This window comes from Vigna angularis, chromosome 1 (genome assembly GCF_016808095.1).
Source record: "Vigna angularis cultivar LongXiaoDou No.4 chromosome 1, ASM1680809v1, whole genome shotgun sequence".
Lineage (NCBI taxonomy): Eukaryota > Viridiplantae > Streptophyta > Magnoliopsida > Fabales > Fabaceae > Vigna > Vigna angularis.
The window spans coordinates 39464506-39536594 of record NC_068970.1 but is presented as its reverse complement, the minus strand read 5'-3'; the positions used below and the strand labels follow the sequence as shown (position 1 = coordinate 39536594).

The 72089-nt window shown below is 34.7% G+C and overlaps 3 protein-coding genes and 1 non-coding gene across 12 annotated transcripts; 1 reads left to right on the top strand and 3 right to left on the bottom strand.

Annotated features, from left to right (window-relative positions):
- Nucleotides 1-17199: 17199 nt before the first annotated feature.
- Nucleotides 17200-20254, bottom strand: LOC108337017 (uncharacterized). Of its 3 annotated transcripts, none has more exons than XM_017573457.2 (5): nt 19645-20254; nt 17899-18586; nt 17711-17798; nt 17532-17599; nt 17200-17426 (listed from the first exon to the last, which is right to left on the bottom strand). In XM_017573457.2, the coding sequence occupies exons 2-5, from the start codon at nt 18049-18051 to the stop codon at nt 17406-17408; spliced, it is 330 nt and encodes a 109-aa protein (XP_017428946.1). In that variant the 5' UTR covers nt 18052-18586; nt 19645-20254; the 3' UTR covers nt 17200-17405. The 3 variants fall into 3 exon arrangements, with proteins under 3 accessions (XP_017428946.1, XP_017428952.1, XP_052729123.1); XM_017573463.2 differs by having other exon boundaries at nt 17899-18380; XM_052873163.1 differs by lacking the exon at nt 19645-20254 and having other exon boundaries at nt 17899-19608.
- A 2327-nt stretch (nt 20255-22581) lies between these two features.
- Nucleotides 22582-22663, bottom strand: TRNAS-UGA (transfer RNA serine (anticodon UGA)). The gene has a single exon. It is a non-coding gene; the product is annotated as a tRNA-Ser (tRNA).
- A 9580-nt stretch (nt 22664-32243) lies between these two features.
- Nucleotides 32244-34813, top strand: LOC108339420 (nuclear transport factor 2B). The gene is made up of 2 exons (XM_017576554.2): nt 32244-32597; nt 34482-34813. Exons 1-2 carry the CDS (start codon nt 32301-32303, stop codon nt 34554-34556), a joined length of 372 nt encoding a protein of 123 aa, XP_017432043.1. The 5' UTR covers nt 32244-32300; the 3' UTR covers nt 34557-34813.
- A 681-nt stretch (nt 34814-35494) lies between these two features.
- LOC108339409 (calmodulin-binding transcription activator 4) lies at nt 35495-66288 on the bottom strand. Of its 7 annotated transcripts, none has more exons than XM_052879277.1 (13): nt 65980-66288; nt 65256-65387; nt 65024-65139; nt 64153-64241; nt 63835-63880; nt 49570-50029; nt 48105-48253; nt 47895-47994; nt 47584-47810; nt 46476-47152; nt 36590-37166; nt 36129-36416; nt 35495-35785 (listed from the first exon to the last, which is right to left on the bottom strand). In XM_052879277.1, exons 1-13 carry the CDS (start codon nt 65987-65989, stop codon nt 35693-35695), a joined length of 2964 nt encoding a protein of 987 aa, XP_052735237.1. In that variant the 5' UTR covers nt 65990-66288; the 3' UTR covers nt 35495-35692. The 7 variants fall into 7 exon arrangements, with proteins under 7 accessions (XP_052735237.1, XP_052735243.1, XP_052735246.1 ...); XM_052879283.1 differs by having other exon boundaries at nt 48105-48205; XM_052879286.1 differs by having other exon boundaries at nt 47895-47991; nt 48105-48205.
- Between the last annotated feature and the right edge of the window lie 5801 nt (nt 66289-72089).

The following is a 72089-nucleotide window of genomic DNA, read 5'->3' as shown; positions in this document are numbered from 1 at the left end:
ACAAGAAAGTAAATATGAATGCACTTTTGATCAATTAAAGAAAACACAAAGTTGAATGGATGATATTGAAAATATGAAATGAATATGTTGTTGGGGTTTAGATTTCACCTAGTTTACTATCATGCATATATAAATTTGTCTTCTTCATTCAATTGTTAACTTCACTATCTAAATTACTTAAAACCCGATCCTTCGGCAAAGAAAGCCTATCCTTAATTACTAGACCACAATCCCTTGCATCCCTAATAATTAATTCTGCATTACGATTAGGAGCTTAAGACGACCAAAACTCATATCCCTATCCCTGAGCAATACTAGTTTTGGGAGCAATGCTCCAGAACATGAATTGTAAGATACCTCCCGGTACTCATGCAAATCATACATCATGCCATGAATGAGTTAAACATAACAACCATTGAGCGAAGAAGAATTACCCTAACAACTAATGAAAGAAGCATATGTAATTAAAATCAATTCAAATAGATGAGAGTTCACAAGGTTACATCATCCTCCAACAACAAATAAAGTTTAGTTCCTCATCGTCATGGAGAAACTAGATGAATAATGGAATGAAAAAGATAGAAAAACCCTAAAAACTGAAGAGGAGAGCTTCCGCATTCACTTCTGCCTCTAGAGAGTTGAAGAAAATCTGAATTTGTGTTAATTATGTCAAAAGATACTCTCTTTAGGTCGAGCAAATCCTTAAATAGGGCTGAATTTGATCATGGGTCAACGTTGACACCACTCAGCGCCCCACTTAGGGCGCTCAGGCGTGAGACGTTACATATCAGTTGGCGCTCAACGCCCCAAAGCGGGCGCTCAGGCGTTACTATGAGGCTACTGCGCTGAGGGCCCCATAAGAGGGCACCCAAGCGTCTTGTGACCTTTAGCAACCTTCTCTTCTGGTGTTCTTTATGTCCTTTCTGAGTTCCAACTTGTTGACATTTAACTCTTCTTTTAATTCATTCCAGTTTCCTACAAAATCAAGGGAATTTAGTGATAAAATCTTCAAGTGTAACCTCAACTCTCTTATTTCCCAAAATAAACCAAAATCAAGAGAACAAACAAGTTTCTAAGTCAAAAAAGGTTCTTTTGATATCAAAATTTACTCTTAAATAACGGTGAAATCAACCGTTATCACAACCCCAAACATGAAACTTTGCTTGTCCTCAAGCAAAACAACATATGACACAGCCTAAACAATACTTCAATGGTTCAGCATATCACAAAACACTTTCTTCCAAGACAAGTAATCACTCATATTTACTTATCATATAAATCTCAGTCAAGATATATTGATGCAGTGGTCAATCAATTTCAACTATGATGCTCCGTTAATGACAACACAGATGCAACCTTATGAATGATTAACAGCCAAGCAAGAATGTTATCCTATGATGCATGGAACTATTCCTCTCCAAAGACAGTGTTTCACTCAGGCACTCAAAAGTGTATACTGAGGTGACACTCTTACACTCTACCATCACAATGTCGCATGAATCAACTTTTCCTTTCATTTAATCACATATCAAACACACTCACAAGCAAGTTATCATCACAAGGACTTTCTCAAGGCTTGTATTGAGGTCGTGCTAAGAAGAAAATTGGTTTTTCTAGACAACAAAATCCTTGAGTTAAGAGAGTGCACATTTCATTTATTCTCGTAAAAACTCAACTCTCTTTCTTCTTTTATGTGAGAAACCAATTTTTGAACTTATTCCCAACTTTACTTGCATTGAGCTTAACCTTTTCTTTTCTTTCCTTTTCTTTTCGTTTGCTTTTTGTTTTTGCTCTTTCTTTTGTCCAATGCATTTTAATGAATTTCACAAAGTTCTTTTCGGTTTCTCACCACCCCAAACTTGAACCATTCTCCATTACCACAAAAACATGCTCTACTTAACTCAAGGTACGGATTTCAAAAAGGGTTTTTTTAACTTTCAAATTTTGGCTCAAGGTTCAAAGGGTAAAAAGAAACATTCTTCTTTGTTAGGTTCACCTATTGACACTGGCTCTAAAGAAACATTCTCTCTTTTTCCTTTCTAGTAAACTCTTTAGGGTAAGGAAAGTTTTCTCCATTTTTCTCTCACTTTCTTCTTTTTCTTCACTCAACTCCTCTTTTTCTTTTCTCTTTATTTTTCTTTCTTCCAACCTCACACTACTTATGCTCATGATAGCATTGCACTCCTCTTTACGGTGAACTTTAGTATTAGCCCCAAACTGCTTTTCAGATTTTTCCTCCAACTTTTTTTCCAGTTGGCCAATTTGAATCTCCAAATTCCTTATAGCAGCTTCAGTGCTTTGTGATTGGAGATAGACACTTGCATAAACTGTTGGAGTGTCTCTTCTAACTTTACAGTTCTTTCTTATAGTAAAGGTTGTTGTTGCCATTGCTGCTGTTGTTGTTGTGGTCTATTGTATTGCCCAACTTTCCCTTGACCCATGCTTGCGTGAGGTTTCCATCCTTGGTTGTAATTACCTAGACGAAATTGATTGCCTTGACCCATAAAATTGACTTCCTCTTGGGTAACTTCCGGCATCGCACATTGACCATTAATATGATCACCACCACACAACTCACAAAGTTGTTGTCGAACTTGAGACACGTTCTGCAACTCCCTTGGAAATTGAGAGATTTTCTTCATTGGAATCTCCAGTTGTTGAGTCATAATCTTATTCTGTGCCAGCAAAGCATCTTGAGATTATAGTTGTAGAACTCCTTTTTGTTGAAGTTGAGTTCTTTTACTATGCATCTCATTATCATTTGTAGCCGTATTTTCAATCAAATCATAAGCTTCCTCTGGAGTTTTTCACTTGATATTACCTCAAGTTGAGGAATCTAGCATCAATTTAGTCTGTGAGCTTAGACCTCCAAGGAATAGAATGACTACTGTAGGATCACCAAAGCGATGTGTGGGCGTTTATCTCAACAAACATTTAAATCAGTCCCACGCTTGACCTAGTGTTTCATCCATGCCCTGCCTGAAAGAAGAAATTTTCTGCTTACCTTTGTTTACTTTTAACTGTGGGAAGTATTTGTTCAGAAATTTTGCAACCACGGCTTCCCACTCAATAAAACTATTTTCTGGAAAAGAGTTCAACCACATCTTAGCATTACCTCCCAAAGAGAAAGGGAACAAGCTAAGTTTAATAGCTTCATCTAGCACATCATTGATCTTCACAGTATTGCATATCTCATTGAATGTGGTCAGATGCTCATATGGATTTTCATGTGACAATCCATTGAATCAAAGCAGGCTTCATCTCCATGTTAGCAACATTAACCCTCGGCCTTGCAATGTTATTAAAATGATGAGGGCCAATAACTGTTGCATAATCTGCTAGGGTACGTCTACCATTCTTCTCTTCAGCCATATTTTCTGTCTCCTGGTCTAATATTTGAGGTGATGGCTGTGACAGAGTCTCAAAAGAAGGGAAAAGTTCTCTGGACGTCATATTTCTCCTTTTTCTTCTACTGTTGTCTAGACCTACAAGAAGAGGTTCAGAAAATTTTGTGCTCCTAGTCTGAATTATACCCTACATACACTAGAGAACAAAACACTAGAGCACCCAATTAGCACTAAAAGATAAAAAAGAAAAAAAAAGATAAAAAGATAAAAATAAAGATAAAGTCTAATCAGTTAAGAATCACACAAAAGTATAGTTTCAACCACGAGTCCCCGGCATCGGTGCCAAAAACTTGTTATGATATCGGCAAGTGTACCGAATCGTATCAAGTAATAGTAAATGGTAAGACCAAGTATCGTTTCCCAAGAGACTCACGACACTAAACAGTCATGTGACTACTCAACTAATTAAGACTTTTTGTAAAACGATTGAGGATTTTGAATGCAAAACAAGAAAGTAAATCTGAATGCACTTTTGATCAATTGAAGAAAACACAAAGTTGAATGGATGATATTGAAAATATGAGATGAATATGTTGTTGGGGTTTAGATTTCACCTAGTTTACTATCATGCATATATGAATTCATCTTCTTCATTCAATTGTTAACGTCACTCTCTAAATTACTTAAAACTCGATCCCTCGGCGAAGAAAGTCTATCCTTAATTACTAAACCACAATCCCTTGCATCCCTAATAATTAATTTTGTATTACGATTAGGAGAATAAGACGACCAAAACTCATATCCCCATCCATGAGCAATACTACTTTTGGGAGCAATTCTCCAGAACATGAAAATTAAGATACCTCCCAGTACTGATGCAAATCATACATCATGTCATGAATGAATTAAACATAACAAGCATTGAGCGAAGAAGAATTACCCTAACAATTAATGAAAGAAGCATATGTAATTAAAATCAATTCAAATAGATGAGAGTTCATAAGGTTACATCATCCCCCAACAACAAATAAAGTTTAGTTCCCCATCATCATGGAGAAACTAGATGAACAATGGAATAAAAAAGATAGAAAAACCCTAAAAACTAAAGAGGAGAGCTTCCGTATCTAGTTCTGCCTCTAGAGAGTTGAAGAAAATCTGAATTTGTGTTAATTCTATCAAAAGATACTCTTTTTAGGTCGGGCAAATCCTTAAATAGGGCGGAATTAGATCATGGGCCAACATTGACACCGCTCAGTGCCCCACTTAGGGCGCCTAGGCGTGAGACGTTACATATCAGTTGGCGCTCAACGCCCCAAAGAGGGCGCTCAGGCATGACTGCGAGGCTCCTACGCTGAGGGCCCCATAAGAGGGCGCCCAAGCGTCCTACGACCATTAGCAACCTTCTCTTCTGGTGCTCTTTCTCTCCTTTCTAAGTTCCAACTTGTTGACATTTAACTCCTTTTCCAATTCATCCTAGTTTCCTACAAAATCAAGGGAATTTAGTGATAAAATCTTCAACTATAACCTCAACTCTCTTATTCATCAAAGTAAACTAAAAACAAGAGAACAAGCAAGTTTCTAAGTCAAAAAGGGTTCATTTGTTATCAAAATTTACTCTCAAATACGGTGAAATTAACCGTTATCAACACTATGGGATAATATATTGCCTTGTTGTTGATCACTCATAAGGCTTGTGCATCTATTGCGTATTCTGTGTTATGTGAGTACCATAGTTGAAGCTTGATTAGATAAGACTTCATTATATATTGACTGATCTTTCTATGATGGGCAGACATGAGTGATTTACTTGTTCTAGAAGAGAATGATTTTGGTATGCTAGACCATTGTAGCATGGCTTTGTTGTTTGGGCCAAGTTACATTTTGCTTGAGGCAAGCAAAGTTTCAAGTTTGGGGTTGTGATAACGGTTGAATTTACCGTTACTTGTGATGCTATTTTGATACTAAAATAACCCTTTTTGACCTTGAAGCTTGCTTAAACTCTTGTTTTAGTTGAATTTGGTAAATAAGTGAAGAGAGGTTATACTTTATGAATTTGATCACTAATTCCCTCAACTTTGTAAAGTATTGGTATGATTGGAAGAGGAGCAAAAGTGTCAAGGAGTTGGAACCCAAGCGGGACAGCATAAGCACCGGGAAAGAATACTGAAAGAAGGCTGAAGAAGGATCATAGGGCGCTTGCTTACCTTTTTAGGGGCCCTCAGTGTCAGAGGTCTCACAAGGGAGCCTGATTGCCCCCATTTGGGGCGCTGAGCACCACTGTCCTCGTAAGCACGCCTGGGCGCCCTCTCTACGGGCGTTGAGCGCTAGCGAGCCACACAGTAGGACTCCAGGCTGCCCTCAATTAGGACGCTGAGGGCCAGTCTCTTTGCAGTCATGCCTGAGCGCCCTTAGCTAGGGCGCTGAGCGACAACAGCGTTAGCCCATTATCCAATTTGGTTCTATTTAATGGTTTATACACTCTATGGTTCACATCTTTGGATGGCTGAAGCATAGAAAAGATGATTTTGACCCTTTGGAGGGAGATTGGGCATGCGGGAGCTTTCCTTCTCACTTTCTAAGGTTTTCATTCATTCATTCTTCCATTGTAAGTCAAGGTTCTCCATGACAATGGAAAACTAAACTCATTTGTTGTTGGGGATGTTGTAACCTCTAAACTTTCATGTATTTGAATATGGTTTAAACATTTTATGCCTCATTTATTGAATGTTAGTGATTTTCCATTATTCTTAATGCTTGTTATGTTTTGGCCACTCATGACTTGATGTTTGATTTATTTGAGTATTGTTATGAATCATGATCTAGAGGATTTCACCCAAAGGGAATATTGCCTAGGGATAGGGATAGGACGTTTGGTTGTCTTAAGCTTATTTTCTTAATGCAGAATTGATTGTTAGGGTTTTCAAGGGATTGTTGTCTAATAATCAAGACTAGGCTTTTTACACTGAGACATCGGGTTCTAAGTAATTTAGAAAGTGACATTAAAATTTCAATGAAGAAGATGAATTCTTATATGCATGAAAGTGAAGTAGGTGAAATTTAACCCCAACAACAACATCATCTCATATTATCAATCTCATCCATTCATTCTTGTGTCAAGCCTCAATTGATCAATTTGCATTCATACTTACTTTTGTTGCATTTGCATTTAAACACCAACAAAATAGCTCTTAAGTCTTGATTAATTAAGGTATTACACAATTGTTAAGTAAACATGAGTCTCTTGGGAAACGATACTTAGTCTTACCAATTTTATATTACTTGATACGATTTGGTACACTTGTGAATGTGTTAACACTAACTAAATCCCATATTTTATCTCTTTTTTCATAAAGTCTGTAATATATCAAATAATTGGATAATAAATTTTTAAATGAAAAGTGTGTTTATCCATAATTATATACAAATTTTACATTCAGGAGACCATATCTTTTTATTATCCATGTAAGTTAATCTTACTTTCTCAACTTTTTGTACCGTGTGAAATGACTCATTATCAAGTAATTGATGCATTAATATTTCTCCATGTTAACAATGTTTGGAGTATATTTTATATAATAATACTTAATTTTATTTCAAATTATTTAATTACGTCTTTTATTATTAAAACAATTTTTATGAAAAATAAAATCAGATAATATTTGGAATATAAAAAAAAATCATTTTCGATGGTTTTGGAAAAATCCTTACAAGTACCGGCGGTTTTGGAAACCCTTGGTAATTACCAGCGATTTTGTGCAAACCCTTGGTAATTATCGGCGGTTTTTGAAAACTCCTCCAAATATCGGTGGATTTTCAGAAAAGCGCCGATAATTATTATAGATGTTGCTTTTCCCAACGGTTTTCTTAACCGCGGGAAATGTATTTAGGGAGGGTTAAAACCGCCGGAAACTGGAAAAAAAACCGTCGATAAAATTAGTAATTTTTGTAGTGTTTTATAACCAATTTACCTTTGTATTATGTGTCAAATGAATATGAAAGTGTGTCATGATATCATTACTCATAAATAAAAGGATAATGATAGTTTGACACCATTTTTGGACAAACTTTTGACATCATCCACGTGTTGTTCTATGATTGGTTCAGGTGGAAAAACTTTTTTAAAAAAAATGACGTGGAAATAAGGGCTGTAGAGTTTTGTTTTCCCAGATTCATTTCATTTGGTGTGAAAAAATAGTTTCCCATATTCATTTAATTTGGTTTGAAAACATATAACCTCTTTTGCGTGAGAGCATTATAGAGAGAATCACCTCCCACCCACAACTATCCCTCCCACCCATAAGCATCTCGTGAGGAATTGGCCATTCACCGGAGGGTCGTCGTTAACCGTAGTGTCTATCGTTGTGCCACTACTGACTACAGTGTTCGTCGTCGTTCTGTTGTTTGGAAGCGCCAACAACGCGGAAACCACCATTAGAGATGGTTTTTGAAGCTTGTCGTTGTTCCCTTTGGTATTTTTTTCTTCTTGTTCAGTGGGTTTAAGTTATTTCTAAATTTTGTTGAGCATTTAGGGGTTGTTGTGTTATTTGGGTGTTTATCGTGATACCATTAAGTATGGTTTGAAGTTTTGTTGATCATTTTGTGGTTGATGTGGTTTTTGGGTGAAAAGTTTGAATTTGTTGAGTTTGTGGTTGTTGTTGGGATATTTTGACTTATGTTTTTTGTGGTTGATGTGGTTTTTGGGTAGAAAGTTTGAATTTTTATAGGTTTGTGGTTCCTTTCTTTAATCCTTTGTTGTTGTTAGGTGGGTGTTGTTTAGTGGATTTGAGTTGTTTTTTAATTTTTTTACCATTTAGTGGATGTTCTCTTTTACGGGTTTTATTATCATATTTTTTGATATATTTGATGAAGTGTAGGTATTGTTGCAGCGGAGAAACTTGGTCAAACAGAGTAAAGTTTCTCGTTACAAGAAAAAGGTATGTAGGATTATCCTTTGCAGTGTTTAAAATTAATTTCCTAAGTTGTCTGTTGAAACATATTTATAAATCTGGTTCGAAGCATGAATACAAATCTTTTCTGTTTTGCTACAGGGAATCACAAAGGAAGAGCAAGTAGATAATTTTAACATCCCACAATATCCTTATCTTGTAAATTGTTTATAAGTGTATTTTCTTCTGAATTAGTTTGTGCTTTTGACCCCAAAGATTTAAAAAGTATAATAAAATCTTTTTGGTTCAATCTTCAGGTCTTCAGTGAGTTCTTTCTTGGAGTCTACTGGCAATGTGCTTCCTTACTTAATTGACTCTGTGCGTATTAGTAATTTGGGAGCATCCATTACAGAAGTAGCACAAGATTCTCTTGTAGCAAAGTCTGGCAAGAAACACAAATTTAATGGCTTGCAGGCATATGCATTCATGGCATTAACTGCAGGTGGAATCTTAGGTAACTTGATTAGTGGTTATTTCTTATAGAAAATGCCTCCCAGAACAATGTTTGCAATATTTCTCATCTTTATTATAGTGGTATGTAAAAAAGTTGCTTTGTTTAGGTTAAATAAAAACTTAATTATTAATACTATCGTCATAATCTTTAAAAATAATTTTAAATAAAATAGATCATTTAATTATTTATTATAAAATTCTTGAAAAATAATTAATAATTGAAATTTTGCAAGTTTTAAAAAATATTTTAAATAATTTGTCACAGTTTTGTGACAGTTAAAATATAATATATTTTGTGGCGTTTGTTAATTGTTAAAATATAATAAAACATTATATAATAAGAGTAAATTTTGTGGTAGTTTTTAATTGTTTGAATTTTTTATAACAAAAATACTAGTTGTTAAGATATTTTTGTCACATGTAATTTTTGTCACCATTTTGTGATGTTAAACTCAACTTACAATATTTAGATAATGAAATTTCCAAAGCTGTTGAATTGGATTGATATCAATATTGATGAGAAGTTCATAAAAGTATTTTGGATAAGGGATCGGTGAATAGTTGATGATTTGAGGAATGTGTTGTTGCAATGTATTTTAGACTATTTCCGGTTTAATATAATGAAATTTGTTAATATTTTGAAGTTGTTGATGTTGGGGTCTCCAAAGAATAACTTTGTTATGATATAGTTTTTTCTTTAAGTAAAAGAAAAAATGAATGTGAAGTTGTAGAAAAGTTGAGTGTGAGAGTATGAATCTGGTTTGGGAGATTTGGCACATTATAATTACGTGCTACATTTTGAATTATCCTATTTGGTTGACTACGGTTTAGTACCACATGGAGATAGCACTAAAAAGTTTATGTAATGTATATTTAAATAATTTGTTACTTTATTTCTTTTATGCTTTCGTGGTATTCCCTTCCTTTTAGGCTGATTCCCTTTAAGTGTTTTAATTTTGACCAAAACAAAACATTGAATTCCTCTTATAATTTTAAACTTGAAGTTATATTCACTAGTTCACACCTTTAATTCTTGAAACTTTTATTGATTACATAATCATGTGGATCTTAAATATTTTAACATAAATATGAATAAATATTTAAATTGATTATTAAAAGTAAAATAAAAAGTGTTTAATTAAAACTCTGATAAATAAGTTGTTAAAAATTCAAGAGTTTGTCTTTTTTTTATGTAAATCATAATAGAAACTTAATTCAACTCAAAAAATATCTATATCATTATTTTACTTAATAATTAAACAATATTTTCAATTTATTAAAATATACATTTTTTACTTTAAATATACAAATTTATTAAATTTACAATGCAAACTTAAAAAATTGAGTTTCATGTCGAGACAACTTTAATTTTAACAAGGATGGTATATGATCAAAAAAACATACACCCTAAGTCACAAAATGAAGTTGGAAAGCGTTATGTACAGGGCAGTATACCCTGGTGTGCAGAAACCATCACGTAACTCTCCACTTATTTGAACTATGCTCCCTTACGTGTATTGATGTTATATTTCTTGTTTTTCAACATCATTTTGTGACTTAGGGTGTATGTTTTGTTCATGATAGATCATCCTTGTTCAAATTAAAGGTGTTAGGACATGATAATCATTATTTGAAGTTGGAAAGCTTTATGTACAAGGCAGTCTACTCTGGTGTGCAGAACCCATAACGTAACTCCCCACTTATTTGAACTATGCTCCCTTACGTGTATTGAAGTTATATTTCTTGTCTTTCAACATCATTTTGTGACTTAGGGTGTATATTTTGTTCATGGTAGACCATCCTTGTTCAAATTAGAGGTGTTAGGAAATGATAATCAATTTTTAAAGTTGGAAAGATTTATGTACAGGGCAGTCTATCCTGGTGCGCAGAACCTATAACGTAACTCCCCACTTATTTGAATTATACTCCCTTACATGTATTAAAGTTATATTTCTTGTTTTTTAACATCATTTTGTGACTTACGGTGTATGTTTTGTTAATGGTAGACCATCCTTGTTCAAATTAAAGGTGTTAGGACATGATAATCAATATTTGAAGTTGGAAAGCTTTATGGAAAAGGCAGTTGATAACGGTTGAATTTACCGTTATCTGTGATGCAATTTTGATACTAAATTAACCCTTTTTGATGCTTTGAAAGTGTAGTGGAATTGGCATCTTAGACTGATTGACGCTTAGGGCCCTATACCTGTAAGCGCCCAGGGCCAACAGATCAGGTTGGAAATTGCAGGACCGAGTCGCGCTTAGTGCCCTCCAAGGTGGCGCTCAGCGCAGGCACTGCGGGTTGAACAGTTTGGGCTTTTTGGGCTCAGCGTAATTAGGCCCAACCAACCCCCCTAACCCTAAAAGACTCGACCAAACCTTCACTTTTCAGCCACTCAAATCCTTTACCCTAAGAGTTCTCTCTCACTCTCTTCTTCCTTCCCACCACCAAAGATCATTCCTTTCACTCAGATTTACTTCCATACTTCAAGTTTGGGGTGGTTTCAAGTTGTTGCCACTGTTCTCTACCCAAGCCCTAAGTTTTCCAACTCTCTTGTGCATCTGTCAAGCTTTGCATGACATTCGCCTTTCCTGAGCGTTAGTTAATGTCTTTGGACGATTTTTCAGCCTATGTTGCATGGCCTAGGGACCAAGCCCAAGCTAGTGGAGGAGGTGGCACGTCCGGAGCTGCAACTATGGATGAGGACGATGAAGATGAGGATGAGGAAGACTCAGATGACAACAGAGGATGATGAGTTACCAGCATTTACTGATGGATGCTGCTAGATCAGGATGTGTCTTTGTCTTTATTTTTATGCATGTTGAACTTTGTTTATGTTGTTTTTAATTGTAGTTTGAGCTATGTACTTACTTAAATGGATAGTCTGTTGCAATGGTTTGGTGTGAAGTGATAAATTGTGTGATTGTGAGAAGTAATATTATCTTGTGTTTGCCCTATTGAATTGTGATTGATGTTGAGTAATGATTGGTTTAGCTTTCAAGCACAGATGGTGGTTGCTCATATCATAGTTGGTTAAGACAGATGCATGGTTTGAATTGTGATTAATGTGCTTGGCATGATGTTTATCAAATTTTGGAACCTTGAATTAACCTGTGAGAGTTTGGGCTCTAGAGTTTATTGTTGTTGAATGTTATTGCTTTGGAATCATAGTTGATTTTGCCTGAGTTTTTTCTGTTGAACTATTTGCTTGCTTGTTACAAATGATCAAGGTCATTTGTTCTTATCCCTTTTAAGCCAATGCCAAAATTTCAACCCAAAGATTTTGAAAATTTGTTTTATCCTTTGAACCTTGAGCTTAATGTGAAAAATACCCTTGAAATCCTTGCCTTGAGTTGAGTAGAGTTTGCATGTGTGGTATAGGAGAATGGTTCAAGTTTGGGGTTGTTGGGTTGTTAAAAGTAAAAAAGAGCATTGAGCAAAGTAATTAAAGCAAAAGAAAATAAGGATGAGCTCAATGCATAAAAGTTGGGTTTAAGTTAAGAAGTGGTTTCCCAAGTGAAAAGTAGAAAGAGAAATTAATGTTAAATTATAAAGTAAATTGTTCACTCTCTTAACTCATGGAATTTTGTTGTCTAGAAAAATCAGTTTTCTTCTTAGCCCAGCCACAATACAAGCCTTCAAAAGTTCTTATGATGATAACATGCTTGTGAATGTGTTTGAAGTTGTTAAATGAAAGGCAAAGTTGAATTGTGTGATATTGTGATGGTAGAGTGAAAGAAACACCTCACTATACACCTTTGAGCTTGAGTGAAACACTATCTTTGGTGAGGAGTGGTTTCATGCACTATAGGATAACATTTTGCTTTGGTTATTGGTCATTCATGAGGCTTTTGCATCTGTTGTGTATTCTGTGTTATGTGGGCACCATAGTTGAAGCTTGATTTGCTAAGACTTCATTATATCTTAACTGATCTTTTTATGATGGGCAAACATGAGTGATTTACTTGTCTTAAAAGAGAATGCTTTTTGGTGTGCTAGACCATTGTAGTAAGACTATTTTGTTTAAGTCAGGGTATGTTTTGCTTGAGGACAAGCAAAGTTTCAAGTTTGGGGTTGTGATAACAGTTGAATTTACCGTTATCTATGATGCAATTTTGATACTAAATTAACCCTTTTTTACTTTGAAGCTTGCTCAAACTCTTGTTTTTAGTTGAATTTGTTGAATAAGTGAATAGAGGTTATACTTAATGATTTTTCTCACTAATTCCCTCAATTTTGTAGGACATTGGTAAATTTTGGAAGAAGAGCAAAAGTATCAAGGAAGTAGAACTCAAGAGCGACACTAAAGGCACCGGGGGAAGAAAAGCCAGTTGCACCACAGGGTGCCTGGTTGCCCTTTTCTGGGGCCCTCAACACCAGGACCTCGCATGGGCGCCTGGTTGCCCTCTTCAAGGTTGCTGAGGGCAGGAACCTCGCATTCACGCCTGGGCGCCCTTCCAGGGGCGTTAAGCGCCAGTACTCTCACATGGGCGCTTGGTTGCCCCCATTTGGGGCGTTAAGCACCACTCCTCTTGCAAGAACGCATGCTTGCCCCTATATATGGCGCTCAACGCCAACTACATGTCACGCAGCTCGCCTGGTTGCCCCTACATAGGGCGCTGAGCACTAGTGATGCAGGCCCATGATCCATATTTGCTCTATTTAAAGGTTTCTACACATTGGGGTTCACATCTTTGGACGGTTGAAGCAAGGAAACATTATTTTCGACCCTTTGGAGGGAGATTGGGCATGCGGGAGCTTTCCTTCTCACTTTCTAAGGTTTCCATTCATTCATTCTTCCATTGTAAGCCAAGGTTCTCCATGACAATGGAGAACTAAACTCATTTGTTATTGGGGATGATGTAACCTCTAAACTTTCATGTATTTGAATATGATTTAAACATTTTATGCTTTGTTCATTGAATGTTAGTGATTTTCTCCTATTCTTAATGCTTGTTATGTTTTGGCCATTCATGACTTGATGTTTGATTTATTTGAGTATTGGGAAATATCTTATGAATCATGATCTAGAGGATTTCACCCAAAGGGAATATTTCCTAGCGATAGGGATAGGACGTTTGGTTGTCTTAAGCTTCTTTTCTTAATGCGGAATTGATTATTAGGGATTCAAGGAATTGACGTCTAATAATTAAGACTAGGCTTTTTACGCCGAGGGATCGGGTTCTAAGTAATTTCGTAAGTGACATTAACATTCCAATGAAGAAGATGAATTTTAATATGCATGAAAGTGAAGTAGGTGAAATCTAACCCCAACAACATCATCATTTCATATTATCAACTTCATTCAGTCATTCTTGTGTCAAGCCTCAATTGATCAATTTGCATTCATATTTACTTTTGTTGCATTTGCATTTAAACACCAACAAAATAGCTTTTAAGTCTTAATTAATTAAGGTATTACATAGTGTTAAGTAACACGAGTCTCTTGGGAAACGATACTTGGTCTTACCATTTTATATTACTTGATACGATTTAGTACACTTGACAATGAGTTAACACCAGTCTACTCTACTGTGCAGAACCCATAACGTAACTCACCACTTATTTGAACTATGCTCCCTTACGTGTATTGAAGTTATATTTCTTGTCTTTCAACATCATTGTGTGACTTAGGGTGTATGTTTTGTTCATGATAGACCATCCTTGTTCAAATTAGAGGTGTTAGGACATGATAATCAATTTTTGAAGTTGGAAAGATTTATGTACAGGGCAGTCTACCCTAGTGTGCATAACCCATAACATAACTCCCCAATTATTTAAACTATGCTCCCTTACGTGTATTGAAGTTATATTTCTTATTTTTCAACATCATTTTGTGACTTAGGATGTATGTTTTGTTAATGATAGACCATCCTTGTTCAAATTAAAGGTGTTAGGACATGATAATAAATATTTGAAGTTGGAAAGCTTTATGCCCATGGCAGTCTATCCTGGTTTGCAGAAACCATAACGTAACTCTCCACTTATTTGAACTATGCTCCATTACGTGTATTGAAGTTATATTTCTATTTTTTTTAACATCATTTTCTGACTTAGGGTTTATGTTTTGTTCATGATAGACTATCCTTGTTCAAATTAAAGGTGTTAGGACATGATAATCAATATTTGAAGTTGGAAAGCTTTATGTACAGGGCAGTCTACCCTAGTGTGCAGAACCCATAACGTAACTCCCTACTTATTTGAACTATGCTCCCTTACGTGTATTGATGTTATATTTCTTGTTTTTTAACATCATTTTGTGACTTAGGGTGTATGTTTTGTTCGTGATAGACAATCCTATTTCAAATTAAAGGTGTTAGGACTTGATAATCAATATTTGAAGTTGGAAAGCTTTATGTATAGGGCAATCTACCCTGGTGTGCAGAACCCATAACATAACTCCCTATTTATTTGAACTATGCTCCCTTACGTGTATTGAAGTTATGTTTCATGTTTTTCAACATCATTTTGTGACTTAGGGTGTATGTTTTGCTCATGATAAACCATCCTTGTTCAAATTAAAGGTGTTAGGACATAATAAATCAAACTATATTCCTACACTACCTCTTGAAACCGTATTTCAGATAAGTGGAGATTTATGTTGTAAGTTTTGCACACAACTGGTAATATTTGAAGAAAATGTAGAATTTCATACATAAAAATATTACCTATTTCTTAAGTGTGACAATAAATTAATGTAAATGTTTCATGTTATTAAAATGATTTTAATTTGTTATACAAAGGAAAATTATAAGTACTAATTGCTTTTGTCAATATTTACTTAATATTTAAATTCACTTTAGAATTTGTCTATTCTTATGTCATTGATCTAAATTTAAAAAAAAAATTAACTAAATATTGCAAAAAATATAAAATATTTTTTCAAAAAGAAAATAAAAAATATTGGTTCTATTATGTATAAACTTACACTATTTATTGGTTCATTATATACAAAAAATATATATATAATATTAAAAAAATATGACAAACAAATATCTCAAAAAGAATATTCATTACTGTTGAGATTATTAATAGGGGGAGCACTAGTTTAGCTGAACCCACAATCTCAGTAATATCTGAGTTTTTGATGATGACAGCACATAATTAATAACACACATGTATTTGGTGTTACATGTGCTATGCTTACATGTTATATGCGTTTTTGAGAACATGATTGTGTTGTTTATGTTGTTCATTACATTTCACTGTTATATATGTGATTTTATACATGAATGCATGACACATGTTTTTGGAAAAGAAAAACCACAAGCACTTTTGTTAACTTAAATTGTGTGGCAAAACAATAGTTTTAAGTCGATTTCATTATGGGGTGAGTCAATTAAAACTCGTGTCTTTGCACAATTTTTTTCAAGTGTGCTTTGAGAGTTTTTCAAAGAGAAAAATTTTCAAAATTGTTTTACTTTGTTATAAAGTCGATTACATGTGTGTTGCATTCGACTGAGTTTGTTATGTTTTGAATAAATGTTAATGCTTGATATAACTGTCACAACGGCTATATTTTTAAATATGTTGACCAATCATTAAATGAAATTCGACTGCATTAATTGTACATTCAATTAACTGCATTGATTGTTGCTAACTACAATAACAGAATTGTTATATTTGACTGCATTAGTAGCTTAGTCGATTAAAATGCGTCAGAGTTGTGTTTATCTATAAATTGACACGAATTTGATTTCTATAAGAACTTTTGTGAATCTAACAGTTTGTGATATCTTTTGCAGAAAGTGCATTCTTACAGAAAGAGAGAAAGAGCTCTAAGAAACAAGAAGTGATCGTGGTAATCATCTACTTATGGATTCTTGAAGAGCAAGTTAACTACACGTACAAAAGCTGATCATATTTGCACATTGGGTATAACTAAGAGATCAGAGGCTACAATCTTGTGAAGATTGGATTGAGGTTCCCTGTTGTGATTATAGGAAGAAGAGCGTGTTGCGTTCTTGACTTTGAGAATGGCTCAAAGGGTTTGGACTACAGGAGAGGGGATTCTTGCTACTAGTATGTTTGTATACTGGCTATATTTTGATTAGAGAGTTAGAAAGATGTTTTATATTTTTGACGTGAGGTCGTTATAAAAGCCTTGTTGTAAAAACCTTTATCATTATAGTGCATTGGCTTCCTGTGGTTGGAAGAACACTAGATGTAGGCTTGGCCGAACCAGTATAAAAACTCAGTGTTTAATCTTCCTATCCTTACACTCTTTTATTCAGTCGACTTCTTACTGTACTCAATCGATTTAATTTTCGCTACATAAACAAGTCTTTTACCTTGCGTTTCAAGAAAGTTATAAAGGCTTAAATTTTATATTTGGTGAAAAGGATTTTGAAAGTTTTAAATTTTATACTTTATCAATTCACCCCCTTTTTATGTGAGAAATTGAGTCATTCTTTTTTAACAATTACTTTAATGTGTGAATAAAAACTAATGGTACAATAATATTTCAAAATATAATCATTGAGTCGTCCAGTACATATCATGACAAGACATTACTTTACAAGATATTAATGCAAACAAAAAGACAATTGGGGGCTGAGTGAAGGGAAGAACATGTTCAACATTGTTGTAAAAGTCCTTTATGGCCTTTTCACTCTTTCAGTCATGTACCTCTCTCAAGGCGACTTTCTTCTTTCTCCTTTAATTTATCTCTAAGTCTCTCTAGATGTTTCCAGAAATAGCAAGTAAATTTAGGACAAATTGTTCATAACAAAATAGGTAAAATTATGGTAGTGAGTTAAAACAAAACTACAGTTTCAAATGAACCTGTATTCTTGTGTCCTTTTCTTCCTTCATCACTTGTTCACTAGTTGTATCAGGTGTTGAACTTTTCCCTAATATACACCATGAAATTTTAACAAGAAATTCCAACAGCAATAGCAGTTTAGAAACAAATATAAACACGGACAACAAAGTAATAGAGATTGGAAAAATAATTTTATCACCTTGTGTAATCTCATCTAATTGCCTAGATAGTTGTTGGTTCTCTTTACCTGCATCTTCCTTTTCCCTTAACAAAACATCAATCCTCTTCTGGAAAACGATGGAAAAGAAAAGTAATGTTAAAATATTGGAGAATACAGTTATCCAAAGAGAACACTATCCATTTTTCAAAATAAGAACTTCCACGCACCTTATACTCAGCCAGCAGTTTCTTATTCTTCTCCAAATCAAGTTTTAGGTTAGCCTTGTTAAATCGTAACACAATTAATGCTAATAGAGAAAATATATCACCAAACATCAAATATAGAGAATATCCCAGTGACCTCATCATGCAGAATGTCATGAATTCTCTTTTCTCTCTCCATAAGCTGCAATCGGTGGCTTGCAAGATCTTTTAATAGACGTGAAACAGAATCCTGGTTCTCTGATAGACTTCTTATTTGAAAAACAACTTATAGATTCACAAATGTTTGAAACAAACTATCCAATAAAATAATTCATATTAAATACAGGATAGTCATCTTCCTCCACATGATCTTCATATTCATTAAAGTCATCATCTCCTCCATGACCTTCATTATTTATCATCAATTGGAGGAACCTCCAAATCATCCATAGCTTGAGCAACACCACCACTAGCATCTTCATATCTTCTAACTTCAACTAGGACATCTACATTTGAAGCAGCCAAAGTTCATGTATAAGGCATGAAACATTTATAAAAAAATCAATTGTGTTATACAACTGCAAGGTTGAAAGAGGCCTCAATACTCATTTAAATGAGCAATTTATGCTAATAAAACAACTTGAATTTCTATAGCAAGTTTCTTCACTCGATCATAATCCTCAACATCAACGTTTTTGCTCTTTTGAAGCAACTGAAGAAAGAATGGAAAAAAATTAGAAAAAAAAAACTTTAGAAGAAAGACAGTAACAAAATATGGCAGTAAACTCTGCACTAAGCTAAAGTCAGAACTCACTCACAGCTTTTCACCCTAGCTAGCATGAGAGAAAGAATTCAATGAGAAATCCTTGCAATTTAATAATTTGAAATCATAATGAAAGGAACCAGATAGCATGACCCTCCCAAGTATACTAGTCCATGAAGGAAAATTTAATAGGCTACTCATTTGGTTTGACAGGGAAAGCTGTAATAATTTTGTCTCCTAGAGACACTCACGGGAAAAAGAAGTTCATAGTACATACTAAAGAATTTCCTTTCCGGTTCATTATTGAATAAATGGACAATGCCTTATTTGTTAAATCTTTGAAAGCATATTGTGAACCAAGATATCGCACGGTCTTTCTACAATTTATTCTATCTGTGAAGTGGGTTGGACTATGAAACAAAATTAGTATATTGTTCATTTGGTTTTGCAATAAAGAAAAGGTAATGTTGTATTAAGCTAACCTTATGGTGCACTCACGGTTCTAAGGTTCTAAAGCTGCCCATATTCCTTATCCATGATAACACATGAAAACAACCATTTTGTATAATTTTAAGAAATAATAAGATAGTAGAACCATGAAAACAAAAGCATATTCCTAGGCAATTCCTAGACAAGAAATAATAGAGTATGTGTATGGTTTTGAATATTGGTTCGGTATAGGTTCATGTAGTGACCATGGAACCATTATTACATCAATAAACATTATTCACGTTCTTTGTAGAAGTGAGATTATCAATGCAAGCTCTACACATGTCCTTAAGTTTTCAATCCAATTCAATTAGTAACACGCTATACACTAAGTTGAACCCAATCACCTAATTTATCCCAACCCAACGAAATGCTCCTAAGTATGTGTACGAAGCACAATCACATTTGCAACAATAAGTAAACCTACTTCGTTAAAACATGAATTTAATATAAGCAAAGCTAGAAAATTGAAATATAAGAAAAAGATGAAATGAAAAGCAATAGTATAGAGAAGGTACGAGAGATTCGAGATGGTTGTCAATGGAGGAGACTTCGTGGCGAATGGCGATTAAGGCGTCGGCAGCAGCAATGAAAGATCGGTAATTGGCAATGGCGACCTATTGCATTTCCAAGGGAACGTGACAGAGGAGCTTTGCCAAGCAAGCGCCCTTGGGCACGACAACAATATTACTCTGGTTCACAAAAACTAGAATTCGACTGAGATTAGATTTGTTAGCCAAGATGAAGAATGAAAGAAAGGAAGAAATTTTGAGTGAAATTGAAGTTAGGGTTTGTGAGAGAAAACGATGGTCTAGCGGCACAAGGGTTTGACGGCAGTGGCCTCTTCAACACAATTCCTCGACCATGGCATAACAGTGAGAAGGTTCGGATATATGTGATTGTGAGGGTGAGTATTGAAACTGTAGAGCGCGTAGATGGTGGTTTTCACGTTGAACGGAGCTTCGAAACGCCAGAACGTTCAGCTCCAACGAACGGTGACAATCCGGTGAACGCTCCTTTATCGGTGAACGACCGGTTGTGGTGAAGGGAGGTTCGTGGGTGGGAGGACCTTCTCTCGTTCGTGGCTTCTCTATGTGAGATTTTAAATTTTTGAAACCCAAAAAATAAATAAAGCCGCCTAAATGAAAACCATGTAACCCTTCTGACTTGCATTTCCATATTATTTTTTATTTTTTAAAACTTCTTTCACGTGGACCAATTAGAATGTGAAACATTGATGGAGTTAAAAATTTGTCACAAAATAGTATCAAAATATCATTATCTAGATAAAAGTAACTTTCAACCCTACATAAACTAAACTTAAGAAAATTATTTAACTTTTAACAAAAGTTAAATTAATTTAATTTCTAATGAAACAGTAATTTTTATACACTACTAAATTAATTAATGAAAGCTTCTTTATTTTTTTCATCTATAAAATAATTCTTTTTCACACATTTTACTTTTCAATATAGTATCTGTCACTTATTAAGTTTCATTTATTTCTTTATAAGTTTCAAGTTTTAGACTATATTTCTTCTCTGTGTAATAAATGTGGCATTAAATCCTGTTCGTATTAAATTTAAATCTTTTAAATAATGTCTTAAAAACAAAATAACATAAAATAAATAAATTATATAATTAAATGTGTTAAAAAATATATCAAATTTAAAATATATTGTGCAATCTCTGTTTTATCATTGAGTAACTTTCAACTCATGCATCATTTTCTTTTTTTATTATTTGTCAATTTTGATAATTGAAAAGCATTCAAAAGGTGTCTTTGAGGGTGGAATATTTAAACTATGTTAGACTTTGATTCCTAAACAATGTGAGACTATTGGACGTGATAGGACATAAGTCCCTAATGGAGGATTTAAGGGATCAGATGTTCCATTATCAGCCTCATAGTGGGCGTTATTGTTTCGATCCCAAGTTCGTCAAGTAACATCATTAGGATTAATAGTAAGTGAGAGTGGATTTTGAAGTAAATTTTTTTAATCTGTCACATCAATCAAATATTACACTAATTCTCACAAACTTTACTTCCAAATCCAGTCTCACTTATCTCCAAATCCACTCAAATAAACAACAACAAAATTTACTTTCAAATCCCCTCAATCACTCTCCCCATAATTCATTCCAGTGAACAAAGCCTAAAAGACGCCTCAGAGGATGAAAGAAGGAAAAACTATTTAAATTGTCTTACACCTCAACTTTTAAGCGATGTGAGACTATTGGGTGTGGTAGGAACAAGTTCAAATAAAATAAATGGTTTTGGATAAATGAATTATGGAAGGGGGTGTAGTTGTGGAGTTCTAAAAGAAAATGTGTTATCTAGAAAAAAGTTAAAATTAAATTAAATTAAATAATGAATTAAAATTTATTTGTTAAAGTTGTAAATTTGGAGTTAAATATGTTTTTAGTCTATAAACTTTATCTAGAAATTGGAATTTGTTCTGTCTCAAATTTTGATACATTTTAGTCTCTAAACTTTAGAAATGAATAGATCTAATCATTTTAACTCAATTGTATTAAAAAAAATTTATGTGTTAAACACATTTTCGAGCTAACATTGAGGTCATAATGTGTCAAATAGTGTAAACAACTAAATAATAACATGAAATGCGTTTGAGACGTAAAAAAATAATTAATTTAACTGAGTTAAAATGAGTATATAATTTAATTTTAAGGTTTGAAAAAAAGGTATTGAAGTTTCAAAATATGACAAATTTCAATCTCACAGCAAAATTAAAGAATTAAAAACCTAGTTAATGCTCGATTTTGTCGTAATTAGTTATTCTAACAATTGTGTAATAATGAATTTATCTGATAAAAAACTTTAAAGCTTTCAATATTTCAATATTAGTATGATAAATTAAATAATTTTAATTTACTATTTAAATTATTAAAATTAATATTTAAAAAATAATAATTAAATATGTTTTCTTTTCTTAAGTGAAAAATTAGAATAGTTATTTTTTGAAACTTTAGTTCAATTTAATCTCAACTTAAAAAATGTGTGCATTTAGTTTTTTTAACTAAATTTTATTTTGTTAAGTTTATTTAATATTAAAACAAAGATATGTCAAATGATATAAACAATTCAAATGTTATCACGAAGCACGTTTAAAAGGTTAAATAAATTTAATAAAATTTGGTTAAAATAATTAAATTCATACATTTCTAAAAAAAGACTAAATTGATCTAATGTTTTATTTATGGACTAATTTTAATTTTCACTAAAAATTAAGAAACCAAATATATATTTAATCTTTTTAAAATATTCTCAAAAAAATCCTTTCAAATAATCTATACCATATTTCCAAATTAATAGTTTTTAAAACGCTTTAAATTTTCAGACAACGCTTTTAAGGAAAAGGGGAGAAAAGAAAGATAATTCCACCAACCTAATTTTCGGTCACATTTTTTTTTATTAAAATTAAAATACAAAACGTCGACAGCAGGGTTCGAACCTGCGCGGGCGAAGCCCAACAGATTTCAAGTCTGTCTCCTTAACCACTCGGACATATCGACTTTTGTAATAACAATGGATACGAATCAATAAATAGTTAACTGCAATAACATGTATTTTTGTAATTTTAATCTTATAGTTATTTTAATTTTATACATAGATACTTAGATACTTATACTACAAAATGAAAAGTTCATTATAGTAATTTTTATTTTATACATAGATACTTATACTACATTATGTGTACATGTTTCTTCAACTATTTTATTTTCTATTCAAATAAGTAGGCAGAAAATAACGTAAAACATTATAGTTGATAAATTTTAAAAAAGAAAATAAAGGACTATTTTGTACAAACTCCGTTTCCTCTCAATTAAAACTTGCTTTCGTCATTGTAGAAATATATATTAAAGAATTCTATCGCGGGCATGGGTTGAAAATTTTAGGCTTAAATGCTTACTTCATTCCCATGTTAAGAGGTGAATTTCTGTTTAGTACACAGTTTTAAAAATGTAGACATTTCGTTCATATGCTTTCAAATTTGTATCAATTCAGTCCCCGTTAAGTTGATAGAAACGGCGTTAACTTCACGCGTGGCTACACCTTTTTCTCTCTCCTTTCTACTCTTCCTGTCATCTTTTTCTTTTCTATTTTTCTCACCATTAACTACTTGCCGGTTTTTTCTCTCTCTTCCACCATTAACTTCTGCTCTTCCTGCCACCATTAAGTACCATAAAATTATATAGACTGAGATTAAATCTGGGAATGTCACTATTTCACTATTTCATATCTATTCTTCATGCCACCAACGTATAGAACCGATTTCACTATTTCATATCTATTCTTACTAAAAAAATCATCTTCATATCTAAACTCAACTAAATAAGTACTAAACAGAAATTCACCCCTTAACATGGAGACGAAGTAAGCATTTAAGCCAAAATCTTAATACCAATAATTGGTAGCATTTATTGCAAAAGATATATAGATTTAAGTTTATTTTAAGTTTTCTTGTTTAACATATAAGTTTTAGTTATAATAAATAAGGTGGTTTTGGCGTGTCAAAAATATTTATTAAGGTTATAATGAAGAGTAAATCTTTGGTTAAAATAGATAAAATCATATTAGACAATCCTTTCAAAAAATAATATAAATGTTATATGATTAGATGAAGTCATAAGTGATAATAATAATTCTTACCATTAATATTTAACAATGTAACATTGTTGTTTAGTTTTCAAGGATTGTACATAGTCTTATTAGGCAAACTAGAATAATTTTTATTATTATTATGTTTCTTATTTTACTAGTGTATTATTTTGTGGTTCTTTCTTTATAAAAGGTTTGTGAAAATATTTACAAAATGATCAAGACAATTCTCAAGATGATCTAACATAACTTGTGAAAGGTTTTACAATTGTTACAGCAAAATTAAATACTCTATGATTTTGATTAAGTTGTTAATCTAAGAAAGTTTAAGGGTTTGTTCACTTGAATGAATTTGGGGGAGAGTGATTGAGGGGATTTGAGAGAATTTGAAGGTAAATTTTTTTGTTGTTTATTTGAGTAGATTTGGAAGTGAATTTGGAAGTAAAGTTTGTAAGAATTAATGTAGAATTTGATTGATGTGACAGATTAAAAAAATTTACTTCCAAATTCACTCTTACTTACCTTCAAATCTACTCAAATAAACAACAAAAAAATTTACCTTCAAATCCTCTTAAATCCCCTCAATCACTCTTCCCAAATCATTCAGTGACCAAAGCATAAATCATGAAGAAGCTACATATGATAGACGTAAAAATTATATAAAAACTAGGAAAGTTTTGTTAGATATTTTCACTTTGTTTGATAAGTTATAGATGTCCAGAAAATAAGTACAAATAAACATTATAATAATATAAAGAATACTCTTTAAGCTTAATCCTATGATGTAGGAAACCATCTATTGCTAAAAAGATTTACGTAATATAAGTTTCATTCAAATATGAATTGAGGTTTAAGCTAAAGCTGCATTGACATTCAACTATCTTAGCACAAGTTTATTTCAAATTTGGGTTAGTTGTTTGCCTAGTATGATGCATTTTCATCACTTTTTGAAGTAGAAGATAAATGTTGCTAATTATCAAAGATGTTGTATGAAGAAGAAAACATAATTAATGTTGCATGAAGCATTAAATGTGCTTCTCAATAATCAAGCTTGATAGACAATAAAAAAATGTTCAAAATGAATTCAAAGTTACTCAATAGTAAAAAAAAAAGATATTGAACAACTATTTTATTTACCTATTTAAAGACATTTCTTAAAGAAGAAAAATAAATAAAAATAGTCATTTGTGACTAAGTTTCACGCTCTAAAGCGAACAATACTTGGAATCAAAATAGAACTAAACCTAAAGATGGTAGTTCCGTGGCAAGAATTTAGTTATCTAGGATTCAATTCTCTACTAGTTTCTTTCTCTTTTTTATTTGTTTCTTAGAAGATGTTATAAATATTACTAAAAATTTAAAATAAAAAATTTAAATGAAATCAAATTTTGATTTAAAATAACTTTTTAAATGACAAAAACAATAATAAAAAATGATGATTAATTAATTGACAAAAATGCCCTTATTTTGTTTCTTATTTTTATAATAATTAAATTTGTGCACTGATGAACCATATCCTCAATGGCTTGCTCAAATATTTTGTTTGAAAAAATAGTTTAATCTTTTCCACATAAATTTTTTTAGCAAAGAGAACCGGTCCAAATTTTTTTACCTTGAACCTCTAACAAATCATCTTCTAAATGAAATTTTTTATCTTCCAAATAATTTTTTTTTTACTTATATGACGTGTGAGGTTAGTCTCCAAAAGTGGTTTCGATATAATTAAATATATTATTTTTACAGGTGGATAAATGCAAACAACATGATAATTTACATTGGTTCACTTATAACTCTTAAACTACACCTATTTTTATTTTGAGAAATTTTTCAAAAGATTCCACTATTAAAAAATTAATTAAAAATTTTTTGTAGAAAATTAATACTTTCAGAATTTTCTCAAAAGAAATCATTTTTTGAATGACAAAAAAAATTTAAAAACTAGAAGCAAAAAGAGAAAACTAAAATCACAATCACAATTTGTCTCCCCCACACTTATTTTAAAAATTGTCCTTAATGGAAATATTTTGGGGAGGAGACATAAAACTCTATGATTTTTGGCTCCATGCGCATATGTCAAAATTATTTCCATTAGTTTTATATAGTATAAGTCGACCTATACAAATTTTCACTAAAAATAAAAACAAATATTTGTAAAAATTTTGTAAAACTTTTATTAAAATTAGAAACAAAAAATAAATATACAAGCAATTTAAATTTTTGTTCAACAATGATATTAAATGAATTTAAATTTGGCTTGTTTTTTTCTTGTAGAAACCTTTCTTTATGTTTCGCAGTCATGTCAACAAAATCACCACTGAAAACTTATTTTTTTGTTCACGTCAACAAATTTCATGTGTGGAAAGTGTGACTTCAACTCAATTTCAGCATCATCGGATGCATTAGGATGGTTAACAAGATCACCAATAGTCCTCATAATAATATCTTGTAAGTAAAAATCTACACCTTTAGTAAAATTTATATGTCCATCAGTAGACATATAAGCGTGATGTGATTCTATAATTTGTTGATTTGATCTTTGAATCTTGATGTTGTTCATCGTTGATCAGCTTGCAATCTTTCATCTATGACTTCTAGTTTCTCTTTCACTCCATCCATTAATAACACAACTTCCCTATAGGATGGTCCACTAGTTATTGCAACTTGTTGTTGCAGTGCATGTTGTTGCTCTTGAAAACTAAATAGAACAAATAACGATAAGGGAGGAAAAAATATGATTGTTGCTCATATTTCAAAAGGATGATCATGGATATAGATCATTTAATTGATGTATAGTTAACTTACTAATATCAAGTACAGTAGTAGGCATAACAATTTGTTGTTGATAACCATATGAATCGTGTGGTTGTCATAGATAATAATCATAGTTCATTTGAAATCACACTATTGATTATTTTCATATGAAAAATTATTTTGCATTTTTGAAAGAGACCTTTTGAAAAGAAATAAGTTGAAAACTTATTGAGTAACTTCCAAACGACAGCGGTTATTTTTGCTTATACGCAGCGGTTCCGCAACCGAATATACAGACGAGGCAAAAAGAAAAAGCGATAGGCTTTTTGCCTCGGTTCTGAACCGATGCAAAAAAGTGTGTGATTTTGCCTCAATTTAAATCCAACCGAGGCAGTAGAGGGGTGTGTTTTTTCCTCGATTCAAATCCAACCGAGGCAGTAAAGGGTTTTTACTTTTTCGCAACACGTTTGTACAAGCTCCAAGCAGAACCGCCCATGATCAACCAAACCATTATGACTACACACAAACAGAACATTCACAAAATTGATCCCATCCGGCCTCACCCCCTCCTTCACCATCTCCTCAAACAACTCCAACCCCTCTTACCCTCTCTAGGTAATTAAAATTCAGATAAGAAGCACTAAATGCAGATAAGAAGGCCACAGAGTCTTTAAAATTCAAACTGTCAACCATCTTGAGCAGCATCTACAAACAAGCACAAAGTTCATCAACAATGGGAAAATAAATCACACGCCACACTTTAGCATGTGGTGATGGGAAAAGAAAGTACAAAAACCACGAAACAAATAAGAATAAATATTTGGGTCGAAATGACCATAAAGCGAAAAAAGTGAGCACCTGAGAAAGCGAATTCATGGCAAACTCAGGGCTCATAGCGGCGCGAGGCTCATGCATCTGACATGAGAAAAGTTCGCGATTTTTGGGTTTTGTTGCAGGTAGCATTGCGAGGAGACGAACTCGCGAGGTTGAACAACAACTCAATTTAGGGTTCCATGGCAATTGGAATTTCCTGATTTTTGGGTTTGCAGGTGATGAAGATGAATGTGCGAGATGATGAAGTTGATTTCACGACGGCCATGGAGGTTGGTGACGATGGCATGGTGCTGGCAGTGGCGGCATAGCTAACGGCAAAGGAGGATTAGGGTTTCTGTTCCTATGCAGGTTTGTTCATGGCGAAGAAGATGAATGATGGCACGTTCTGCTTGCGCCGTTGTGCATATTTCTCTGATCGAGTTGCAATATAGATGGAGGTTGCAAGGCTGATGGCAGAGCTTCGTGAAGATGGCCATGGAAGATTCTCTGTCGCGATGAAGATGGTGAGGGTGTGATTCTGGTGGCGCGTTGATGGAGGATAGCGGCGGCTCTAGGTGGCTGACGAAAAGGTGGCTAGGGTTTCGCCTAATGGTGGTGGAGGTCATAGGGGAAGAAGAAGAACGAGGAGGCGTGCGCTAGGGGAAGAAGAAAACTGTGTAAACTCTTTTCAAGTTTTAGTAATTTGAACTGGTGAAAGAGCTACTAACTCGGTTTATCTAATAACCAATGCCTAAAGAGCTAAAAAAAGGGATTGGAACGTTCGGTTTTATGCTTCGGTTTCGTAGATAACCAAGGCAGTAGAGTGCATAGGCTTCAGTTCTGCAAGTAACCAAATCAGTAAGGCCTTTAGGCTGCGGTTTGTGGAAGACCAAAGTCGTAGAGGTCGACAAAAGGGATTGGAACATTCGATTTCAGAGAATGAACGTCCGATTTTATGCTTTGATTTCTTAGATAACCGAGGCAGTAAAGTGCATAGGCTTCGGTTCTACAACTAACTGAGTCAGTAAGGCCTTTAGGCCGCCGTTCGAAGAAGACCGAGGCCGTAGAGATTGACAAAAGGGATTGGAACATTCAGTTTTAAAGAATGAACATTTGGTTTTATGCTTCGGTTTCCTAGATAACCGAGACAGTAGAGTGCATAGGCTTCGGTTCCTAGTGAATCGAGGCGTATAAGTTCCCCTTAATTACCAAATCATTGCATTTTAATATGCTTCAGTTTTGTAAAAATCGAGGCATATTAGGCGCATTAAAAGCTTGTTTTTTTACTAGTGTACATCTTAATGGATAATTTAAGTACCTTATCTTTCCTTAGCCAAAATGTTCCCCAACTAGTTTCACAAATTTCCCAACAAAATCCTCAAACAAAAATTATGACAAGGATAATAATAATAAATTTACAAATGAAAATAACTAAATAAAATAAAATAAAATATATGTTAGAAAAATAGAGAAAAAGAAAATGTTAATGATAAAAAAATATAAATTAAAATAAAATAAGAACCAAAATGATAAAAATTCTAACTGTGTTCCCCGACAACGACGTCAAATTTTATAACGCTATAGTTGACTCAATCAAATTAATACTATTTATCTATAACAACTTCAATATTCTCAAGAAAGTAACGAAAATATTAGTAAGGGTAAAGTTAAACCTTAAGTTGTCTCCCAATGAACACAAAATTAATTTCTAGCAAATTAGTTCTTATAAAAACTGTGTAAAAAGATTAGTAAAATAAAAATAATAAAAAAGATAAAGATAAATAAAATAGATAAAAGATTAAATAACAAAATATAGAACGAAAAAAATTTATAAAATATTTAAAAAGATAAAAACAATGATAAAGAAAATAGTTTGATTTCACCGTTTTTTTAAAATAGGATTCATCATTGGTTATCCAAATATTATAGTTCAATTAATTCTTGTCTTAGATTTTCAAATTAATCACTCTAAATTCTCAATTAATTAGTTGAAATTTTCATTATTAATCAAAGTACATTCTCAATTAAAAGCAAGAGCGTTGTAGATTAATATAGTAAATTTAACCAAAGTACATTCTCAATTAATATTACTATATTTAATTTTGTCTATTCTTTTACCTTTTATATCAAGTAAAAAGCTAATTGATCAAAGTACATTCTTGACTAATTTTTGTTAAAGTTTTCACCTTTAATCAAAGTACATTCTTAATTATTAGCAAAAGTTCATTCAATCACAAGAAAATTTCTAAATTTAATCAAAGTAGACTCTCAATTAAAATTAAAAACCCTTGGATTCATATGAGTGATATGTTATGTATATTTAACACCGTGCTAATTACCTACAATGTAAAAATTATTATTTTACTTGATTAAAAGACAAAAGAAATAAATAAAAATAAATCATGACAAGAATTAAGAGAACAAACAAATTTATTCATCTAACCTCAGAATTTAGTTAAGAATTTACAACAAAGTTAACTCGTACAATTAACACTCCACAAAATATAGAAATAATAATAAAATAGAAGAAAAGAGGGTGAAGAACGTGAAAAATGGTGGATAGGACGAAATTAGGTCCCTTGAAAGGATTCCTCAACTCCCCTAATGTATTTTTAACATGTTTTTTTATCTCATGCTCAATAAACCCAATTAACAAATTATAATTAAAATATTCTTTTAATGTATATAAACCAATTAAGTAAACAAGATTAAAGGCTAAATGAGAGTATACATATACACTTATCATGAAAAAAATGCAAAAGAGTCATCACAATGGTGATTTCTATCAACATTCCCTAAGCACCATAGACTTATGAAAACTAAATATAATACGGAACCTAATATAATAACTACGCTCTAAAAGGAAGAGGGTTAAATAGAGTTTGTAAACTCTTTCTTACACAACACTATACTAGACTGTCTAGTTTACAAAGATCAAGTATAATGAAGATTTTATACTAGTTCATCCAAACTCATTAACTAGGTTTAGTTCTTCCTTAAGCACACAACTTATGATGTTTTACTAATCAATGAATGATTACAAAATGTACACCAATCCTATTAAGTTACAATGAGTATGTAAACCTCTCTAGGTCACACCTTTTTAATTTCCCTCTAAGATTAAAAACTATAAAAAAAAAAGAAAGAAAGAAAAACACTCTCATAAAGAGAATAATTAAATCACAGAGTGAATTAAACTAAGATTTTTTTAGTTGTTCACCCAATTTTCAAAAGTGCTTTAAAGTTATTTAAAGATCAAAGGCTATGCTAAAATTACTTGTCCCTGTGGGATTTTGCTCTGAATTGGTAAACTTTATTTATTTTGTTTCTGTTGGAGCGTTTTCAGTTTTGAATTTTAGATTATCATTATTGGAGTGTTTCCAATTTTATAGTATTTCTAGTATTTGTTAGTTGTATGTTTACAAGAGTTTATAAAATATAAATTTTTTTGGGTGATTAAAAGATAGTACGACTAAGATTGTTTAAGAGTGAATAGAACCGATATCTTCTTTATTATCTAAGTTGATTGAGAGTTAATATTCGCTTAATTATGATAACTGTTGAGTGACTCAAAAATTGATTGTGTTAAGTATTTGTAATTGTTATATTGCTTTGTAGAAACATTTGATTTGATTGATAATGAAACCGATTTTTCAAAAGATAAAAAATGTAAAATGGATGTAAGATTGATCAAAAGTGAACCAATGTAAATCCATAATATCATTATCTTCTTTTATCTCTCACTTTACCTTATTTTCTTATTATTGTATCAATAATATATTTGAAATAATTTCATTCTTATCTCAAAAAATATATTTAAAGAAAAAAATGTTTTAAAAAAATGTTTTAAAAAATCAATTCACTTCTTTTCTAACAAAACATCACTTATTTTCAAACTGACATAAAGCCTTGTAGATACTATTTAGTTCTCTAACTCGTGTAAGAGAGTTTTTATTATAGTCATATGATTCTTATTTTACAAATAATAAATTTCATAACATTATATTATTAATCACAATTTATACAAATATTTTTATAATTGAATAAAATTAACATTAATATTTTTAAATGAATAAATTACTTAATTTTATTTAATATTTAATTTATTCAAAATGAAATTTAACAAAAGTATTTAATATTAATCTATATTAATATTTTAATAATAAATTATGATTAGAATTAAATATTTGATAAACTAAATTATTAAAAAACAAGTAACTTCTTTTGAATGTACTTAACAATTAAATTATAAATAAATAAAGTTACTTTTAAAACTTAAAAGAAGAAAATCAGCAATTTAAATATAATTTTATCTAACATGTTCAATTTATATTTGGAAAATTTTTTAGAACCAGGTAAAATTCAAAAACATTTCTTCAATAATGTAAAATTAATTAATAATAAAAAATTAAATTTAAATTAATAACCGTTTAGTCAATATTCCAAATTTTTTTTTTCCTAACATAGTTATCAATATATATATACAAACACTTTTTTACGCTTATATATATCCCTATATTTATTAACTAATTTCGTAGTTTCTATTATGTACAAAACTATTCATAAATGTTAAAACCATATCTATTTCATAAATATAACAATTAATAAAAATTAAAATAATTTAGAACTATTTTTTATTACAAATTTGATGAAAATTTATAAATGCTTTGTTAAATAATTACAATACCATAAAAGTTAATAAAGAAATATCTGTGATGATTATATATATATATATATATATATATATATATATATATATATATATATATATATAGGGACAGAAAATTTTAATAATCTAAATATAAATCTTAATAAAATTAATTGAATTATGATAACTAATTGTATAGATGATGAGGAGAATTGTTTGCTGGTAATTATAATAAGATTTGTTTATATATAGTACGTAAAAGATACGCTAAAGGGTGTAAAAAGAAGTTAGGGTATATAAGGAGGGGGAAAGAAAGAGAGTGTGGGAGAGTGGGAGAGATGGATCCAGACAATTTGGCAAAGGCATTCGTAGATCACTACTACAGCACCTTCGACAACAACCGCCCAAGCCTGGCCGGTCTCTACCAGGATGCTTCCATGCTCACCTTTGAAGGCCAGAAGATCCAGGGCGCTTCCAACATCGTCGCCAAGCTCACTTCCCTCCCTTTTCAGCAGTGCCACCACTCCATCTCCACCGTCGACTGCCAACCTTCCGGTGCCAGCGGCGGCATGCTCGTCTTCGTCAGCGGCAGCCTCCAGCTCGCCGGCGAACAACACACTCTCAAATTCAGCCAGGTCAACATTCTCTCTGTCTTGGGGTTCTCTTCACACTCCGATCCATCATCCATTTCCGCTTCGATCTGATTTCCTTTCATTTGATTCTCTCTTTCTCTTTCTGCGTTGAATTGCTGTGGGGCGGCCTGTGTGATCGCGTGTTGCTTTTGAATTTACATGTTTGTATTTCGTTGAAAATGATGGCTTGTTCCTCTGCGAAACATAAATTGTTAAGTGTGGGGACGTTTTAGGTTGTTATTAATGCTATTGACTGCGGAATGTGTGAGGGTGAGAAGAGAGCGGGTGAATGGAGAATTAGGAAGGTTATCGAATGATAGTAATGGATTTGAATCATTGCCAGTTTGTGTTTGGAAATCTAGGTTAACTGTAGAGTCTAGGTTTTCTTTTTTGGTAATCATAGTATTGGTACATGTTATTCAACGGGGGGCCCTAGCGTACAGAATGTGGATACTTTTCTCTTAATGTGGGTTTTTGTGCCAACCAATGTTGGTCAAGGTGTGTTTAGAATTGAAAGTGGCAAAACAATTATTAATCCTTTTTGTATTTTCATTTTAATTTTAATGGACTTTATTGATTAGATCAGAGTTCTTTTTTTGCGTGGTTATGGATTGGACTACAGTACATCTGATGGATATCCAAAGACAACCTGATTCTACTTATTATTTGTCTTGCCATCAATCACATTGTTGACAACTTAAAAGTTCCTTAAGGTCTCAATTTTCAGATGTTCTGGAAATGTGTCACGAGCTCAACCTTTTTCCGCATGAGTTGTTCATGCCTTTTTCGTTGATATCAATTTGCAAGAAAAATTACTGCACTTTTCATCAGTGCTTGGGTAGGTTATCTAAAATTCCATTCTTCCAAATTACAACTTAGATGGAATTTGAGTTCAATTTAAAAGCTTGTGGGGGTCCTCCAACTGTTTTATTTCATCAATTGCTGTCAGTTTGATTACTTCCTATCATTCTCACTAGGTTCCAATGGAATCCACAAGAATTATACTAGAGGCTTCAAATTAAATTAAATTTCAATATCTATTAGTAGAACTCGTTCAATTCGGACCTCTCTGTAACTAGGTGGGATTATGAGTGGGATATTGTCTTGGTGCCGCATTAACTTTCACTCTCTCTACCAGCATTGTCTCTGTAAGAAAATAAAATCAATGACCCTTAGCAGAACAAACAACTGGAAGTTGGCAGTTAGTCGCAGATGTTAAAGTTAATGATGGAGTTTATTTGGGAGTTAAGCATTGATCATTTCTAGTAGGTGACCTGCAAATTTGCAGCGGTCCTCTGTGTTGAGAATTACTTCTCTCTTTAGATTTAATTTAGCCAGTATTTTTGTCACTACTTAGCTGTCACTAATATGTTTTGTTCTACCTATCAATAAATTTAAGGAGCTTATAACTTTCTGAAAAACAAAGAAGAACTGGAAAGTTTTCTGTTAAAATGATCAATAGATGGGGGGTGGTTCTCCATCTTAAATGAATCATGAATGAAGTGGTTTTTGTTAATGATATTTTAGCGATCTTTGTAATTTTAGAAAATGATTATGTTTTGGTACCTTGGACTTAGAAGTGTTTGTCTCTTGTTAGAGTAGCTGAATTCATGATTCTGAAGGGGAAAACGATGGGTTTTCAAACTCCTGTTTTTTCACTTAAATGTTGCCTATGTGTGGAAGGGGAATTTTTCCTAAAGTTTTTACATCCATAGCAAGTTTTTATTATTCTTTTCTATACTTGTGCACTTATCCTGGTAATTGTGTATTATATTTTTCCTGTGTATGTAGAAATACTTTGTATTTTGGTAGGCATATCCTCTCGTTTTCTTGCTCTACTGTTTATCTAATTTCAGTCAATCACTAAATTTGTCATTCTCTTTTCAGATGTTCCATTTGATGCCAACTCCGCAGGCAAGCTATTATGTGTTGAATGATATATTCCGTTTGAACTATGCATGAAGATAGACCATCAAATACATGAGCTGAAAGGCCATAGAAGAAGTTTGCCCTATAGCTAGCTGTTTCAGATTGGACATTTGAAATTGAAAAAGGGTTATTTTTGGTTGGTTGTGTTGAATCCTTAATTGTCTGCTGTGTTTAGAATTTTCTGTCGTGACTGATTTGAAGAAAACCTTCAAGGATAAATTGTTGAAAGATTACTGGGTATTGGAGATTGAAAACTTTAATATATTTGTGATCTGAGATATTGGATCCAAGCATCTTGATCCATTTTCCCTTTATTAATTAGTTTATGCTTGCAGTTATAACATAATGTTTTTGTTCACCTAAGGAACCAATGACGTTTGTTCAAGCATCTCTCATACCATGAGGGCTGTTTGTCTTTTCTCTTCTTACCCGTAAAAGTTAATCAATTTAGATGTTATTTGGGGTTGTTGATTTGTAAATATATTAACTTCAATAGCATAATAATTGAGGAGCAGGTTTCAAACTTGAATACTTGTTATTTTCTGGACACTGTACTCTAGTTGATTATTTCGTGTTAATCCAAAATTCATTTCATTGAAGATAAATGATGCTGATCGGTGGTGTTACAGATACAGGAGTTATATCGAAATACGATTCGCCCCTTTATCCTGCAATGTGAATTTGAATTGTATTTGCGGTGCTGTCAATAAGGGTTGATCAAATCAAGTCTGTATCGGCCATGGCTTCCATACAGACTTGTCAAATTTGGGATTAAAATGAAATAAATGAAAAAGAATACCTCTCTTTAACATTCTAGTCGTTGGGACTTGTTTACGTGGTAACACCTGAGAGCGAGTGTTGTTTGAGTTCGACACTGTAACAATTAGAGCAATTTTGACTGTACTACTAATATATCATCCAACGAGGCTATATTTTCAGATGTCATCTACAACTAAGGGAAATGCTATCCATTCAATTTGAAACGCCACTCTACTTGCATTCAACACAATTTTATATTTTACAAAGCAACAGTATTCAACGTCATTATCACTATACAATCAAGACTGTCTCAAACTAACAAGTCAGCTTGTTATAAGCATCTAAAACACAACGACCGTCGAAATGGTTATTCAGAAATTAATCATTCAGAAGAATGAAGATTAGCAAGGCTATGGAAATGGATAGAAGTCATCCTCCATAAATAAGGCATTCCCCACAGAAGTTGTTGATGATGCTTCGTCACTCGTATCTGCAAGTTCAGCCTGCCAAATAATTCACAAGTTATGCATTGGCAGCATAAAGCAATGCACTCTAGTAAAAATAGTTGCTAGCTTTACAACGTATATGTTTTTACTATGGATCTTTTAGGATGTAAGCTAAAAGGTTATTTAGAGTGTCGATACAGAAAACATAGAGTATTAAAACACTCAAGTTCTTCTAGTTTTGTATCCAAACAGATTGAGTACGAAATTCCCTATAGAGGAAGCCTCATGCAATACAATGTCTAAAATTTTCATACAGTGGCAAACTAAGAGATGCCGAAGAGATAGTGACCACTCTGATAAAAGGAAAACACTTGACAGTGTCGTTTTAAAACTTATTTACCTTAGCTTGACGATATTTCTCAAGCATGCGATGATATTGGTTACGAGCATCTGGTGAGTCGACCATGGACAGCACCCGTGAAACGGCCTTTTCAATTTCTACATCCACTTTCTGTTTTCGGAACACCTTCAGAATATCTTCATCTTCATCTTCATGGATGTCCATCTCTTGTCGGAAACCTCGTAAACCAGCTCCTTTTCTTCTCCATCGCAGCACGACCTTGTCCAGGATTCCAACTGCCCATATTACCTTGTAATGCTTCCTAACCTGGTAACCCCTCACATGAGCCTGCCCAATATAAATTCGGAAGAGGTTGACATTAACGGTGTTAAAAATCAAAGTATGCACGCCATTGTTTGGTTTTAAAATCAAAATTATTCACCCTGCAAAGAATCAAAACTATGCACGTACTTCTTTGTATTCATTTGTTCCATGCAAACTCTAAAGTTGACATTTATTACCTGTATCTTCACTACTTTTTGGCGCAACGATAAGAAATCTCTGCGACCTTTCCAACCACGATATTTCTTCTGAATTGATAAAGCAGCTGAGTTATGTTCGCGTGAGTTTCGAAAGGCAAGTTTTGACAAAGCAGAAATTTCTGGAATGCTACCAAAGCCACCTATACTCGTACCATCTACACCAGCAGCTGCTTCTCTTGCTCTCCGTTTTCTAAAAGAATGTGACCGAAAAGCAGATTGTATCCGGGCAGCTGCCTGAGTTACATTTCTTACAGCAGCCAAGGTATCTTTGAGTGACGCCTGATCCTCATTGGCAGCAAGATTTTCCTTGGAGACACTGGTCACAGTCATATCTGCCTGAAGCTGGGCAGTACTTTTAGATAACTCACTCTCTTCCAATGTAAGTGATGATAGGTGGCTTGTTACAGCTACCTCTGAAAGATATCCTGCTAGTCCCTTGTTCCCATTGCTGGCTGCAATAGATGCAGCAGTTTTACCGATTGGGTCTTGTGCAGTTGGATCTGTCACAGCTCCAGCAGATGCTCCAGAAGCTACAAGTGAAGCAACCATTTTTTCCCTACATGGTATTACAAAGCTTAAGGAAAATAACATCCAAATACTTTAAAATGGAACAGGTAATTATACTTCATGATATGATCATCAGTTCTAGCAGAAGACTAGATGAACCAATTATTGTTACTAATTAGAAATTAAAGCCCACATTTGCTTTGATTGATTATACACACATGATCAACAAGGCAACTAATTTCTAATGATAAGAAATCATGCTACATGTGGGTTTATTGTAAAACCCCAGAAAATAGTATTTTAGAAGTGGTGGTAGTCTAAAAATAGTGAGACTCGATTATTTTAATATTAAACATTTTTATTATAAATAATTTTGTTATAAACGAGTTTCATTATTTTAAAACGTACCATCTCTCTAGAAATCACTTTTTTAGAATTCTCTACCTTCTCTCCAAGAGTTCTTGATCTCAAGTCATCTGTTTGACGATCAGGAGGTGCCTAGACGATCACGGCATCAAGGTCTACCATTTTATCCGATGAATTGGGTGAATCGAGCAAGTAAGTAGAAAACCCTTTACTTAGTAGTTAGGGTTCTTGATTGTGTAAGACAACCTTGTTTTACATGAATCAAGAGTTCCTTTTCTTTAATTCCTAGTCTGTTGGTGATTCTAAGGTTGTTCTTCCATCATCAAACGGTGATTTGTAGATTTCCTAGAAATACCTTGTACTACAAGGAATCGACAGAGCGTTTGGAAAGTTTTGAGTTGTTGAGTCGAGGTAAGGGAAGCTAGTAAATTCTTTGAATTCTGTAATTACTGGAGTAGGTTTGTGGAGAAGATGATTTTTGAATTATTATGAGCTGAAATCATGATTTTGTGGTGTATGAGTATGATGAAATTTGATGGTTTTTGGGTGTGAATTAATGAATTGAAGTTCTAAACTGTTTTGATTGATGATTGGATCTGTCTTGATGATAGGGAGGGGTTAGAAGTCTGTGATGAGGTTGGTTAGTCTTGAATTGGAACAATTTTGCTTTATAGTAAGTCATTTTAAGGAAGTGAGGTAGTGAAAATCAAAATTTGAAGTTAGATGCTCAATTGGTCTGTTGGGACAGCTTGAGTATGTCAAATGTGACTTGTTTGAGTCACTAAATTGCTTAAAAATGTAACAAAAGTAGTAGAATGAGATTTGGGTCCCTAGGTTGAGAAATTTGGTGTTTTGAAGGGGGAATTGGTTAGTAATCACTTTAGAATGTTGGTAGTGAGGTTTAGAAACACTTGTTCAAGTTTAATTGAGTGTATAACACAATCTAGGAGAGTTAGAAGTTGGGAAAAATAGTTAGAATTGGTAAATTTGGTGTAGGTTGGGTAATTTCTGTCTGAGGACTTTAGCTTAGCGAATGGTATGCGCTGAGCGAATTGTTGAGGTCTGGGAGCACTGCCAGTTTTATACGGATAGCAAATGGTATGCGCTGAGCAAATTGTTAAGGTCTGGGAGCACTGTCAGTTTTATTCGGATAGCGAATGGTATGCGCTGAGCGAAAATATCACATTTTTAACTAAGATTTTATATGTTTTCTTAAAGTGTGTACAATGTATGTGAATGTTTGAATGATTGGTTTCTACTACTTGTTGTGGAGTATGAATTGAATGGTAATATGAATTGAAATACATAATGTTTGATTCTTGAGGTTATGTATGTGTTGAAAGTATGGTTGATGGACGTAATTCCATGATCCTCACGGAGAGGTTACATGGTGGTGCCCAGTGTTGTGGTTTAAAGTGAAAGTATATGGTTTCAAAGTAAGTTCCAAAGTGAATGCTCTTGGTGAGATTCAAGTATTTTAGAATGAATGCAGGAGCTCAGTCTTGGGGGTTATCCTAAAACTCCAATGGTCTTTCACTCTCACATAGAGAGGATTGATCCATGTCATGAGGAATAGCAGAAGGACTTAGTCTTAGAGGCTTCCAATATGCTCCAAGGCCCAGAACAGACTAACCTCGTGAGTGTGGTAGGGTGAAACCCATTGGCAATGGCTTTGTAAAGCAGTAGAAGCCACCACGAATGCACAACCCGCCATAGCTCGGCAATCATTCTAAGTCCGGACAGTCAAGTCTAAGTCATAACATGTTAGGATGTTTTGAACTAGTTTATTTTGCATGAATACTTATGTATATGTGGTATGTTATATCAATGTATGAATTCTTTTTAAATCTAGCTTACCCTTGTTTTTGTGTTGTCTCTTCTGTGTTGTTTCTCTTTTACGATGATCACCTTAATGGTGTGAGCTTAGGGATACAATCTTTTAGTTGACTCAGTGGGAGGTTGGGAGTGAAGCTTGCAGTTTAGGTTGTACTTTTATTCTTCAGGTGAAGAATTTTATTCATAGTAAATTTGTAGTGTTTATTATATCATTATCCATGTAATGTTCATTTTAGTAGTTTTATATTACTAAATTGGGATGTTACATTTATTAAACCCTCAATGTTGTCATCAATTCAACATTTAATTTCCTAACACAGTTCGCATCTCTAGAAATTCAATTTTCAGACTTCAATATCTAGAGAACTTATGATAGGTTCAGAGGGAATATACGTTAGAAAGAATAAGAGGGACAAACAGTTATAACTGTCTATGTGGTGGGTTTGTTGTGTGTCAGATTATTATAAAGTCTGTTTGGGGATTGTTTTCTACAGTTTTTGTGTTGTTTAAAAGACAAAGGGAAGGGATAGACAGGTCCTCGCAAAAGACTTGGTGTTGTGTGTGCATGTTCTACTTTCTGGTGCAGACCAAACTGTCTGGTCTCTTTGCAAGATCATCCAAGAACCTGTCTTGGAGTTCTTTGGGGAGGTAATAAAATCTGGGTACCTACCAATTGGTATTCAGAGCCACATTTTTGGTGCTGTGAGGGTGGGTATGGTGAATATGAGAATGGAGTCAAGATTGGACGGGCTGGAGAGAATAGTGCAAGAAGAGGAACATGAGAATCAAAGATGGTTACAAAGATTGGAGGAGATGATTAAGGGGCTGATGGTGGTGGTAGAAAGATTAGCATCCTCTGATAAACATACAGAGGATAGTGTTTTTGTTGCCAAAGGAGGCAGTGAGGGAAATCCCAATAATGAAGGAGGAGGTTCAGGCGTGACTTCTACTAAATGAAGGAAGTTAGACATTCCTATTTATGCAAGAGAGGAGGCTTATGGCTAGGCTAACAGGTTTGAGAGGTATTTCCGGTTAAAAGAAGTCAACGAGGAGGAGAGGATGCAGGTTGTTATGGTTGCTTTGGAGGGGAAAGCCCTAAATTGATTTTGTTGTAATTAGAGAAGATATCTTTAGAATCTTCCTAATTAGAGAAAATAGATATATAATCTTCTATTTTATTTTGTTTACCTAGTTTCCCTATTTCCCTTTCTAAGAGAATTAGATTGTTACAAATAGAGGATATGAGAATGTATTTTTTATGATTCAGAATATGATAAAATCAATCCTTTTTTCAACTTGGTGTCAGAGCTCCCAGTCTTGGGGCTCCGTTCCGCCAGTTGGGGTCGTTGATAGGGCAGAAAGGTGCGCCCAACACCGACGACCACAACGTCGGAAGTCGTTCCACGAGAGAAGCCGCCACGCGCCACCATCGTCGCCGGCGCATGTAGCCCACGCGCCCACCTTCGGCGAGACCCACTCACCGTCGCCGCCACAGACAGAGTCGTCGGAGCCTCCTAAGTTTGTTCCTAGGGTCGGTGACGACCCGTTTGGCCTATATTTGAGTAGATCTGAGTTTTAAGTTTTGCTCCTTTTCTCGGTGTGACCCACACGCCGTCGTCGTCACGAAAAAGGTCACCGGAGACTCCTGGTTGCGTTCTACGGGATGTCTGAAGTAAAAATTATTCCTTTGGGTCCTAATGACCTACCTGTTGGTTGGATGGTCAGAATTTCTTACAATGGAGCCAATTTATTTGAAGGGTTCTCAAGGGTCGTTCAAGACTTGATCACATAGATGGAGGAAGACCATGACTAGACGACACTCATTTTTCAATTTGGGACAATGAAGATTCATTAATTATGACTTGGATGTGGCAATCCATGATTCTTGAGATAAGTAGAAATTATATGTTTCATTCTTCTGCAAAAGAAATATGGGATGATTTATAGAGTACTTTTTCATTAAAGGATCTCGAGCGCTTGAAAGCAATGGTTGAATCAATGAGTAAGCCCTCTGGATCATCTACTATGTCCATAAAAGGTAAGATTAGTCTCAATACTATTGGTCATATGTCTCAAGGTATTTGGATCCTTGATTCAGATGCAACTGATCATATGACACCTTTTAGTGTGTCCTTCGACTCATGGTAAAAGAAAAAAAGAACAACTTATTACAGTTGCAAATGGTCAAGGTATACATACCTATATGCGGCTTTGGGAATATAATTTTGGACTCATCTATTGTATTGAAGGATGTTTTACATATTCCTCAATTAGTTAATAGTCTTATCTCTGTGCAAAAACTCACAAAGGATTTAAATTGTTCAGTAACATTTTTTCCAACTTATTGTGCTTTTCAAGATCTTGCCACGGGGAAGACAATTTTAACTGCTAAGGAGCAGAGTGAGTTGTATATTTAGAGTTTGATAACCAAAGCAACACAAAAATTAGGAGTCAACAAGCTAATCTGAGACATTGGCAAAATCCCAAATATGGTTACATCATCAAAGGCTTGGGCATCCTTCATTTAGTCTTATCAAGTCCTTGTTTCCCCACTTGTTTACCAAAGAGTATGTTGAGTTTTTTAATTGTGATATTTGTTAATTGTCAAAACATCATCGTGCATCTTATCCTATTAGTCATAAAAAGAGTATTTCTGCATTTGATTTAATTCATTCTAATGTTTGGGGTCCTGTCATAGATTCTATTTCTGGAGCCAAATGGTTCATTACCTTTATTGAAGATTGTACCCGTGTCACGTGGACATACCTTATGAAAAATAAATCCAAAGTTTTTCAAATTTTTGTTAATTTTTTCCATCTTGTCCAAAATCAATTTGGAAAAAATATCAAAAAGAATTAGGTCTGATAATGGTACTGAATATGTGAATCATGAATTTCTGAATTTTTTGTCTCATAATGGTATTGTTCATGAACTAACCTGTGTTAACACGCCACAACAAAATGGGGTTTCAGAAAGAAAGAATCGTCATCTTCTTGAAGTAACTAGAGCTCTTCTTTTTCAATTGTCTGTTCCAAAAAATTACTGGGGAGAAACTGTGTTAACTGCCACATATCTCATCAACAGGTTACCCACTCGTATCTTAAATGGCATTAGTCCTATAGTCTCTATTGTCTTTTGTTCCTTCTTCTCGAGTCTACCTAGTCGAGTCTTTGGATGTGTTGTTTTTGTTCACTCTCATCATCCTAACCATGGTAAATTAGATCCCAGAGCTCTTAAATGTGTCTTCATTGGGTATCCTTCTAATAAAATAGGGTACAAATGTTATCATCCTCAGAGTCGTCGCATCTTTATCACCATGGATATCACCTTTCATGAAACACAATCATTTTATGTCAGTCCACCACTTCAAGGGGAGAAAGCACTTGAAGTGGATGAACTCTCCTTCTTGTCATTACCATGTTTGTCTTTGCAGGATGCCCAAGACCTGAGCAATGAAGCTACCATAGTCCATAGTGAGGAAGAAGACAAATTTTTTGGCAAAAAATATGAAAGAAGAAAACAACCCACTTCGACTCTCGAGCAAGAAAAATTGTCTAATCCGGAAGTGAGGATCCCTGAAGATATCAATGAGGAGGAGGTAAGTATTACTGAGGATTTACCCATTGCATTAAGAAAGGAAAGAAGATCATGTGCTAAATATCCTATTTCTCAGTATGTTTGCACTAACAATCTCTCTGATAAGCACAGAAGTTTTATTGTTGTCATTGATGCCACAGAAATTCCTACCTCAATCTAGGAGGCCATGAAACTTGAACATTGGAATCAAGCCATGAAAGAAGAGATGAATGCATTAGAAAGAAACTCAACTTGGGAGATTGTTGATAAGCCAAGAGACAAGAAGGCAGTAGGGTGTAGATGGATATTCACAGTGAAACATAAGGCAGATGGGACAGTAGAAATATATAAAGCTAGATTGGTGGCAAAAGGATATACCCAAACATATGGGATTGACTATGAGGAGACATTTGCCCCAGTGGCAAAGATGAATACAGTTGGAGTTATTCTTGCTTTGGCTGCTCATTTTGGATGGGACTTACACCAGCTGGATGTGAAGAATGCCTTTCTTCATGGAAATCTAGAAGAGGAAGTGTACATGGAGATTCCCGCAGGCTTTGAAGTGAAAAATGAAAGAAACAAGATATGCCTCCTGAAGAAAGCATTGTATGGGCTTAAGCAATCCCCTAGAGCATGGTGTGGAAGATTTACAAAAACAATTATTTCCTTGGGATACAGACAAAGCCAAGGAGATCACACTCTATTCATAAAACACTCTTCTACAGGTAAACTCACTCTATTGCTTGTCTATGTGGACGATATGATTATTGTAGGAGATGATGAAACAGAAAAATTGACATTAAAAGATAAATTGGCTGCTCAATTTGAAATGAAAGACCTAGAAAAACTCAAATATTTTCTTGGAATAGAGGTTGCGTACTCCAAGAACGAAATTTTCATCTCCCAAAGGAAATATGTACTTGATCTCCTCAAAGAAACATGAAAGCTGGGATGTAGAACCTCAATAGTTCCTATAGAACAAAATCACAAAATTGGAAGTGAAGAAAGTGCTCCTGTAGAGAAGGCCCAATATCAGAGATTGGTAGGAAAATTGATTTATCTATCACACACAAGACCAGACATTGCTTATGTAGTTAGTGTAGTGAGCCAATTTATGCATGATCCAAGAGAGAGACACATGCAAGCAATTGACAAAATTCTCCACTACTTGAAGTCAAGTCTAGGAAAGGGGCTATTATTCAAAAGGGAAGACACATTGACTATGAAGATATATACTGATGTTGACTATGCAGGTTCTAATACTGACAGGAAATCTACTTCTGGGTATTGTGTGTTTCTTGGAGATAGTCTGGTAACATGGAGAAGCAAAAAAAGCAAAATAGAGTATTCCGTTCTAGTGCAGAAGCTGAATTTCGAGCTCTTGCTCAAGGAACTTGTGAAGGACTCTGGATGAAAATCATTTTGGATGATCTTAAAGTCAAAGTGGAGAACCCGGTGCAACTACACTGTGACAATAAGTTTGCCATGAGCATAGCCCATAATCCAGTACAGCATGACAGAACCAAACACATTGAGATTGACAGACATTTCATCAAAGATAATCTTGACAGAGGCTTTGTGATTACAACTCATGTTCCTACAGAACTTCAAATAACAGATATTTTTACAAAAGGGCTTCCTCCGAGTAGATTTCAAGATCTTGTAGGCAAGTTGGGAATGATTGATATTCATTTACCAACTTGAGGGGGAGTATTGTAATTTAGAGAAGATATCTTTAGAATCTTCCTAATTAGAGAAAATAGATATATAATCTTCTATTTTATTTTGTTTACCTAGTTTGCCTATTTCCCTTTTTAGGAGAATTAGATTGTTACAAATAGAGGATATGAGAATGTATTTTTTATGATTTAGAATATAATAAAATCAGTCCTTTCTTCAACTGGTTTCAATGGTGGGAAACCTACAATCCAAATCCCACATGGGAGGCTTTCAAAGGGGCGACAGTTCCAGCCAACAATGCTTCAAAATCCTTTTGAAATCTTGATTGGGCTTCACCAAACTGGGCAGGTGGGAGAGTATATTGAACAATTTGAACAATATGTGATAGGAGACTAAGAGTCTATGAGAGGAGAAGGAAGAGTTTGTAGAGTTAGTTACTCTAACTGTCTTAACAGTTAGAAAGGGCGCGGGTTAGACTTGTATATATAGGTAGTAGTTATCTGCTGAAAGACACTTTTGGACTACATGTATTCTTTGTACAGGATTCGTTATTCCTGTGGGGGAGGTTAGGCTCCCATAGCTGCCCTGTATCTGACTTTCTTGCTGTTAATAATACGTGTGGAGGTTATTCAGTGTTCAGTGTGAGCCCTGGGCGTGTGTTAGTGAGGTTTTCTTTAGGTTTCTTGATTAGAAACCTAACAATATGTGAGGTTCTTGAAAGGTATACAGCAGGATTATTTGATTGGCATATTCTTGAATGGTTTGAAGGAAGAAATAAAGGCTGAGGTTAAGCCGTATGAGCCCAAGAATCTTGTTGAGTTAATGATGAAGGTTCAAATGGTGGAAGAAAACGTACCAAGGGGAAATCTCTCGCTGTGTAGGTTCAAAGTAACACCTACATACAGTTGCCACCTACTCTTAGTTACTAAAAGGAAGGGGGAAATTTAGTGGGTTGTACCAACTCCAACAGAGGAAGTGGAGAGAGCAATGGCTGTTTGAGCACCATCCATAGTTCTCCTGCTGGGACTCAACAAAGAGGGGCACCGTTTAGGAAATTGTCCCAAGAAGAATTGCAAGATAAGATAAAAAAGGGCTTATACTTCAGATGTAATGAGAAGTTTGGGTCTAATCATACTTGCAAAAATACACAACTCCATATTCTGCTTATTTCAGAAGAGGAAATTCAGGAGTTAGGAGAATTTGCTACCTGCATTCATAAAGAATTTCCAGATTGAAAACAGTTAGGAAGCTGTTACAACTATCAATACTGAGTTTCCTCCTTTTTCACCTTGAGGACAAGGTGAAACTTCATGGAGGGGTATTGATAGGTTAGGGGGAAAGTATATGTTAGAAAGAATAAGAGGGTCAAATGTCTGTATGGTGGGTTTGTTGTGTGTCAGACTATTATAAAGTCTGTTTGGGGGATTGTTTTCTGCAGTTTTTGTGTTGTTTGATAGACAAAGGGAAGGGAGAGACAGGTCCTCTCAAAAGACCTGGTGTTGTGTGTGCATGTTCTACTTTCTGGTGCAGATCAAACTGTCTCGTCTCTTTGCAAGATCATCCAAGAACCTGTCTTGGAGTTCTTTGGGATATAATAAAGTTTGGGTACCTATCAACTTATCATATATTTTTCCTTGCATTTAGTGCTTTATGCCGTCAATAAGAGATCAGATAATTTATTCTCCTTTGTCCTTGTTATCTTTCCTTCCATCTGTATTCTATTCTCCCAAGGAAACAAAATTAAAAATTTATCCACAGATTTTACCAAGCACCTGTTGTTTGCCCAAAACTTTTAAGAATGCATGTTTTCCCTATCTTTGTTATAGTAATATCAACATATTTCCCCAAAGCTAAATAATCAGTTAATAACAAAGTAGCAAGCCCTCTAGATTTCCATTACCTTCCGAAACGGGCAGCCCAATGAAGGGCGGTCCACCCATTGATGTCACGGAAATTTATGTTAACTCCACAACTAAGAATAGGGTTCAAGGCCCACTCAAAACCCAATCCAGCAACCATGTGAATAATGCCTTGCTCTTTCTTGGACAAAGAGCAGCCTGTCTCTTCATCTCTTTCCTGAGATCTGTAAGAAAGCCACTGTTGAAGCTTATCCTTTAGAAGCTCTTCAAGAAGCCAATCAATAGTACTAGTCGATGTTCCACTGCCAACTAGAAGAGTCTCTATAATATGGCTCCATGAATCATCATCAGCTTTCTGTTTTATGAGAGGAATTCCCGGTTCTATGTGGTCATTCTGTATTGTTGATGTAGAAAGAAGCATCTGTGCTAATCTAACAAGTAATAACAGCTCTTCCGGACTTTTAGTGGCTTCTGTTTTTGATTGATTACATTGGGTGCAACTATAAGTCTTATCACGATATTCAAACTCTCTGACTTCACTGCAGGACTCCCGGTTTCCAGAAGTAATACACAGTGTAACCTTTTTAGGAAGGTGAGGAGGAGCTTCAAAACAGATTACACCATCATTAATTATCTGAACAGGAACTTCAACATCACCAAGCATGCATGCCCAGGCAGAATCTGATGGATGACACAGAAAAGACCCAACAATGATGACCTACGCATATAGTATGGAGCTTTAGGAATCCAATTTGGACAAAATCAACACAAAATATAACATCAAGATAAGAAAGCCGAAAGAGAAAAAGGGATGCTCAAAGAGAAAAAGAGATACTCGGCTTATTAAGTCTTAAATGTACAAAGACACATGCTTGATCAACATTTCCCTAACCTAATTATTTATAAATAGACCGAGTTTTATATATAATTGCTTTACACTATCACTACGACAAGAATTTCATATAGATTTTAACAGAGTTAAGAATATATTTTAAAACTCTTCAGGAGCCGAGGTATGGTACAAGCACCAATAGTTATTAACCAAAAGAATGAGCACTTTCACTTCATTGTTTAGAAGATGACACTAATGCAAAGAGTAATAAATCGTTGCGTAGGGGATGCAAGGAGTTGGGCTTTGAAGGCACAAACCTTAGTGGTCTCAGTGGCATAACCCCATTCTGGGGAGAATGTCTTAATGGTAAATTTCTGTTTTTGTGCAATAGTCAAGCTTGAATCTGCATCTAGAGGTGCTATAATTTGGCTTTGGTCAAACAATGTTTCGTAGTAGCCAGAATTAGCTACTCGTGTTTCCACCACAGAAGAATATGCAGGAAATTTGACTTCATCAACCCCTTGAGGTGGGGAGAAAACGGCTGCTAACATGGTGAGGAATCAGAAGTTAAAGAAAGACCAAAATATGCCAAAAATAGTAAATTCAAAAAGGTGAAATTATATCATACAGCTTTGAGAATTATCACTGTTGAAGTTGAGCCAGTGATTGTCTTCCTGTTTGGAAACTGGTACTTGCACCCTTCTCGGAAAAGATACTGAATTTTCCTGCTTTAAGAAATTTTTTTAAGAATTGCATAAACACAAGAGAATCATTCAACATCTGAACAAACATTAATTTCAAAATCATATAAATTTTATGAAGTCCAAGAAACACTTACATTTTCAGCTGCCATGTATACATTTTCTGGTGGTAACTTGACAGCAGTTGAGGAATTGCACGATTCCAGCACCCCTGTCCATAAGGCCTCTTCATTTACATCTGGGTAACCATGTTCTATTAGTTCATGATAGCATTCACCACCATCACCTATTAAAATAAACACTTTTAGCATCTTTTTACCTTGCCCTCTTACTAGGTGATGTTTCCACAATGAAGAGGATAAAACAAAACTACAAGGAGCTGAATTTCAATTGAAATTTGAAATATTAAAGTTATAAATGAAGGCTTGATCGGATGAAATACTAATTTACAAGGAAAAACTGAGCAGAGCAAAAACCATAATAACGTCATACAAAAACTTCTGGCCACAAATATAATAACATAGGATCGAGTGAGAAACGTGTCAAAAACCAATAAATACAACCTTTAAATTCTGAACAGGCAAGTGAGCTTTAAACAACCATAATTTTTTATAAAGGTGTTGTTAACAAGGCCTATTTGGTATCGTCAGAAAGCTCCTTTCGAGTCCCTTGTTACACATTTGATACCCAGATTACCCTTTTTGAGACTAATTTTGAGCTCACAATCAGCTGTATAAGTATATTTTGAAGCTCTTTTGGTGTTTTTCCTTGAATTTTTCAAAAAACGTAGTATTTTTCCTTGTTTAAATGAGTCTTAATTCAGGTTGGCCATCACCATAATGTCAGTATGCTGTGTTATGGTCTCTGTAGCCTCTTTTAAAATAACAACACAACCTTTTCTTGTTATTAGTAGAGGTTTACTCAAGTACTCGTCAGCCACACACAGTTTATCAAGACTAGTACAATTGTTTTATTTTCTTTATCAACCATAAAAATGGAAAAACAAATCATACTAATGTAACGTATGGAATTTTCCAATCAAACATTGATAGCCTATTCCACATTTTTTATATTTTTATAAAGTCTACTGGAATAATGTCAATTTCAAAGAAGAAGAAGAAGAGGCTAGTACAATTGTTTTATTTTCTTTATCAACCATAAAAATGGAAAAACAAATCATACTAATGTAACGTATGGAATTTTCCAATCAAACATTGATAGCCTATTCCACATTTTTTATATTTTTATAAAGTCTACTGGAATAATGTCAATTTCAAAGAAACCTAGCTGTGAGTAGGTTTTTTAGAACCATCTTTTATGGTTATATAGCTCATAATAAGAATCCAATTCTCTTAACATTCATAGGGGAATTAGGTTTCGATGAGAAAATTAAACAGTTAAACAGAGACACAAAACAAGATAGCCAAGGCATGCTATAAATTTCCACCAACAAATTACAGAAAATTAGCAAGGCATGCAGCAAGCAGTTCTATATAAGTAGAAGACAATGTATGCAAACAGGTTAAATTACGATATAGATTATACATTCAGATATTTCACTAATGTAAACAATGTGTTCTCAACAGCTGAAGTTTGTTTTACCTTGTCTTCCATTATATTCATCATAAAATAGCCCTTGATCATCAGGTCCAGAGAAAGCAGCAGATTGCTCTTGATTGCTGATCACCCTTTGTTTTTCCAGAGGGTTTGAATCATGGGCAGTTTCATGCTTATTGCAGAAGGGAGCAATATCTTCAAAGCTGTCCTCATTCAAACTTAATTGTACCTCCAGTCGGCGCAAAGCTTGAGTAACTTCAAGCTCAGATGAGGTTCCTGATTCTGCATCGGTTCCATCCATGTGATCCATTTTATTGTTCAGAATGAATATATCAGACGTAACTTCTGTAGTTCCAGGACTGGAGAAACTCTGATTAGGTTCATATGAATCAACAGGTATGGATGTTGACCCTGGATTCTGATCAGAATAAGGGCTAGGACTCTGACTAAATGCAGCAGAGGAACTTGGTGACAATTGTGCGCCAGCTCCAGAGCTGAGTCTTCCCTATAACACGAGTGCATACGTTAAAGCAAAACTTGAAGATGGGCTGCACAGCAATGTCACAATGCACATGCTGAATAAAAGAATATGATCAAATAATTCCCATCCAAGATACCAAATATGATTCTTAAGAAGATTTAAGAATCTTCATTTGATGAAAGGAAAGAATTAGTGCATAAAAGCAATACCACAATGCAAATCTTGGAATAATCACTGACTTTTCTTATATCAATTTCCCTTATCTTAGAAAGAATTAAATACCAAAGATTCGTAAGTAGGAAAAAGTTATCCAAAGTGCATTTGGTCTTATACTTAGGATACGGGAGGTCAGATGCAGTCCTTCATGTTGGTAAGTTTTGGTAGATAAAGGAGATAAAGGCGTGCTCATAAACTTAGGAAATAGAAAAAGTTTCAGACATATAAGAGAATGCATGAGAAATGGCTTTAATTGATAGTTGAATTGCTTTGCACAGTAATTATTAAAGAGTCCAAGTTTCATGAACAACCAATATAAAGAATTTTACACCACCAATCAATTAGAAATAACCCTAGATATTACCTTTAAAGTAATTATTACAAAAATCAACAATTTTTCACATTCATGACAATCTATGATTAGATGATAATGTAAAAAGCTTTTACACTATCAGATCATACAAATTAAATTCATTATTAAATGAACATATGCCACTTTGGAAGCATAAATGTACTTTTAAGAAAGAAGTTTGAAAATAGAAAATGAGCGAGTTAAAACACTGAAGTAATATTAATGGTAACCAAAAGAATCAAAGTACCAGTTAGGAACCTTCAAAAGAAGGTAAAATGCAGGAGAGAAATTGTATGGGCAGTCCCTCAAAACTGTATTAATTTCAGTAAACTTCCTAACACAGGTTTACAAAGGAAAATACTTCCCTACACTGGGCATTCCCTGTCATAAAACTATCCTCCCTCCCATCTACCACATGAAAAGAATTCCTATGCAATAATCTTTCTCGCCTCTTCACGCAACTGGTACCAAGTCACCACTTTCTTTCCACTACCATTGTTCCTTACAGCAATGCACCCCCACACACTCACAATTATACTACGGAACTCAGGCAGCATTGCACACTCAACACACAAACTATTAGAATAATTCTTTCTGGTTATTATTATCAATGACCGGGGATTTTATAACCCCAAATAACAACAGATTAGTTACAAATCAACTAACAGAAAACTATTCCAAATTGTTAAGAAGTGGACTTTAAGCTTAACTCAACCCCACAAAACTGGTTTGTAAGGTTAGGTTTGCATCACTTATATACTCTAAATTGGTCTTATCTTTAGTCGATGTGGGACTTTGATAGAGTATTAAAGGTTTATGAAAGAAAGAATAGAAAATAGCGGGAAAGGTTGTTGTCAATTAGGGTTAGTTTTGTTTTAAAAGGGGAATACTATAAATAGGGGGAGAGTTATACAGGGGGTTTTAGTTTTTGACTTTTGAGGTTGAGACTAGATTATTGTTCTAGTGGAGGGAGAGAGGCTTCCTTGGTGTAATTCTTGATTCGATACTTCATTCTTACAGCAATAATATACACTCTTTAACTGTCTTTTGTGTGTGTTGGTGTGGTGTGAAAGAAGGTGTTGATTGACTTCTTGATCAAAGAAGTCCATCAAGTTTGGTCCGACCTGTCGGATCATCAAGAGAGAGACGTTCGATGGAAGGCAAAATGCATGCTTTGGAGGGGAGGTTTTATGCGATCGAAACGACTATGAAGGAGTTTAAGGCAGAGATGAGGGGGATAACACAAGAACTGGGGCGCGTTCTTGAGAGGCAAACAAGGAACCATAAAAGGAGTTCGAAATGCAGTCAGGACTCGGTTATCGAGGTCGGGAAGGGCGAAAGGAAAATTCGAATGATGAGATGGAGGACGATAGAGGAGAAGTTCAACATAGTTGGATGAAATGTGTGGAATTAGCCACGTTAGAAGGCACAAGCCCCATGGGCTGGATCGCGAAGGCGGAGAAATTCTTTGATCTCCAAAGCGTCTCAAAAAAAGAGAAGATGAAGCTTACCTACATTTGCATGGAAGGGGGGGCGAGCTTCTGGTTTCGATTTTGGCAAAAGAAGATCAAGAATCCATCTTGGGGGTCATTAACAAAGGCGTTGATGCGAAGGTTTGGTGGTCGGAACAGGTGAACCATATTTGAAAAGTTGGCGGTAGTGCGACAGCGGGGGACCGAGGAAGAATATGTGTAAGAATTCGGGATTTTGGTGGCACAGGCCACAAGGGTGACAGAGGAGCAACTCCTTGGGTATCTTTTCGCTGGCTTACAAGAGGGGCTTCAGAATCTGATCAGACCCCATGACCCACGAGACCTTTTAACAGTGATGGAGAGGGCACGCGATATGGAGCAGGCGAGAATTCTTCCAAGGGTGAATGGAGGTACGGCGAGTAAGGGCGGACAAACATAGGGGAGGTACCAGGTGAGTACTGGTATGGTGGCGCAAATAGAGACAAACAGGGGAACGTCGAAGGGATCGGGAAATACCAACGAGGGGAGCGGAACGAGGAGAGAAGGGGTTACCAACACCGCGAGTTCTAAGGCGGGCAGTAACGCGGGTGGCGGTGCGCAATGACGTAGGGTACGAACATTGCCTTATCTAGAGTATATCAAGAGGAGGGAGGAAGGACGATGCTTCCATTGTGGAGGACCCTATCACCCTGGGCATCGATGTGCTGAGAGAAGCCTGAGGGTGATGATCTTAGCCGAAGGAGATGAAGAAGAGGAAGGAGAGGAAATGGAACAGAAGTGTATGGAGTTGTCCGTCTTTTCGGCAGGAGGGCTAATGTAGTCGAATACCATGAAGATGCAAGGCTGGATACAGAGGAGAAAGGTTCTGGTATTGATCGAGAGCGGAGCGTATCACAACTTTATCTCGTAAAAACTAGTGGAGGAGTTGGATCTAGAAGTAGAAGAAACATCACCTTACAAGGTGAGTTTGGGAGATGGGTAGAAAAAGGTGGCCCAGGGATGTTGTGTAGGGGTTTCTCTGAACCTGGAGGGAGTGGAAATAAGGGAGAAATTATATCTCTTTGAGTTAAGAGGGGTGGATGTCATCCTAGGTGTAGAATGACTGGCGACCTTGGGAGAGATCAAGGTGGACTGGAGGAAGCTCACTATGAGAATTAGGCCGGAGGAGAAGGAAGTGGTGATTAAGGGCGGCCCAACACTAACCCGTAGAATGGTTACCCAGAGGCGCTTCTGAAAGAAACTGAAATAGAGACCATGACCTTGGTCTGGAGCCTGAGCCAAGCAGAAATGGCAGGAGAGGGATTATAAAGAACAAGGATGACACCCAATCAAGAGGCAGCGTTGGAGAAGATCTTGGGGGACTTTGAGGGGGTGTTTATGGAGCCCCAAGGGTTGCCGCCGGTCAGGAGGGTAGACCACCGGATACCCATCAAAGAGGGCACCGAGCCTATCAATGTGAGGCCTTATAGGTACCCGCACCTGATGAAAGCAGAAATAGAGAAACAAGTCGCGGGAATGCTAGAATTGGGTATCATTAGACCCAACAACAGCCCATACTCGAGTCCTGTGATTCTAGGGAAGAAAAAGGATGGGAGTTGGAGGTTTTGTGTAGACTACAGAGCCCTGAATCGAGTTACAATCCCGGATAAATACCTCATCCCTGTCATTGAGGAGTTGTTGGACGAATTACAAGGGGCGACCTATTTCTCGAAGGTTAATTTGAAGGTTGTGTATCACCAGATCAAGATGAAGGAAGAGGATGTTTCAAAAACAACATTTAGGTCTCATCAGGGGCACTATGAATTCTTGGTGATGCCCTTTGGGCTCACTAATGCCCCTTCTACCTTCTAGGATATGATGAATTCAATTTTGAGACCCTTCTTGCGAAAGTATGTGTTGGTGTTCTTTGATGACATCTTAATATATAGTAGAACTTGGAGAGAACATGAGCATCATCTCAGGGACATGTTGGAGATCCTTTCTCAATAGCAGCTATTTGCAAATAAAAAGAAATGTGAGTTTGGACGGCGGCAGATTAAATACCTTGGCCACATGATTTCGAAGACAAGAGTTGAGATGGATGAGGAGAAGATCTCTACAGTAATGGAGTGGTCGAAGCCCAGCAAAATCAAGGAATTAAGGGGTTTCTTGGGCCTCACTGGATACTATAGGAGGTTTGTCAAAGATTATAGGAAAATGGCAAGACTTCTCACCGATTTGCTAAAGGGGAAGTTTGAATGGAACCAGGGAGGGGCAGCGGCTATGGAGGCCTTGAAGAAAGCAGTAACCACAACCCCCGTCTTAGTGTTACCAAATTTTTCGAAAACATTCCATGTGGAATGTGATGACTCAAGCAAAGGTATAGGGGTAGTCCTATCTCAGACAAGAGGCCAATAGCTTACTTTAGCAAAGTATTGTCTATAACATCCCTCACCAAGTCAGTTTATGAGAAAGAGTTGTTGGCTCAGGTGCTGGCCATCCAACACTGGCGAAGGTTTATGGTATATACTGACCAGAGGAGTCTCAAGTACCTCTTAGAGCAACGTATCACGACTCAAAACCAGCAGAATTGGCTAGCCAAGTTGCTTGGGTACGAGTTCGACATTATCTACAGGACAAGTGCTTCCAATCGAGTTGCAGATGGGTTATCACGAAAGGGAGAAGAAGTGGAGGAAGGGGAAAAGGTGTTGCAGATGATCACCAGGCCTTATTGGCCAGAGTTTCAGGAGATACTAGAGGAAGTAGAGGAGGATCCCGGTTTGAAGAAGATCATGGAAGAGGTGAAAACTAATCTGAATTCCCACCCTGCATATACTCTAGAAAATAGGATGCTACATTATAAAGGGTGGCTAGTGCTCTCGCCAGATCAGAGTGGATACCAAAGCTCTTGGCATAGTTCCATAATATTGCCACTAGTGGACACTCTGGGCTGTATTGAACATACAGGAGGATTGCACAATCTCTGTATTTGGTGGGTATGAAGAAGACTGTGATAGACTTTGTGGCAGTGTGTTTGATATGTCAGCAGCATAAATATCTCGCGTCCTCTCCTCAAGGACTCCTCCAGTCCTTACCTATTCCCCAAGCGATTTGGGAAGAGGTTAGCATGGATTTTGTGGTGAAACTGCCAAAATCACAGGGTTATGACACGATATTGGTGGTGGTATATCGCTTGAGTAAGTATGGGCACTTCATACCTATTAAACACCCCTATACTGCTAAAACCATAACTGAAATCTTCGTGAAAGAGATAATCAGAGTTCATGGCATTCCTGTGTCAATCGTGAGTGACAGGGACTCCACTTTCCTCAGCATTTTTTGGAAAGAGATTTTTAGAAGTCAAGGAACACAACTATGTATGAGCACCGCGTACCACCCAGAAACTGATGGGCATACAGAATTTTTAAATAGGGTGCTGGAAACTTATTTGTATTGCTTCAGTTCCGAGCAACCCAAGGTATGGAGTTCAGTGTTGCCATAGGCAGAATACTGGTATAATACCAGTTACCAGGGGGCCTCCAAGTGTACCCCCTTTGAGGTGTCTATGGGAGGTTACCACCTACTTTGACAAGGTTCATACCAGGAGAGACAGTGGTTGAGGCAGTGGCTCAGGACCTACAGACGCATGATGAAGCTTTGAAATAGTTAAAGTACCATTTGGCCAAGGCCCAAGATAGGATGGCTCGGCTCACTAACAAAAAGAGAAAGACATCTAATATCAAAGAGGGGGATTGGGTTTTCCTCAAAATCAGACCTCATAGGCAAGTTTCTATGCCTACAAGGTTATATCCTAAACTGTCAGCACGTTATTATGTCCCTTTTCTGGTGCTCAAGCAAGCGGGACAAGTGGCCTTTAGACTACAACTGCCGGAGACTGCCAAAATACACCCAGTATTCCATGTGTCTCAATTGAAATTAGCTATTGGAACTCACCAAGTGGAGGGCGAATTACCTGAGGAACTTCAAATAGATGGCCTTATTTGCAAGCCATCAAAGGTGCTACAGAAACGAGACAAGCAGCAACAAGGAGAGATGATTACACAAGTCCTAGTTCAATGGCAGGAAGGAGGCCCAAAGGGAGCTACCTGGGAGGATGAGACCACTATCAGACAACATTTCCCTGAATTCAACCTTGAGGACAAGGTTGCTCTTGGGGTGGATGGTAATGATAGAGTATTAAAGGTTTATGAAAGAAAGAATAGAAAATAGCGGGAAAGGCTATTGTCAGTTAGGGTTAGTTTTGTTTTAAAAGGGGAATACTATAAATAGTGGGGAGAGTTCAACAGGCGGTTTTATTTTTTGACTTTTGAGGTTGAGACTTGATCATTGTTCCAGTGGAGGGAGAGAGGCTTCCTTGGTGTAATTCTTGATTCGATACTTCATTCTTACAACAATAATATACACTCTTTTACTGTTTTTTATGTGTGTTGGCGTGAAAAAGGGTGTTGATCGACTTCTTGATCAAAGAAGTAAGTTGAAAATAAGACTGATTTATTATTCTCAATCATAAAAAATACATTTTGATACCCTCTATTTGTAATAATCTAATTCTCCTAAAAAGGGAAATACGAAAACTAGGAAAATAAAATAAAAGATTATATATTTATTTCCTCTAATTAGGAAGATTCTAAAGATATTATCTCAAATTACAACACTCCCCCTCAAGCTGGATCATACAAGATTGTATGAACCAAGTTTGGAATAGTCAAACTCAATTGTAGAGAACGTGAATAAACCAAATTGGACAGCAATGGACAAAAGCGAACTAGCACAATGAAACTTCAACTTGGACAACAATAGACAAGGGCGAACTAGCACCATGAAACTTCAACTTGGACAACAATGGACGAGAGAGATTTCCATCAAAAATGGATGATGACTTGCAGCAGCAAACAACAACAAACTACAAGAACAGATGAAGGGCCTCCAGTGGCGAACATCAACAAACTGCAAGGACTAGATTGCCATCAATAGTGGCGAACAGCAACAAAACTTCAAGAACATGATTTCCATGAGTAACGTATGGGAGGCCTTCAAAGGCTAACAGCCACAAACTTGTAGGGACTTAACTACCCTACACAGCAACAAACCTTCAAAAGGACTTAACTGCCCTGAACAGCAACAAGCCTTCAGGAAACATCTGTCCTGTAGAGGCTAACAGCAACAGACCTGCAGGGACTACACTACCTTGTAGCGGGTGGAACTTTCTCCTCCTCACGACTAGACAACAGAACGTGTAGGTGGAAGAACTAGTGAGAACCGATTCGTACGAGGGACAAATCTAAATCCCATAACTTCGAAAGAGTCAATTGGCGGTCTCAAAGAACATCTCTCAGTGAGCTGTTATAACAAAGCATTGACAGTGAAGAGAGCCTTTCACATTAGTGATGGTAGAAACCAAAAAACACCAAATATCGAAGACACTTTGGAGGTCCTAAGTTCTCTACTGGACTACTCCCAAATGGTGATACTTACACTGTATCACAAAAGTACGGGCTAAACTCTAGCCCAAGAAGAAAGTTCTCCGCAGGGGCTGAAAAATATTTCCCCTCGCGGCAAACAGCAGAAATGACGGCTAATGCACTTAACGAGACACTCTTAATCTTGACCAAAGAAAATGCGGCAGCTTATTGAGGCAGCAGCGACAAACTGCAGAGGTTACAACAACTGACTAACAACTGACTGCAACAACAGCGTCACTAAAGCACCTGCCAACAAGGCTGATGAATTGTTGACTGGAACATCACAGCTACAGAAATAGACTTCCCTTCATGCCACAGGCCAACGGGAACATCACATTTGCAAGAGAGAATCATAGAATTGTAACCAAATGGTGGAGACAGGCTTGGCCACAAGTGTCGGTGCATTCGGCGGCACAAGCGGCGGAGACGTGGCAAGAAGCACCAATCAGTGTCGCACAAGAAAGAGGAAGAAGAAACCCATTGGTGGTGGCAGAAAGCCCGTGAAGGTAGAGAACCCTTCTCAATGGAGAAGATGATGGAAGCAGGAGAAGTAGTACTAGGAGCTGGTGCATCAGCGACAGCAGCAGCGGAGACAAAGCACTGTTGCTCGAGAAACAAAAAACGAATGAAGCTTGCGGCGAATAGTGAGAAGCAAAGAAGACGCAAATTCTGCTATGGAAGGTCAGAACAGAGAGGAGGAGGTTCGGCGAGTCGACCAGAAGCGGCACAGTGTGATTCCGACACCGGGACAGCGGCGCGTGACAATCACACACACAAGATCTGACAGAGAGAGGAGGTGCGTGACGGCACGTACGGAGGAGTCTGAGACGTCGACCACCAGGGTTAGGTCGCGCTCGAAGAGACAATCCAGATCCGCTGGTCACCGATCGGAACTGCGACGGTGACCGGCGGCAGACGGTAGCCGGCGACGTACAGAGGCCGGCAGCGGACAGTGACCGGCGGCGGAGAGCGGCGGTGCACAACGGAGTAAGCAGCAAAGGCAGTGACCTTTCTTGGGTTCTTCGAAGAAGAGACTTTCGGTCTCTTTGATTCAACTGGCAGTCAATAAGAATGCCAAAAGGAGCCAAAATTGATTGGGCATCAACAGATCTAAAGCACCATTTTCAACTACTGGTCCGAAAGGGAATGGGTTCGAATTCCATTCTGATCATACTCAAACAAACTCTGTATTTGGTAATACTGGAAAAAATGCTAGAATTCTAAGGCAGAACTTGACTAGGGCAATTGGAGCCCATTAAAAACACATGTTAAAGAAGAGACTTTTAGAGGGCTGTCGGTGGCCATGACAGCCGGCCGTAAGCAGACAGCAAAGACAGCGGAAGCGGATCAGACAGACTCTAATACCAAGTTGAAAATAAGACTAATTTATTATTCTCAATCATAAAAAATACATTCTGATACCCTCTATGATGGCAACCCCTTTAGGGACTTCCCATCCAAAGAAGTATCAACTTAAGACTAAGGGAAGTTGAATAAACAAAAGGATATTTTCTTTCTAAGTCTTAGATAGATTCTCTTTAACTAAAATACATTTACACTGTTTTTGTAGGTCACCAATAAGGGTGGGAAACCATGCCAAGCTTGCCAAGCATAGGAAGGAAAAGAAAGCAAAGAAGAAGTGCCATTGCCGAATTGAACAAGCTGCTAGCACGTGGCCAGCATTTCTGCATCAGCCATTGCACATTTTAAACGTGTTAAATGTGTTTCACCAGGAAAACACAACCCACGCTGGCTACCTTCATCAGCACATGTCATTTGTAAATTCAGTAGCTTTCCTTGCACGTTTAATAGCTTCTCTTCACCTATAAAGAGAGGAACAATCCTTTGTAAACTTCAACTTGAGTAATATAGTGCATTGCTGCTGAATTGTATCCAGCCACTACTTCTTCGAGTTCATTGCTTTGTGCCACTTTAGCACACTCATCCTCTACCTTCCTTTCCTCTTGGAAGGCCTCCTGAGTTAGAGAATCCACATACACACATCCAAACACCGTGAGACATTACCACAAACACCTTGCATGCGCCTTCGTCATTCAACCATTTCTTCAATTCGTTGCCACTTCTGGATCAAGGAGCCACTCAATTCTTGAAGATTAGAGCCGCTTCTATCATTTGGTATCAAAGCCAGCACATCCGCGCCTTGCTTCAAGAGCTAAGTTGCTCTTTCCTTCAATTTTTCATATTTCCGTGTTGTGCAGCTCACGTCACTGTTTGCCACTTCTGAATCAAGGAGCCGCTCAAGTCTTGAAGATTGGAGCCGCTTCTATCACTCTATTTGTAGTAATCTAAGCCGGCCGCAGGCAGACAGCAAAGACAGCGGAAGCGGATCAGACAGACTCTAATACCAAGTTGAAAATAAGACTGATTTATTATTCTCAATCATAAAAAGTACATTCTGATACCCTCTATTTGTAATAATCTAGTTCTCCTAAAAAGGGAAATAGGGAAACTAGGAAAATAAAATAAAAGATTATATATTTATTTCCTCTAATTAGGAAGATTCTAAAGATATTATCTCAAATTACAACAAAGTCTATCAGACTTCCAACACAACCTCCTCACGCCAAGGTACATGAGACTAAACATTAATGGATGGTCCGATAATGGCCCGATAGCGAGTGGAACAATATGCCTAACAAACAACAAATATTACTAGGATAGGCTCTAACCATAGCTCTGATACCATGTTAAGAAGTGAACTTTAAGCCTAACTCAACCCCACAAAACCGGCTTGTAAAGTGAGGTTTGTACCACTTATATACTCTAAATTGGCCTTATTTCTAGTCGATGTGGGACTTCCAACATAAACAAAGGGTTATAACAAATTTCCACCCCTACACACAGGACTTGACCTCAAGTCCTAGTATTATTTTTTGTAGCAGCAGTACGAATCAATAGATGAACAGGGAATCACAAAGAAGTTGAAGCATTGAGTACAATCCCGGGAGGTCTGCTTGAATCATTCACAATTCTTGAAGACAGTCCCTGCAACTTCTTAGTTAATTCTTGTAAGACATCTTCTTGGAGGCTAGCCAATCAAACTGCTTCTTGAATGGATTGTGGCCTATGAACATAGACTTTTTGAATTCCAATTTTAATCTGGAAAGAAAAAGAATTAAAGCAAGTTCTTCAAAATTATTACTCTAGCTAAAAGAGTATCAAATTTTTCTAAATTCAGTTAAAGAAGTTTCGTATTTCAAAGAAGCCAATTTAGACACCGGATCATCAAAAACACCATCGTTAAACCTATTTCCCATATCCTGCAGAATTTTTGTCCAAGATTGGTGGTTAAAATCAAACGTTTTAACATAATGTCTCTGCCAAGCAAAGGCTTTTGCCTTCCATTGAGAGCAACAGTATTCAAGCTCTCTGTTGGACTGGGGTTCCTTCAAATTCAAAAAACTGCTTGGCATGCCAATCTCTGAAGTTTGTCCCATCAAAACTGGGAAAGTGTAAATGGGTTCTAGCAAGAACAGCAGAAGAAGAATAAAAAGATTCTTGATGTGCTACAGGCGGAAGTTCAATTTGCTTGGCATTGCCATCGAAGAGATCAGTCCTTCAACAACTTGTTGTAGCCCACACAGATTTCTGAGTAGCTTCTTGGGATTCTTTGAATTCTGCCACCATTTTTCCAAAGAGTCTATCCTGCTCTCCAATTCCTTGTTGGTCACTATCATCCCTGGCTAGCTGATACCAATTGTAATATTCTTTCTCACCTCTTCCACCTCTTCACGTAACTGCTACCCAGTAACCACTTCTTTCCACTGCCACTGTTCCTTACAGCAATGCATGGACACACATTCACAATTATACTACCGGAACTCATGCAGCATTGCACACACTCAACACAAACTATTAGAATACTTCTTTCTTGTTTTTATTATTACAGACTGGGGTTTTTATAATAACAACAAATTTGTTACAAATCAACTAACATAAAACTATTCTAAACAAAGGGTTATAACATCCTAAAAGAAAGTCTCAACCCCCTTCCCGCAACATCTGTTAATAGCTAACTAATTTTTAAATTTCTTTCTATAGTAAACTTTCCACACCTTCTCATTATTCCCCTTTTCTATTATTACTTGCACCTACTGGAATAACCTTGTCCTCAAGGTTGAATTTTGGAAATTGGTCACAAGCTAAAAGAAAGGATGAATATATCTCTTAACCCAATGATTGATGCCATCTAGCACCCTCTCCTACATGATCAATTCTAAAATAGTATTTCCCAAGCACTTATTATGGATGCAAACTGTTTCATTCAATGCCTCTGCAACACCTCTAGAATCGTCCTTAAGTAATCTTCTACGGATCATTAGTTCCAATTGTCCATATATGATGTTGGAGCTCCCAACAGCTATCTAAAAATATATGCTCATGATGCCTAACCAATTCCATCAAATCCTTTGTCAGCATAAAATTTATGTTTGCTCTAAGGATTCTTCAACCTTTCTTCTGTTGCTGATGAATTTAGTAAGCTTCCTTCCTTCACAGAATAAGTTAATTTCAAGTTTTCTTGATCCACTGTAATTATATCTCCCATTCTTTGACTTGTAAGCTGCATCTCCATCCAAAATCGTAGCTTCACTTTGGCATATGATACATAGTAAGTGCAAAAACCAAGTCGGGGAACATCTGTTGGAAAAGCAAGCCAGTATTTGGGTTTCACAGTTGGAGACCCTACCAAGTATGCCACTGTGATAGTTTCTTAAACTGAGAAAAACATGGGGGTATTGGCACTAGTTGACATTGGACCTTTTTCCCACTGGAATCCTGAACACCAACGTTTTCATTGACAACAGGAATCCTTATGATATCCTCTATGCCATTCCAGGGGATTGTAAACAACAACCACCAGATTTTTCCCATTGGAGAAGTCGACTTATTATGCAGGACAATAACTTATATCCAGAAATGGACATTGTTAAAATTTAATCTGTGGGCTCTTACATCCCGTTTTGGTTGCTCCGTCTGTCAAACAAGCAATTGATTTTGTAACAACTTTCCCAGCCTTTGTATAACGTATTCAAAAGTCATTTAGCATAATCATCAGCAACATGTTTTTTGTACCAAATACTACATCATGATGTTGAGCCATAGTCTGCTTTTGGACCTAAGGCACTCCTCCCTTTGAAATATTCCAACTGCCTTTCAAAAACAATACTGCTCTCTGCCTCCAGATCTTCTACTCAGCACAGCACAAACTCCTCCCAAGATGGATTCTCGATCTCTTGGCACCAAAACTTGCCAGTAGCTAGGAGTTTCCCTCCATGCTGTTAAGGGCCAAGCACAATCTTTTAGTTTGAGAGGTGTTTTGTACCTCAGAATCTTTCAGCTTGAGTTATCCATCCTAATTTATCAATTCCCTCAAACATGGGCAACTCCACCCTTTTGAACCAAGGGTGAAGTGGTTCTTCCTCATCTTTATTAAATCCATCATTGGCAATGTCCGCCTCTTCTCTTTTCTCCTCCCTATTGATTGAATTTTCGCCTCCATTTGACAGTTTCTTTCTTTCCTTGATTTCAAGAAGCACTTCCTTTATTTCTCTCATATCTAGTATGATTTCTTTTACTTGAGTCATGTTTGATCTCAAGTCTGCAATCTTCTTCCTCTGTTTGCTGAGCAGTTCCTTTATTTCTCTTATGTCTAGTATGCTTTCTTTTACCAGAGTCATGTAAAACATTATGAGGAAGCTTCAAAACAAGGTAAAACACCTGAGATAGATTGTAGGGGCAGTTCCTCAAAACTGTATTAATTTTCAGTAAACTTCTTAACACATGTTTAAAGAGGAAAATACTTCCTTTCACACAGGACATTCCCTGTCCAAAACTACTATGCTCTCTCCCATCTACCACATAAGAAAAGAATATATAGACTTCCTAAAAGAAAGTCTCAGTCCCCCTTCCTGTAACAGCTGCTAACGGCTAACTAATTTTTAAATTTCCTTCTATAATAAAGTTTCAACCCCTTATCATTATTCCCCTTTCTATAAGTACCACTTAAACAAGAAATACAAAACAGAACATGGGCAAATGCATGAGCCATCTACAGAAAGTAAATATTTAAGAATACAAGAAAAATGTTTGAAATTTCTTGAAATAGGAAAATGAACCAAATTATTTGAGCTTCACAAGACAAAGTAAAAAGGGAGGACAAGTGTAAGAAAAATAACTAATCAGAAACAGGTAAGACAGTGAGCAATCTTGAACAAAAGGGTTCCCAAATTTTTCTGGAGGGACACTATGCACAAGGGTACAAGTATCATTATCATCTTTATCTGGTATCAGATGTCGGAGACTCACCTCACTTGTGTTTCTATAATGCACAAGAACAATATGCTCATATTCCCTGCCATGAAACAATATCAAGGATGATTACGAACAACTACTACAGTAACAAATATAAAAGCATATCTCAAATAGTTATGAACAACAAAGGCTGATTTTGTTTCAAAGTCTAGGCTAATTTAATCTTTGCAATTCATTTAAGGTTTAGTTAACCTCAAGGAGGATTTTTTTCCTGAATATTGCGTGTTTGTTTAAAGGATCCAACATTTTGTGACAAGCATAATAGTAATGTGTGCGGGATATGCAGTTAGATTATAACTAAAATCTACTCACGGATCCAACATCCAATAGCTCCGCCTCTGGAAATTAGGTTTCTGCTCTCCATGTGCATAGTAACAATTTAAGGCTTCAACATTTCCAACCTATCATGCAGATTATTAAAACATTTCAAGTGAAGAAATCAGTATATGAAATACCATGAAAAAAAATGGCGACCTAAACATATCAATATAGTAATAGTAAGTGAACAATGTTCAGAAAACATACTAAAAAGTGTCCTTAAACAAATATCAGTTATATGTAATATATGTGTGTGTGTGTGTACACAGAGAGAGAGAGAGAGAGAGAATAACTGATAGACAAAATCATTCATTATTGTTTTCAAAAGCATCTTAGAAGCACAAAATAGGACAGCTTGTTTGGACAAGCTTCTCCAGAAACCCTTATACGAGAAAAATATACGAAGAAAATTTGAAATGAGTTTCTTCATGAGCTAAAATTAGTAAATGCATAAGCTAATTTGTAGAAACTCTTTCATGACTTCTCCAAATTCTTATTTTTAACCTGTGAAGATAATTTGAATTTATGGAGAAGCTCATTTCATTTCTTTCTTCTTATTTTATTTCCTATAAGTATTTATGAAGAAACTTGTCTAATACAATTGAAAATGAAACTCCTAATAAGGACTATTAAATACTTTTAAATAATACTATCTGCCACTAGTCACCTGCTTGAGACATCTATTCAATGTTTTGAATATACTTTTTCAAACAATTGAAGAAATCTTGCCTCCCTCTTACAAACAGATTTATGGCTGCATTGCTGCAACTGAGACCCCCTCTAGACACTTGCTAATAATAAGTGTTCCTTTTTCATGGAAACCGAATAAACACAATAGCACATACACTAGTAAGTAGCTACACACCTTGAGTCGTTCGTGTGCTTCTCCCACAGTTCTTCCATCTCTTTTCTTGCGCCAGTTATGACCATCTTTCCGGAAGAAACGCAGAACTCTTTTGTTAAATAGAAACAGGGATCCACCTGTTAAGTAGATCAAATGATAATGTTGTCATTTTGAATAAACAAACAAGAATGACAAAGGTTGTCATTTTTTCTTATTTCTACAATCAATCAGAAAAAGGGAAGACGGCTGTTACTGGTTGGCTGTTGCGGGGGCTCTTGGGTGAGCTGGAACTTTTCATGATTCTGTAAAATGTACATCACTTCTGCAGGCTTCAGCCATCTGGCTTGAGCTTCATGATGCAGATCATTAATATCGTATTCGTAACCTGAAACAACAACAATAAATAAGTCCAACAAGTTATAAACCTTTCTATCCTCATCACCATCACCATCACCATCACCATCGTTTTCTTTTCTACCTTAGAGCAGATGAATTAGATAACACGGCGACATGTTTAACCATTAATAAGAACTTCAAATGCAACTAACAACTTAATTTTTTCTTATCTGCCCAGCACCAATCAATTACTCCAATATTACAATTCAATCCGAAGAAAAATGGGTTAGGGGCAGCAAAATAATCTATTAAATTAAATCAAAATGCTAAAAGCATGTTACATAGAATATACTAAAATGCTTTAGTGTAAGTGCGAGTGTTTATTTTTCACGGATTCCAAACAAATAACAATGATTCCAAAGCACACATGGTCCCAATTGAAAGCACCAATGACAGAAAACTAAACAAAATGCACACACACCAAGTCACAAGTGATGTGGCTCATTTCAACTGCACAAACAAACCAAGTCAAACTCATTAATTCAACCATACACGCTCCAAAACATTAAACATCCCAATTTCCAGTTTCTTTTTCTTTTCCTAAAGAAAACGCGATTAAGAAAACGAAAAGACACGTTTACCAGGTGTCATGGTATTGAACCAGAGGAATGAAAAGCTAGAAGTGGAACAGGACACCGAGCATTTTTCGAACCGGAGAGGCTTCTAGATTTGGTTCGGTGCGGTCTGCAACGCACGCTCGAGTTGGTTCCTAAGAATGGATCGAGAAAGGAAGTTGAAGAAGCAGAAAGTGGAAACACAGAGAGTTGGTCTTGGTTGAAAGTTAGAATTGATTTGAGGTTGTGATTAAGGTTAAGGTTAACCAACGTGCTTTTATTACTCAATTTTTTTTTTGTTACAAGTTTATTAAACAACTCGGAGACCACGACCAAGACCAAGACCAACAACATATGAGAAACTTCATTTATAGTTGCTATGTCTTGCTTTTCCCACCTCTATAATTTATTTTTAGATATTTCAAGATCTATGTGTGAAATAGTTTGCAATTATTATAAAAAGACTTCAAACTTGGAGCAAGTTTGATTTTTCTGACCAGTAAACGCAAGGACTATTTTATCCTCAGTGTTTACCTTTTCTCAACATTTTCAACTACTTTTTAAAATATTTAAAGAAAATATATAAAAGACCGAAAAAATATTTATTACGCGGTTGAAAATGCAACTAAACATAAAGAATATTATAACTCTTCAGTTATTTTATCTATAAATATTTTATTTTTTATTTTAATTAAATATTTAATGCGCCCAACCCTGATGAATGATCTATAAAATTAAGTCTTATGAAATAACATGGAAACTCATGGGTGTGAATATATATATCCGTATTTTTATTATAGTAAAACTACTAGAAACACAAGTACAAAATAAAAGTAAAAGTTGAAAATAATTTTATAAAAATTATTAAAATACAAATTGTTACTAAAATCTTTGTCGGAATTATGAACAATGAGCATAAAATTCAGTAATAATTTTTTTTATTGTTTTTATAATATTATAATTATATAATAGGTATATATTCATATTTTTTCATCAAAAATAAATAAATATTGTATAAAAATGTTATAAAATATTTTAGTTTATGTTAATATACAATAAAAATACTTTCAATCATACAGAATAAGTATAATTAGATATATGATTGATTGTGTGTAGAAGTAAATATTTAAAACATAATAAAAGCATTATTCTATTATAAACTTCTACATATGTTGAAAAGAAAAATTCATTATTATGATTTTACTAAAATAATTCATTATTATGTGTGAATATATATATTTAGTATAATAAATATTAACATGTTTATTTATAGTATATTAAGAAAAAATTATAATCCTAATAAAACAATTAATTTTATTTAAATTTCGTTACTAATTAAGATAATTACATATATTTAATATTTTGTCATTTTTACATGTATTTATTAAAATTATTAATGTATAATAAAAACTTGAAGATTTAGAGACTGTAATTTTTTTATATTAAAAATAAAATATATTAATATTTAGATTTAATCATTTTTGACGTCTCTAATTTTGATGAGAAGTCTCGAATAGCTTTTTAGTTTTTTTTTCTATTGGGTCTTTATTTTTGAAAAATTAAAGCAATTAGGTCTTGTCATTAGTTTCGTACTTACCGAGGTGTCACGTGTCAATTCGTGATTTTTTTGAATTTAATTATTTTTATTTTTATTTTTAATTTTTTAAATAAAATAAATTAACGTAATTAACTCTTATATGTATATTTAAAAAAATAATTAACATTTATATAATTAATTAAATAATAATATAAACAAACTTAATCATGTTAGAAATATTTATATATTTATATATTTTTCAATTAAATTTAATTAAAAATTAAATTAATATAAAAATTAAATTAAATTAAAATAAAATAAAAATTAATTTATATATTTTTCAATTAAATTTAATTAAAAATTAAATTAAATTATATTTTATTAGGTGGAATTTAATTAATATTAAATTTATATTTATATTTAATTTAATTTATATTATATATATATATATATTTTATAATTTTATTTAAATTTTATTTTTAAAAATGTATAAAATATTTTTTTTGTGTTATTGGGAGGTACCCGCAGATATTTTAAAATATTCGCGGGTATTTTCTAAACAAGTACCCGTGCACATAACAGGCGGATTGTAGGTCGGATTTTTATTTGCGAGTTGAGTTGTGGGTAGGCATTATTCGATCCGACCTTTTATCATCCTAATATTATTCATATAAATGAATAATAATAATAATATTATTATATATATATATATATATATGACAACTAAGTATGACCTATGTATGACATAGTAATTACTTTTTTATTACATTTGAAAGTTGAGTTTTAGTATTAAATATGTTTTTTATTATTTAACTTTTTAGTGAAAATTGAGGTTAGTTTTTTTATTTTAAATTTTGATCTAATTTAGTCCTTCAATTTTAAAAATGTGTAAATTTATTTTTTTAGCTAAATTTTGTTAAATTTATTTAACGTTTCAAACATATTTATGATAATATTTGAATTGTTTACATATGACACATTTTCAGTTTTTTATATTAATTGAGAAATACGTTGAAAACATCAAATAAACTTAACAAAAATTTGATTAAAAAGATTAAATCCGCATAATTCTAAAAATAAGATTAAATGAGTCTAAAATTTTAAAAAGAGATTAACTCTAGTTTTCACAATAAACCAAAAACATATTTAACTCTTATATATATTATTATTATTATTTAACTATTTAGTAGAATAAATTTTCAAAGAATCATGGAGAATACTATTCATATAAATGAATAATAATAATAATAATAGTAATAGTAATAATAATAATAATAATAATATTACTATTACTATTATTATTATTACTATTATTATTATTATTATTATTATTATTATTATTATTATTATTATTATTATTATTATTATGTTTGGATTTGCTATTCTCGTTCATGACCGTTCGGTCTTAGGTGAGTGGGTGGTTTCTTAGCAGTACTCGGTCTTATACTAGCACTCGATCTATTAGTAGTGTTAGGTCTCGTACTTGTCATTGGTCTTAACTGTGTTTGACTTCTTATGGGTCTTACCGTTAATGACCGTTCAGTTATATCTTAGTGTTCGGCTTAAGTTATAGGTGTTCAGCTTAAACTATAAGTGTTCGGTCTAAGTTATAAGCGTTAGGTCTAATTTAGTTCTTGGCCTGGTTGTAGTATTCAGTCATGTGGTTGTACTCGGTATTTTATAGGGTCGGTTTTTAAATAGCGTTCGGTCATCTCTTCAACCATACATGTTATGGACCGTTTGGTCCTGTTCTTTAGGTAGTGAGAGACCGTTCGGTCTCTAATATTCACAAGATGTTCGGTATTGTTTTTGTGTTTGGTGATTTTTTGTTTGGCCTATATTTATATTTATTTCAGTAGTTCTGATGGCTTATGTATGCATTATCATAATGGTGTCAAAGTGAAAGTATGACATGATAATTGTAATATGGTTGTGAAAGAGAATTCCAAGGAGGAATGTCTTAGTAGTGGTTATCAAGGTTGTAAAGTATGAGTATGGACAGTGAAATCCACGGAGTTCATCCTGAAATTCTGATTATTACCAATTCTCAAGTAGAGATGAGTAATGCATTGTGTGAGAATGGCAGGAGGTCCTAACCCATAGGTTCTTGGGTGAGTTATAATGGACTAACCTCGAGTGACAGCTGATGGTTTTCCAGTTACTACACCACCCGAGTGCATGAACGGCCTCAAGCTACATATTCATACAATCTGGATGGTCAAGTCATTGATTCGGTCATAGTATGTATTTTATGATTATCTTGATATGCTTGTATGTTGTAATGGTTGGTTATACTCCTTTTAATTGAATGATTAATTAAATTACTCTAGCTTACCCTTTTTGCTTTCTTTTTTTTCTTTGTTACGTTTTCCGTTCGGTATTTATTCTTTGCGATGATCACCTTTTGAGTGTGAGTAGAAGGGGAGGAGTATTCGTTGGAACAGGCGTTAGATGGCAAGAACCCTGCTGCTTAGATTATGACCGTTCGGTCATATTACTGTTTATAGTTTTGGTTGAACCGTTCGGTTACAGTTTTAATCCTGTATTACCCGATCGGTTAGATACATAGTTGTGGAATAATGTAGGACTTTTGTAAAGCTTTAAATTTTATGGCTATTTTTGTAATAACTGTAAGGTTAATTTTATTTCCACTAGTTGTTTTACCATATTATTAAAAATGACACCTGTATATAGTTTTATGATATATTTTTGGGCTGTTACCATATAACCTTCTCAAGATAAAATAAAAATTATCATATATTCTTATTAAGTCATTAATATTGTAACACATTTAAAATTTCAGGAAAAATAACATATTACTCTGTAATTTTAAGAAATCTTTTTATGAATATTCCAGTAATATATTTTACCAGCTAAATGTTACTTCAGTTACTTTTAATAATCACATTTTTCACTCTTTCGAGACTTTCATAAATCACAACTTTTGAAGGTGAAATTAAAAATTTTCTTTGATAGAAATTAAAAACTTTCAGATATTTTCAGTTGTATGCATGTGGATGCATTTAGGTAAGTTAGTGCCTAGTACAATGAAAACAAAATGAAACAAATTTTAGTAGTGTGAATGAGTGGGTTGCATGTGGGCAACATCTAGAGAGAGCAATGATGGGTCATAAAAGAAGACCTGGTCATTATTAAACAGAAAAGACAAGTTTTCTCTCTGTGAGTGTGATCCTTCCTTTAAGTGTAATGCTATAATACTAAAATGTAAATTCCTGGTAGGTGAAGAGTTAATTATTTGAAGTTGACGTGGTAGGCTTTTGACTTTATGATTTCATTAACTTCATCCATATTTCAAAGTATATTATTAATTTATTTAATTACTCAAATGATATCATTTTGGGAGTATAGTGTTAATTTGTTTTTTTTAATAAAATGTTTTAATTTCATTTTCAAATTTGTTAACATGTATTAATCAAATTCTTTTCGTGGTTATTGATTAAACATATTTTCGTGACAATTTTATATATATTATATATAAGAATTTTGTGATGTGAAAATTTGGATTGATAAGAAAAATCAGGAAATAAAAATTTTGGTAACTTCAACATAATTAATAAGACAATTATAGAGTTAAGCTAAGAGCGTGAAAAACTCAAACAACTCAATAAGATATTTGAAGAGTTCGGTTAAGTGTATGAAGAACTAAAAGAGCTCGAACATACATACTAAGAACTCGGTAAAGTATATGGAGAAGTCAAATAACTCACATCCCTAAAGCTCAGTAAGGTGCATAAAAGTGATATAGCTCAGTGGAAAGTCTAATCAGCTCAGTAAGGTCCATGGAAACTCGGATAGCTTAGTGGTAAGATCAAATAGCTCGATTTGACTTGTCGAGCTCTCTAGATGTCCGGTTGAGCTATCAAATTTTTCCATGCACTTTACTAAGCTATGTGAATTTCTTAGTTATCTGACTTCTCCATGCACTTTATCAAGCTCTCCAGATGTTTTGCCAAGCTAATTGAGCTCTCCATGCACTTAGTCAAGCTATTTGAGTTTTCCATTCTCTTAATTGAGCTCTCTGGATGTCTTGTGAACCTCTCAACTTCTCTATTGTATAATTACAAATTTTTACACGTATAAATTATCTTTTACTACATTACTATTCTCTTAACATTGTTTATGAAAAACTAACGACAAAGATTTGATTGACGCACATTAACAAATTTGGGGATGGAATTGATTTTTTTTAAAGTTGAAACCAAATTGACACAATGTTTCCAAAGTGACGATCATCCAAGTAATTAAATCTTATTAATGTTGTTTGTTATTATCATTTAATGTAATACTATATAATGAACTTATGGCACCTATAAAATAGATATTTATAATTTATAATAATAATAAAGTAAAAATATTAGGAAATGAAGAATTATTATTTTTAGTTTTAATATAAATTGATACAAGTGAAACATGATTTAAGTACTTTTTATCATTATCAAATTTTCTGAGAAGATTTTTTTTATAATAAAATATTTGAAGTAATATTTGGTTTTTGTTTTATTCATCATCTTAAATTACACATAAAGTATCAATAAAATAATGTAAAACAAAGAAAACATAAATTAAATTGTTATAAAGT

Excerpts from the sequence above, each read along its gene's own strand:
- LOC108337017 (XM_017573457.2), bottom strand. The coding sequence starts at position 18,051 with ATGACATTCTGCATGATGAGGTCACTGGGATATTCTCTATATTTGATG. Across the intron at positions 17,600-17,710 it reads ATTAGATGAGATTACACAAG|GGAAAAGTTCAACACCTGAT; the intron begins GTGATAAAATTA and ends GGTGTATATTAG. Across the intron at positions 17,427-17,531 it reads AAAAGGACACAAGAATACAG|AGAGACTTAGAGATAAATTA; the intron begins GTTCATTTGAAA and ends GGAAACATCTAG.
- LOC108339420 (XM_017576554.2), top strand. The coding sequence starts at position 32,301 with ATGGATCCAGACAATTTGGCAAAGGCATTCGTAGATCACTACTACAGC. Across the intron at positions 32,598-34,481 it reads ACACTCTCAAATTCAGCCAG|ATGTTCCATTTGATGCCAAC; the intron begins GTCAACATTCTC and ends TTCTCTTTTCAG.
- LOC108339409 (XM_052879277.1), bottom strand. Across the intron at positions 64,242-65,023 it reads AAGCACACGAACGACTCAAG|GTTGGAAATGTTGAAGCCTT; the intron begins GTGTGTAGCTAC and ends TCTGCATGATAG. Across the intron at positions 50,030-63,834 it reads ATTATAGAAACACAAGTGAG|GGAAGACTCAGCTCTGGAGC; the intron begins GTGAGTCTCCGA and ends CTCGTGTTATAG.